Genomic DNA, 72,089 nt, shown 5'->3' on the forward strand with positions numbered 1-72,089 from the left:
TATATCTTTCAAGTAAATATATACAAACAGCATGAACTTTGTGCTCGAAAGTCATATTTGGCAATTTGTAATTGAATGAAATCATCTGCATTATGTTGTAATTCCGAGAGGGACTGTCGATCCTAGGAAGCGAGTCTTGTGATCCCGAGAGGGGACAGTTGTGATCCTAGGAAGGGAATCTTGTGATCCCGAGAGGGGACAGTTGTGATCCTAGGAAGCGAGTGTAGTGATCCTGAGAAATTAGCGATCTGATCCTAAGAAGGAGGATTTGATCCCGAGGGGGAAGGGATTTGATCCAGAGAGGAATTTAATCCTGAGAGAGAGTGATCTGATACTGAGAGGGAAGGCATTTGATCCTGAGAAGGGAGAGTTGTCATCTCGAGTGGGAAAGGGTTGTTTTGATCCTGAAGAGAGAAGGGATTTGACCCCAAGATTTGATAGAGATGAGAGTCAGATAATCCGTTCTATGATCAAGTCACTCATAAGAGATTTTATCATTTGACGGCATCACTCCGCCGTGACATTTAAGTCGCTACACGACCACAGCAAACGTTTCAGCTACATGACAGCCATCAGTATAAATAAGTGGATCTGACAATCGGGTGACATAACATCGACCTGGTAACATGCTCTCAGCCAAATCCATATGTCTTATCAATCTTTAGTCTTTATTGGTCTCTTACTTGGATCTCATGTAAATGGGGACCAAGAATCCAGCACGTCGACATTGACCGCCCTCCTCTTTACGCCACCACAATATTATTCAGTCACATTAGAGACTGAGATTGAGAATCGCCTCAAAGAATCGTTTCAAACAAACTGAGGACAATTATAACCCTTGACGCAATGACGTCTACTTTGCATGCTCATCGAGTGAATTGTGAAAGAAGACACATTCCATACCTGGAAGCGTGTAACACATCAATTAAACGATTGTTACAGGTAGTCATGTATATGAATAGGTTTTTATTCACATTTCTCTTCATAATGTTAAAGCCCTCCAAGACTTTTGTTCCAGCAGGTTTTCACATGAGTCAGCCTACAAGACAGATAACCAATTACATCGAATGCATGGAAAAATTGGCTTTTAGATGAACACAACCCAACATACTGTCACCAGTGCAAACAAATTATGCTGGTCACGTCCGAGTTTACCCACGAGTATGTTGTAAAAGAAATGAAAAAAAAATCACTATTTCCATAGAAACTCAGCGAATGGTGACACTACAGTGAAACCTCATTACCTCGATACTCCTGACATACTGCTGATCACCCAAGCGGTCCTTTAGAGCGTTTTAAGACAACAGTAATTCTTAACACGGTGTAAAACATATCACGTCGCTTTAAAGTTGTTACACGTTGTGTAAAGTCATCGTAATATTTCAGGTACATGACAGCATTCTGAAACAACGAGGAATGTCAATTAGAGAGTGTTCAAACATGACCGTCACATCCGTCCCGGTGCCTTTCACGTTAATGACGAACACCTTTTTGACTGTTGTAAAGACACAATTTCGCGATATTGTCGAAACTGTTCGATCTACTCTCCTCAAGAAAGAGACTCCTTGTGGATGTGGAATGATAATGTGGATGTAGAATATGGATGTAGAATGTGGACGTAGAATATTGCTACGACATACATGTGAGTGAGAGAGCTGGTTTTAACAATATACCAGCTGGCTCACTATTATTTAATACTGACAAACACGTTTTCATTACTCAGTCGGAACCGTTCAGTCGAGTCTGCTTTTAGGAGAAACTCCATGTGCATATGGGATGGGTTTTGTCGCTAAGATTATCAAGGCGCCACGTTCAAACCCAGGGGGAGGCTGTGTCCCCAACACCTCGTTGATAATCATGTGAGCTCAAGCAGCGTTTAACGTCACATTGCCAGTATAAAGGTTCATGTTCTCTGGTTTGACGCGGCCTAGGATCGAACACCCAACTTTCACCTTAGCGACCAAACGCTGTACACACTTGATCAAGGAGGGTCGTTTAATATCTTTAACGAGATGTGTTTGTTAAACCATGGAACCATAAATAACAGATTACTTTGATGTTTGTATGGTCTAATCAGAAGTATTCAGTTTGGTTTAGGACAAAATTGATGAACAATTGATCATGATTCACGATTAATATCTTTTGTTGTCAATGCCATTGTAATCTGATCAATGTTAAACATTTGTTCGATCTCAAAAAGTGTTTGATACTGGCTTGCAGTATAGTGTATGAACGATTTTGGATTGCGAGGCCGCTTGAGTGAGCGTCAGTCAAGGCGTTCGGATATAAAACGTTTTGAACGTGAGCACAACCCTATCTGATCAATATATCCATCGTATTCTACGGTGCAGTATTGTGGCCGTGTTAACTATGACTCGTATAGTTCATAAATTTTGGGGATGATTTTGGTATTTCACGCTACTCCTTATGGTATTGTATGGTAACTACATTATTATTAAATTCATACTGGAGACATACTACATTCATTTTTGCCGAAACTAATATCTACACACAGGCATATTTACATAGATATCCATGTTCAATACCATTTCTGCCTAATAGCCACTTCACGTTTACTGTTCAAAGGTATATTCCAGCACAGCCTACAAGCATGTACTCTAACCTCTTTATGGTGGCCTTTACAATACCAACTCATCACAGTTACCCCTGCTGTCAGTATTGACTATAACTAAATATCGTCTTTCCACATGCTCTCTGACATTTCGTAAAACACACAAGAAGACCTGATGTCAACAACGGTCAAGACACATATCAGTGACAATATCTCAAAAAGCCATATATCTAATATATTTACAGAAGGATGGAAACGTGTTTAACATTAGATCTAAAACTATGTCCTCGCTTTGATGACAGATGCATCAAGTAGAAGCAAATGCAATTTTGACAACAAACAGTTTCAATAAAATAGTCAATATCATAACGGGAATCGAACACGGATCTTCGACATTACGGGCGAACGCTTTAACCACAAGGCTACCCCACCCCACCCCCCCCCCCCCCCCCACCCCCCGGTGCCCTGTGTCAACATCAGTTCTTATTCCTTTAAAGAATCAATTGTGTACAATTAATATCTTGTTAATATTTTGGGTATTAACGATAATATCTCAGAATAATCATTGATTACCAGTAGGATTTACTGATGTCACATCCTTTCAACCAGATGTGCAATAATCAACTTTGCCAATCCAATATGATCAAAGTGCAACAGCGTATGGATAAAACTATTCCCCCTCTTGCCTACAGACATCAGTTGTAGTTGAGGTGTAACATACCCATAGCCAGATACCTATATATATTTTTTTTTTTGAAATTATGAATCGGGATCTATTCAATCATTGACACACTAATGAAACATCAGTCATAAAAATACCATAATCCCTCACCTACTTTGTCCAGTATAGAAATTTCACAGAAGGAAGCTGCCTATTCAGGTGACAGCATGAGAAGAATGGTTTTGAGAGTGCAAATTTCTTGATCACCCGGAGTCGGCTAAAGATCGAGTTTGCAACTCACAATATGAAGTCACTTTTTGACGTCACATTTGCTAATGGATTTCTAAATTGGAAGTCCGTGATGACATATGGCTCTAAATGGCTAAACAGACTTAGCACAACTAACATGTCACTCAGTGAATACACGCGATCAATATTATTTCATATTTCATTTTTCAGCCGTGAAGGTCTGTGATGTTAGTTGAAAGTAGCGACTGAAATGATCGCGCGCAGTTGATTGATGCAAGTCATCAATGCTCTTGATGTCAATCATTGGTTGTGTGTTCTAGATTTGTTCGAACCGCCATAATACAGCTCAGCTAGTGCAGCGTGTCGCATTAAGTAACAAACAAACGCATCCATGGTATAGAGTCTTCAGAGAGCGGACTTGGTCCAGTGTGTCCGAATTGGTTATTCATGTTCACCTTCCGCTTGCTCTCTCAGTGAGCTAGCATAATAAAATCATTTCAAGACCCAAAGTGTAAAAAGACAGACACACAAACACACACACGCACTAACGCAAAGAACAACTCTTTGGGGTTGATATTATTTGTTAATAACTTGTATACAATCTCATTGGCACAGAGGCAATGCAAACATACGTACATTTGCTGAAGGGGGAGCAACTCATACTATCACGTGTTAACAGGCAATGGTGTGGTTTGTCATTTCGCTGTATCGAATCAATGGCATTTGAATGGAACATAATAAAATACATGAACGGCAACAACCTTAGATTCATACAAGGTCTGACAACCTGAGACAAAATTTACACACGAATACTGTAAATGTAAAAATGTTTTAACAACATGCGACCGCCATATTTACACATACGCCATGACATAATTTGGTGCAATGCTGTTATATATATTCATGAGACTAGTTTGGACTGGCAACGTATAACTGTATACCGGACGGGTTCACTTTGCTAACAAAGTGGTCTGAGAGGGAGAAGTTGCCCACTACCGTCCCTGTAAAACCTTCCGTCACACTGTAGCCTGCCTGGTTCGTGAGTCCCACATAGGACAAGGTGGTGTTCACAATGGCTGCACATCCTCCGTCTCCAAGGTTCAGGATAGCGATGGCGAACTTCCCAACCGGTGACAAAGGCCTCGACCAAATTTCAATGTTACCAACCTGCAAACAATCGCACGTACATACTGAGAGACACCACTTTAGAGAAACAAATTGTGCAAAATGCCACATATATGCATATTCAATAGATCTGGCAGTCCAATTGTTTTTAAGGAATGAAACAACTGTCTGTCCTTTTAATGATTTGTCCCATCTACCATTTTCACAAAAAAAACATTGCAAGAAAATAGAAGGTAGTCTATCCTGAATGAGCCGGTTCACGTTTAGGGCAAGTGTTTACAAGCACACCTGGGATTTCCGGGTCCCCTGAATTCCTAGTGGATCTTGGTTGATGGCTATCAGGTTCTTGTTGAGGAGGAGTTCCTTCGTCTCAGGCCGAATGTCGTCCAGGTTGTTGGACATGAGGAGTGGTGACGCCATGACAGCCCACATCGCCATTTGCACACGCTGCTGGTCGTAGCTCAGGCCGAAATTACCCAGAATAATCTGAATAGTAACGCTAAATGATCCCGATCTACTGAACTGACCAAATACGTTCTCACATGATAAAGTGATTATTCTGAATAATCACGCCATAATTTACAAAAAAAAGAATACTAAAACGTTCACCTTTTTCACAATAATGTTTCTTTTTTCCCTCACAAATATTCCTAACAATATACCTTACATCTCACCGAGAGGACTTCAGATTCATGTTTAGTCAATTCAGTTGTAATTTCGACTAATCATGACAAATAATATCATTCAAATAAGTAGGACTCACATGAATCGTCATGTTAGAAAATCTTAAGATAAATATACACCAAAAGAAATTCTGATATGTTGAATTGTTATGCAGATAAAACAAACAGGCTCACCATGTCTGGGTCGTTGAAGTTCCCCGGGCCGGCAAACTTGGTAAAGTTATCTTTGTCGTCTCCGTAGAAGCTGATGATGCCCTTAACGCTGTCCCAAGAATCCTGGATGTCGTCAAAGTTCCTCCAGATGTTGCAGTTGTCTGCAATTGTCTGGTAGTCAGGCTAGTAAAGAAGACATTCGACTGTGTTAGTAATAGAGAAAACAGGGCAGAGTCGTGAGCATGCTGAATTTCCGGTTTGTGGTTGTATCACAAACACATTCTTTGGATATTCTTTACCCCACTTACTATAACCAACTTGTGGTAGTGACTGAGCTCACACTGACCCAAACGGCATTAGTTCCATGATTCCTGACTTGAACATACGTACATCTTTCACGTAGGCAGGCCAACTGCAGGAGTACAGGATTGGTCTACCGGTCTTGTTCAAGAAGAACTCCATCAATGGATAGCCTGTAACAATAATGTGACCTTGTTGCTTGAATGTAACATAACCCTGGTCGTTGTTTCATCAGAGACATGAAGGTCCTAAACACCACTGCTTCGGGATTTTTAAACCCTAACTCTCACAACAAAACTAGAGCATCTGCCCACAACAGCGAATACCCCAAATCCACCTGCTTAAGAGTATTTTCACCAGTGTTACTTACTGAAAGATGCTGGAGAAATCACATTTATCAAGGAAAGACAATAGGAAACGCAATTTGCAAAGATTTGCATTGTTTAACGCTGCACTCAGCAATAGTCCAGCTACATGGCGGCGATTTGAAAATAATCTAGTCTCGGCAAGACAATCCAGTGATCAACATCATAAGCATCGATCAACGGAATTGGGATACGCTGACCCGTGTCAACGAAGTCAGCGAGCCTGACCCCCGAACCCCTTTGTAGTCTGTTACAAGCACGGGTTGCTACAGACCAAATCTAAGAAGAGGTTGCTTGATATGGTTCATGAAACCGATAGAGCAGCAATTGTCAGTGAACCAGTAAAAACATAGTCTTCATGTCATCAGAAACACAGTAACTTCCATCTAAACCATTTGAACGTGACGCCATCCTGGTGTTAGGCTGAGGGAAAAAATCCATTCAGACCCTCGCGCTCTTACAATGTTCTACAGGTAGCTGAGAAGAGCATTAGTCAACACCAGATTCAAAAACACAAATTACCAGCAGCGTAATCATCAGGATTGGTGTAACAGCCATCCAATTTGAGCGAGTCGATGCCCCAGTCTGCAAAAGTCTCAGCGTCCACGTCCATATAGAACTTGCTGCCGGGGTAACCGCCGCATGTCTCAGTGCCGAAGTCGCCGTATATACCAAGCTTAAGTCCTTTAGAGTGCATCTGGAGAATAGCATCAACTTGAAGTGAACACAAAGCATGCAGGAGAACTACCCATGAGCATTGTGCAGTGAATTATAGAGAGGGTGCAGCTTCCAAATGCCATTAGGCCGGGAAACAAAGCAGAGTCATCCTCGTTTGTCCAGCAGATACATTTGGGCATGATAAACGATATGCATCAACTTCATACAGAAGGAAAGTTCAGTCATCTGTTATGTTGCTAGTTTAGTCTCAGTACTACATGTTTTAAACAACTGTAAGTGATCTGATACACATTCCCTGTCCTTAGTTTCATAATTCAGCGGCAGAGACAATTATGCATATGTTAGTAAGTCGTAAATAGTTTAAGGAAGGGCCCCAACGTGTACAAGGACCCAGGCAGTACCAAGGGGCAGTAACTATAATAGATGTATTTTAACGATTTTAATACAATAGCATTTCTTCTATGTTATGTAGCGCCATTATGAGATAGATACGAAACCTAGGAATGAAACACATCGTATTATAAGACGTTTCGTGTAACCCTCACTTTCTTTGTTGTTTAACACCATGCTCAAAACATTCCAGCTGATTCACAGCGGACCCCAACCATCCCTTGTCAAATGCATACCAGCTGATACAGTGATTGATATCATGAACATCGCTCTTCGGAACTGGGATACGATGACATGCAAGTCATGGAGCCTTACATTACCATCTAATCCCCTTAGTCATGCCTTTCAGTTAACATGGGCTGGTGATTACAAACTACCTTGATGTCTTACGTATTTTGCTAGGTCTGCCATTCCACTCGGGAACCTTGCTGGATCCGGAACGATCTTGCCCTCGGCATCTCTGTCCTTCAGAGGCCAGCAGTCGTCAATGTTGACGTATTCATAGCCGACATCTTTGTAGCCGTCACTAACAAGTCTATCAGCCATACGCTTGAAAAGACTCTCGCTTAAAAAGACATTTGTTCAAATTAATCAGAAAATGCTCTATCAAGACTATCTAACGAAGGCATTCGGTTGTTTACCGGTGATCATCGTATTGCAGACGTAAGTCTCAGCGGCGTTAGAAACAAAAAGCACAGTTACTCTATAATGCAATTCTGACTGACTACGGTTAAGACAGGATTTCTGACAATGTCGAGTTTCTGATACTCAGTGATGAATTCCTGCAATACCGCTACCGGTTGGCCTTTTGTGCTATTAACGTTTGGCTGACAGGTTACATGTTGTCGCAAAAATTTTACCATAATTTAGATCTTAATTACCCTTGTCGAATAGTGTATAAAACACATGAAAATGATGGCCTAATAACCACACATTAATACGTTATGTGCCTAAAAACGCACATTTAGCGTTTAAAACAGCCGGCTAACACCACCGGTTTAAAACTAAATTTGTCTATTTTGAATTCCAATGAATCCCGGAAATTGAACATTTGTTTGTCAATGTCCAGCCACGACACAGTACAATATTCCACGGGTTCATGGTTTAACATGACATGCAGGTCTTAGCTGTCGCAAACCCTACCTAGGCTTTGTTTAATGGTAGCGTGAATAATGATCTGATTTTCATTTGATTAATATGAAGTGGTAATTAAGAAGAATGAATACAAGTTTGACGGCATTACAACTGGCCGACAACAAGTAACCTAAAGGTACATATACAGCTGAAGATGGGGCAAGAACTAATGTCGTGTTAGACAATAAAAAATAGTTGTCATCCATATACTCCTCTTAATACATTCACAAATCTCTAAATGCCTCTCAAGAATCTTACATATGCAGCGTTTTACGTAGGTCCCTGCAACTTCGCCGATAGGGCGTTTGGTTCAATTGTACTTTTGTAAGATAGCCGGACGTATTTTTTTCAAGTGCAGAAATAAAAGCATTGCTTTGACCAAACATGAAGCTCATCTGATTGAAACAGTATCATAATACCAAGCAGTCTAGCTCACCTGATACAGTTGTCTGGTTGTTGCACACAGTCAGTAATACACCGGTAACGTTGCCATGACATCCATCCCATAGGTGGTGTCCTTGCAAGACCGTTGTTGACAGCGTTCACATGGACACCCAGGCAGATCACTGCGACGATGAGTACGGCATACATCTTCAGACTAGTAGTGATCTTCAGCTAAACATGCACACATTAAAATTGGAAAAGTGAAAGGTAAATCCCGCCAGGAAGCCAATAGGCGTTTGTGTTTACGAATGTATGTGTGTGTAGACGTGAGAAAGAGAAATAGACTGACAAAAAGTCAGAGACAGTTACAGGCAGGGAAACAGACACACGTTTTCAAGAGTTACATGTAGTTGAAATAGAGCTCTGTGGCCATAGACGCATAACAAGAATACAGTTATCTCCCTTTGGTCGGTAGTCATGCAGGTATGAGTTTCCACTCGACAGAATATTTCTTTTTTCTTTTTCATAGTGCCATGATCTGCTTGGTCTGGTTGCTTTGTTTCAATGAAGACACGTTCCACTGAAAACTTAATTGTTATCTGATCTGCAACTGTCAGAATCAGACTGGCAATGGACAACATAAAACAAACTTAGACTCTGTTATACATTTTGACCACAACACCGCGTTATCATATTCATTTCAATGTTTTAACCGCCCTCAACTTATAAAATTAGACGAGATGTTCGGGTAATAATTAAAAGGGTCAAACTGAAGTCATCAGTTAAGATTTCCTTCACCCTTGAACCGCCTAACCTTTGACCTCACATCATGTGACATCAGATCGCAACTGCCGGTATTTGTACTATTAATAACATGCACCAAAGCGGTACCACATGACTTGTGTAGCAAGGCACACAAGGAGATAATAACCTCATGGACGTTGACAGGCATCCCTAGCACATGTACATCGTGTATTTGCTGACTGACAAAATTGTGAAAAAGGCAATGTGACAGCGATCGATCAAACTATATATATTTCATGATTCGACCTGCAGCTTGGGAGACAAACTGAACGTACACAGACTAACACCTGAGAGTATTCGTAATAACATTGTGTCACTTATGCGGACACTGTTCATAGATAATATTGTGCAGTCAAAATTCGACCTACCGTCGTTCTTTGCGAAGAGCTTGAGAGGCGTGCTTCGTCGTACCTCTCTGCAAGTCGCCCGTCAAAACAGGTCACGTGTGTGAGCCGGTCACATGACACCTGTTGTCACTCAAAACCGGTCATGCGTTCTACCGTCCTGCAGTGTGGTAAATCTTGTTGAAGTTATTCTGATAGTAGTAGTAGTAGTAGTAGTAGTAGTAGTTCTAGAAGCAGCAACTGTATAGTAGTAGCAGCAGTATGGCAAATTTAGTTGTACAGCCTGACAGTAGTAGTAGCAGCAACAGCCGCAGTAGTCGTTGTTGTTGTTGATGTTGATGATGATGACGGTGCTGTTGTTGTAGCAGTAGTAGTAGCATAGCAGTAGTAGTAACAGTAATATGGCAAGCTTTGTTTCAACTGTTAACGTTACAGTAGCAGTAATAGTAGCATTTGGACAAGCGGTGACACGTTTGTGTAAATAAACTGATAAGTCGAATAACATCAAGTTATACATATGTACGATGTCATACAGATTGAATTTGATCTCAGCAAACAAAAAGCAATTGACAGGATTGGGCTGCAGTTTCTCAGACGTGACTTTCTCAAGACTCTGATATAGTTCATGATGTCAATCGCCGGATCATATTGTCCAAATTTAAATATTTACCGCCGTCACACAACTTCAGTATTGCTTAGTGCTGTGTAAAACAACTACCTGTAGTCCATTCACATGTCCATATGTTTTCCTATGTTTGTAAGCAAGATGTGTTCGTTTCTAATTGGTCGCAAATATAACTTGGTGGGATTGTGTTGAAGGTAACAGGAAATGGAAGGAATGAGCGAGTGAGTGAGTGAGTGAATACTCACTGCTTACATACAAGTCAGAAAGTTTGAGAACATGCAGTTTCATCACATCATTGTGCGCTTTTGTTTGTTTTATGGCTGTGAGTACTATTGCGGACGAGATAGTCTGAACGTGGGGAATCAAAACTAAGTCGACAGTGTGTCAAACAATAAGTTTAACAGGGATAATCTATAATATCCCGAAGCGAGCTGAATTCGACGTTCTGGTGCTTTCGACGATTGCATTGCTAGCGCTATATCGAGGAAGTACGCGCGCGATCGGAGTGCACAAACAGTTTCATCGGTAGGGCGAATGCCCAGTTCCTGTCGTGAGACGTTTTATTGACAATTGAAATCAAGAAATTAAGTTATGTAAAGAGCAAATGAACAACAATATTATTTACCCTCGATCGTTAATACCACTTCAGATGCAAAATCAATTGCCTGTATAACAAAAAATAGCGAGCAAAATTCAACAAGATCAGTCGTCTGCTAGTGACAGGTTATGTTTGAAACAAGAAGCCACGTGATCAATATACTCTCTCGAAGTGCGGAGGGAAAAGTTTGGCTCACCGTCGAAAACACCTACAAAAATACCCAAATGTGACAAGCGACTGCAGTTTCGCCGTTACGATGTTATAAACGCTATTTTTGTTGGAACCACAAGACACTTTTTTGTGAAATAGATGAAGATACCTTTATCATTCAAGGTTAGCAAAATCCAAACTTAAAATGATATTAAAGATAAAAATTACGTTTTTGCGTTATACCGTCGAAAACTCCTAACACTGGGATATAGTATATATATAGTCTCCCTGGTTTTAACCACCAAGAGCTGCCCTTCCGCCCAGTCATTGACGAATGGCTTTTCTAACAGAGAAACAAAGTAGTGTTTATCGACATATACAACCATTGAAGGCCATTGACAACATCACATGAGTGGTGAATCACGAGACTGGGCAACATGTCTACAATGAAACTTTTTAAATCGATAAACTAAAACGACTGTACATCACCAAGAGGCGTGGTATTACATAGACCAAAACGTTCCACATACTTTGCCACAGAAACAGTGAAATTTACTTAGGCTGATTCACTGAGCTGTTTATGTAATTTCAATTTGCGGGCATTCATGGGTCAACAATACTTTCAAATTTTGCAGCATCGCCCTGGTTCGCAAAGCATTTGTCAAAGGTAGCTGATGATTGAATTTGGGGTTTGGTTCATTATATTGATTGCTACGCGACCAGTCCTGTCTTTGGGGGAGGCAGACTAACAAAATGTACCGTACCTCTGCGAAAAACGGGTTTTTTTTGTCATTATGCCTATAGATATAAATGTAAGATATTTTAACAAAATAAACAGGCTATTTTCAAATGTTACTGATCCATATTTTTGGGCGCATGAGGAAAGCATTCATGTATTCTAGTGTAGAGCGTTCACTGCAAATAACAAACATTGTACACCTAGCTTGTTCTGTGTTTAGTCGTTAATAAATATACATCTCCCAAACAGGAAATGTGTCCACCATATTGTTTGTTGATTACCTTTTAACGTAGTTCCAAAAATAATCTTTTTTGATAAAAAAGGTAGGTACGTATATAAATTGAAAAGGAGACGAAGTGAAATCCTGAAGATGAAGAAAATCTTGAACTGCTCAATTTAGGGTCTTGTATTTCACTGTATTTCACTGAGCAAAAGAGAAACTTTTATTGTTTAGGGACTGTTAGACAGACAGCATATTTGGGAGTTTATGTATTGTTAATGACAGTGCGATAAAATCTGTGTTTTGAGTATTTGTGTTATCAAAAGTGAGTATGTGCAATGCAGCATCTGAATGACTTGACTGAATGATTCGAGAACATATACATTCCACATTTGCACAAGTGGTACAGTTGAATTGCAGGTGCGAAATTGGCAGGAGGACCACCGAGGACACAAGGCTGTTACACAACCATCTTGACTCTAAAATGGTTATAATAATAATAATAATATGTGTATTTATAATGCGCTGAATTCCACACATAAAGCATGCTCAAAGCGCTACATTGTATTTTTTCCCTCCATCACCGGATGTCAATCTCAACAGCACATCGTATTTCAATCTCAGCTCCCTGGGGAGTATACAACTCTTGCTGCCACTAGGCGCACCGAGTTTATTGTGGCTCTCTCATCCTAACGAGGTACCCAATTGACAGCTGGGTGGACTGGGACACATAGTCACAGCACTTTGTCCAAGTTTACTGCACGTTGCTGTACCTGCAACTAGGTGTATGCACGTGTTTATGTGGCCACCATCTGGTCATATACCAACGGATTCGTGGGTTCTTTTCAGTGCACAGGGTTGTGTACTGTACACTAGGGGTTGTGACAACACTGAAAGAGTCTGCACACAAAGTTGACTCCAAGGTGTTTACACCCGGTCACAGGTGGGCTCGATCCCGAAACCTCAACCTCGCTGGATCACTAGCCTGGCGCCTTAGCCAGCTCGCCCACCATGCCCCCATGGTGGACAGAAAAATAGTTCGTAAATTATCCAAAATAATAACCAAAGCCTAAATGCACGTTATCACAGCTGTGGCCTTAGCACTACATATATTCTTTCCTACAGTGTCAAGGTCCCAGTAGCATTGGTAGTGACAATAGTAACTTGACCCTAACCTTTACAAGCCCCTATGCTCTCTGTATGAGGGGGTGGGGTACTTGCGAATCCCTGGAATCTTGAACACAAGTTCAAGTAGTTTAACACAATATCATATTGTCATATGTTCACAGGAAGTTCAAGCATAAATTCTTAATTTACTCAATAGTTACCTTAAACATGGCTTTATACAGAACATTAAGTAACCCAACCGACATAATCACTTTTTGAGCTGCAAATGAGTGTATCATAAAAGGCAAAAGAATTTAGTGATCAGACTTATAATATTTTGTCAGAATGAATTATAGATGGCAAATCTGTTGTTACGTTGGCCCCCACTTGCAACAACTGTCCCCTATTTGCAACGACTGTCCCCTATTTGCAACAACTGTCCCCTATTTACAACGGTATTTCAAACTGTATACACCACAAACACAAACAACCACAAGGCATAAGAGACATTTCATTTTATTTGAAAGGAGATGACATTTAAACATATTGTGTACATATAAAATCTGTAAATATGCACACATAATTAAATGCAACCAATGTTAGTTGCAAATACAGATATACTACTCAAAAGAATTGAAGAACACAAAAGTCTATGAGTATAGTAAAACTGAAATGCCCTGACCAATGCCTGTGGTAATTATGAATGAATCTGTGTTCTTAACTTCTTTTGAACAGTATCTGTACCTCCTGTCACTATATAGCTTAATGTAATGTCAAATGTCATGTATGCCTTGAAACTTCACCATTCAAGTTTACAAATTCTGAAACAAAGAACTGGATATCAACAATCTGTGGTTGATGCAATCAAACTCTACTGACTGCTTTGAAAATGATAGTGAAAGTTCCTCACTCACACAATATATGTAGCTCATATCATTCATGTGTCAGAATCCAAGACATCATCAATGTGATCCTGACAGCATCATTGTTCAGTAACTGCTGGTTACATCAGAAGTAGATGCCATCAACATTGTTGATTTCTCCAGTACAGTATCAAATTAACAGCATTGAAAGTCTCGAATTGATTCATGTTAATAATGTAAATTAACCATATCAAATATCAGTGGTGCTGTATCAACACAAGCAGTAGGTTCAGTCGATATGTATATTATGTATAGTTGAATCAGTGTGCCTTAAACTTCAATACAGATAGGTCACACTGCTCTGAATGCAGTTAAAACCTTACTATGTGCCATGCAAACTGCATTTCTGAACAGACTGAGAAGGGCACATCCACATATAACAATACCAACAACATGTGCAATCTCACCAAATTCAGAACTTATATTCAGATATGATATCCCTCTGTATTAGGCCCTGAGGTGGTAGGGTAGCCCAGTGGTTCAAGTATTCTCTCATCGGATGAAGGCTCATGTTCCATTCACCACATGAGTACCATATGTGAAGCCCATATCCGGTGTCAATCACCATGATATTGTTAAAATATTGGTAACCTTAGCGTAAAATACAAGTAATTAACTCACTCACTCTCAAGCCACATCCTTACATTCAGAAATCTATGTGACGGTCCGAATGCCGTCACTCAGTGCTGACTGGCTGATAACAAAGTTGGACATGTCAGATTGAGGTCTCTGATTTTCATTCAAAGAGGCATCACAGTGTGAGTTTAGTTTTACGCTGTTTTTAACAATATTCAAACCCAGGTCTTCATCATGACAAGTGGACGCTTTAACCAATAGGCTACATACTAGTACCCAAAGCCCCATCATAACAGAGTAGAGGATAAGACTTCAATGATCATTACAATGCACCTTGAAACATATACAGCCACCTCTAACAGCAAACACATATCCAAAAACGCCAACTTAGTTGAAATATTCGTAACAGTTGAGTCCTGTACATGTTCAGTCCTAAAGAAAACAGGCCAACATTAACATAATGTGTGATCTGCTGATTTAATTCAGAGATCTGTCATTGAAAACATGACATGGCATGATGATGAAAGTCTTCCTAAACGTTATTTCAAAGCATGATGACTGAATGTTGAACAAATGACAAAGGAAGGATGTTAGCTGTGGCAGTAATGGAATGTTCAAGTTTGTCCGGTCCACAGCAGTAAATATATACAGCTTCCTACTAGGAGTCACACTGTGGTTTCATATCATGTAAATAGGATTCTTACATACAAATATATCATCAAGATGTCCTGGTGTTCAAACACATGTTCTGGGCATCTAGGACATAACATACCTTAGTGAATGGATTTACTGTCATATGACATTCTCAAGAGGATTGCGTGCTGAATGTGACTAGACACGTCAGACTGATTTGATGTAACTGTACAATAATTTGATTACAAATATAATAACACTTATGCATGGACAATGATTAAAATATTCACATCTTCGTTGACTTCTGTGTCTCCCTTTCTGTTAGGACAGCACATCCTTATATGAAAATATAACATAGACTATACACATAGTAAAACCTCTTATATATAAAGACAATGCTAAAATGTACAGCTGTCAGACATAAATATCACAAAATAACTCACAGTCAGTGGTACTCAACATATTTGATTAGGGATTAACCTTCCAGTCAACAAGTCTAAAACTTCCTGATAATGTACATGCATATTTTCTCTGTGAAACAGTCTATCAAAGTTGGAATTATGGCAAAGAAATACACTCAAATCAATCAGCTAATCTGGAATCATGACATTTTACGTCAATGTATATTTTGTGCTGTGACACAGCACACGTGGAGCATTAAGTATTTTCTCATGAGCATGTTACAGCCTCATACACTCATACATGATTGCACATATTGGTCGCAGATTCTAGGACTGATATGACTCACACAGTCAGTGAATCAAACTATATCCTTCATGACTTCAATTCATTACTCACAATCTTCCGAATCAAATATTCTTGAAATTTTGTTTTTACTTGAAGTTGGTTGTTATTCATCTCAACAAGATATTCATATTCATTACCCAATATTCCATCTGTTACTCAACATTCCATTCACATTAGAATATTCCATTCATTACCCAAGATTCAAGTTATGTATCATATTCACCTCCTAGAGGATTCATAGCAGCCCTAGAACATTCGTCACTCATTATGACAGGGGCACAACACTAGCAAGGAAGATCCCTGTTGGGTTGATAGGGATGGTGAAGTTTTGGCCAGGTTTAAATGCACCTACATGGACATTATCAAATGTCTCAGTGATGTTGATGCCATTAGGGTTTGGCACACCGATCTGCGCTGGCGTCAGAGTGACCTTCGTCGGCATCCCCTGATTGTCAGTGTTGAGAATGGCAACAGCATATGTTCCATTGACTGCCAGTGGTTTCAGCCATACTTGAATTGGACCTGCCTGCAACGGGAGCACAGAGTTAGCTACAGGACTGTGGCTTGCAGGGTTTATCCCCTGATTTCAATATTTTAAGTGCATCTGTTGATATCACCAAAGAAAGAGATAAATGTAAAACTAACATCTTACTGTAAAATGTTATAGTAACATGTTGTCAATATTAACTCCTGGATGTAAATCATTTAGTCCAAAGATCAGTGGGAAATGCTCATCAGGGACAATATTTTGGGGGGAGAAGGGTATGTGCACCCCTGCAAGACCACTCCCCACACACACACCACTCACCATCACCAGCCATCCCCTCTGGATCCATCCCTGCAGCAGGCATAGCAGCAGCAGGTGTTTTTGGCGTAACTTCACACTATGTTAGTGAACATCCCAAAACAAGAGCCCAACAACTTTCTGTTCAAGTCTCACCTCATACAGTCGGGTGGCCTGGGCACCTAGAGGGTCCTGGTTGATGGCGATGACTCTTTTATTCTGCAGGATGGCCTTGAACTCAGGTTTGATGTTGCGAAGATCTGCTGAGATAAATAATGGCGACGCCAACATGGCCCACATTCCAAACTGCGCCTTCTGCTGGTAGTAACTAAGGCCGAAATCTCCAACAATGAGCTGAAACACATCTCTGAGTGTTAAAACTTATACTAGAAAGTACGTACAGACATCAAGTACAATATATTCACAGTTACTAATTACATAATCTGCAGATCTTACCATTTTGGATAGTGTTCTGTGGCAGTGTCTGGAAAACACTTTTGCATTTGTATTAAATCATTTCCAATACGATTAGGTAGAAGGCAGTGGTGTGCCTGCAACTATATTCTGACTGGAGGACAAGACTGGTGTCAATATTTCTGGGTCTATTCTGGAAGGTACCATTTTTCATCCTAAATTCTCAGTCTGGACCTATGTTAGAAGCTTGACCACTGTTCCAATGATGTGACAACTAGCCACACTGTTCATTATCACCATACTCCGTTTTAATGTCATACTGCCTTTGAATTAATACTGCCACTCTATAACTGCCATTGTAATATTTTTGCTTGATTTGTAAACACAGTTAATTTTAGAACTGTTTAGAACTGTAACTTCTCCATGTTGTTTGATAGTTCCGATTCTTTTACAGACTGACTGTCAGTTATAGTTTCACCGTTGGAATCAGCACATAACCGAGAAGGATCAGAAGAACGTTAATAATCCCACAGTTGACAGTAAGTGTAAGTTGGTATCTAATTTTGACTGGCTGAAATTCAATGACAGAATTCAAACCCCAAGGACATTCATGTGGAACTATCATGTGGGTCAACATCGCAATCATTATCCTGACAACCATATGCTAGGAGCTCTTAAACTACAGTTTGATATAAACAACAAGTGAAAACTTGTAAGATAACTAAAAAGCGTAGTCCTTATTAAAAATGGATACACATGGTTGTCTTTGTTAAAAACGAATACAGATCGATTATCCCTTTTTCCTTAACGTACAAGAAATCTCCCACCCAAATCCCTCATCGTATACTACTAGTATACCGTATACTGTATTAGATGCTGTGAATCAGATGTCATACCTCATCAGGGTCATTAAATCCACCAGGGCCTGCGACTGCAGCAAAGTTGCCCTTATTTTGGCCATAGAAGTTGATGATGCTGAGGACACTGTCCCAGGAGTCCTGAATGTCGTTGTAGTTGCGCCAGATGTTGCAATTTTCTCTGATGGCTTGGTAGTTGGGCTGCACGGACAAAATATATTTCACATTGATCTGATATCATGGCACAATTCATCATTTAACAGATACAGCACCTGTGATTTTAATATACTGTGCAGCAACAACCACTGAAAATATTGAGCAGACCACTACAAATACCATATTACATTAAATCACATGTGACATCGATATATGTCTCCCATTGCTATTTCAATCAATTTTTGGAAAATCTAATGATGCATACAACAGGGGTCAATCATCTTTGATTGTATTTTAGATTTTTGGATACATTTACTATATATTTGAAAACTTGAGTCAGAGTGTGTTAATAACACTTCCATGTTTCACTAACACCCATTCTGGTTCCTTTCCCTAGCACTAACACACATACAGCGCTTTGACTTCATGCAGCAAGGTAACACCATGAGCAAGTACATGAAACTGAACTGAGGTGACCGTGAGGTGGGCAAAATGATTTGTTGAAACTTTACATCATATCAGCGATATCTCAGTCACATAGTAACATATAATGTTTCATACATTCATTACATATATACTATATATGGTATAGTAATACCACAGATAAACATGAAATAAATCTACACAAACACATCATCTAAATAAGAAAGTTAAGCTAACACATATTCACATTACAATACAGACTAATTAATAGACACAAATAAGTGAAATTTCAATGACTCATTTTGGGTTAACCCTACCTTAAACAGTGAGTGAGTGTGGTATTACACTGCTTTTAGCAATATCACCTACACCAAAGATTGGCCTGCTATAAACACTGTTGCACTTCTATCAAGCCAGTCCCTTATTATAATGGGAAACACGAGGAAGCCATTTTGATGTCGACAACATTTCAAAAGTATTGTGACAAGCCCTCCTGATGCCAGTTTCAGTCATAAACCTCACTTGTGAAAGCAACAGGCCTAGGTAAGATGTTGCACAAATCAAGAAACGTCATCAAGGGTGAGGGAATTAAACCCTTGAGATTGTGTTTGTGTTGTGAGATGCTACACAGTGAAAAGAAACACATAATAGAACCAAGCAAAAGCTTTCCACCAATAGCTGAACTTCCAAAAGGTTGTGAAGCAAACATTCCTGAGGCAGTAACTTCCCTGTCACAACAAAGTGGCTCCTTCTTCTATGATATAAAACAAAATACATTAACATTTGGGATATGCCTTTAGCCAGTCAATCGCAGCATCTTAGCATAAAGAAAATGGCTGATCATATGGAAATATGCCTTGAGAGTTTCCATCACACACTTCATTGTACACTGATCCCACAATATGCCAGAGGACATAATTAACCCCTGGCCTATCCTTCACCTTACCCATCCACAGCATGTCTCAGCGAGAGTGAGTGAGTGAGGGAGTTGTGTTCAACATTACTTTGAACAGTCTTCATGTCATATCAGTGGGTAGTCTTTATATGGGAAGAAAGTGTGCAGGGAGGCAGCTCAGGTGTGTAACACTTTAGTGTAAACCAACATGCAGAGACGCTGTCCAGTAGGGGTGACTATTGCAGGGGAAACATCTATTGTGATAGCCAGACTCTGTTGTGACTATTGGTTGCAATGCCATTGCAAAAAATGAGTTGAAGTAGTATCGGTTTCTCTTATTTAAACATTCAAAACTTAATGAAGCTGCAAGTCTGTGAGGCCAAAGAACTCCTGTACTTCCTGTCTTTGTGGTGCACACATCTCAACTGAAGTCAATTATTAAACTATCAAAAGTCACACATACTACAGAGAAATCAATAGTTTTTTCATTTCTACCACTGATTAATTTCTATTGGAGACTCACAAATTGAAATCCATTGATAGTTTGATGCATTACTACAGTCCTACTGACCAGTAACGTGTTGAATGCTAACAGACAATAGCTACATGAGTCATAGTTACTAGGTTACCACACAACTTCGGTGTTCGAGATGGAACTAAAAAGCTGATACTGACCCAAGCACATACATCAAAGTAGTCAGTTGCTTTCTAACATGCTGATTATCTTGACAACAAGCTGTGTATGTTAACAGAGAATAAAGCTTCTGTTAACAATTCACAGGATTAGTCTGGAGTGATTGCAGTCAAAAGACCAGAATGGTAATGATGCAATAGAGCTAGATAAATCAAAACAATAACTGGTTTCTGGTGTGAGACGTGACTATAGACATCAAATTGCAACACTGTTGATAACTAGGACAACAGTGATCCCATATCAACAAGGCTGAGTACAGATGCAGATACAGGCTACATCTTGGCTGAGGTCAATGTTGATATATCATCCTGAACGTCATAGCTGTTGTCAGTCACATCAGAAACCAGAAAAACATTAGGGCAACAACATACTCCAAGGACAACACTCAACAGTTCATCTTGACACCTTGATAACACCATTATATGACTAGGTTATTAACCTGTTATACACTATGCAGTAGATACGACAGTGCAAATGACAGTGTGTCCTTGACTCACCTGACCTGACTCAGGTAAGAGTGAGTGAGTAAGTTGCATCATTGTAATCATATCATGTTAGTGTTGGATCAGTCTGTTGGGAGAGCATATAGTGATGCTGGTCTCTAAAGTTTTCTGACTCCATACTATCATGGTCTTCACTCCAACACGATATCTTTGTGTGACCTGAAGACAACTTTATTACAGCTTGTGTCAGATACATCCTAGGTGAACACTAAACTCCGGTTCTAAATGAAGAAAGTCAAGGTCCTTCATCCTAATGGATGTCAGACTTTTCAGTATACATATTTACCACCTTGATTTAGAAATGTGGATTTGAACAAATGAATTTGACAATAAGCATGTACTTCAATAGAACTCCCTTTTAAGTGTAGATGCCCCAGGGTTCAAAACATACATGGTGCATTAGATCTCCACAACAACGTAAGATGGCAGTCAAAAAATATATATACTCCACACTTATAGTTTTCTGAGATACAGAATATAATGTCTGTCTGAAGTCAATGCTAACTCATACCAAGAAGCTATAGGCAGCATGCGAAATACCCACCAGCCCTCGAGCCTGTGGTTAGTAAATCTCCTGGCACAACTGGCACTTCACTTTTCATGGGGTCATTATTTAAATATATCCCAATCTCAAAGGTGTTAAGTTATAGTTCCCTTTAAATCATGCAAGATTATGGCCTTATGGTACTTTACTTTCCAGTAATATTTTGCTCAGTTTCTACATTCAAATTCAGGCTAGTGAATAATGTTGTGGATTAGAAACATTCAGGCATAGCTAGCCCGACTGGCTAGCAAACTTTGGAAAATATTTCACACACTGGCTTTAAGGTGCAACACCTTTTGCCAGATACATTAGTTCCCCTGTGACAACCACAAACAGAGGTGACCTCTAGCGTGCCATATCAATACTGAAGATCTAATTTCATGAGAATTAGACCCGAGGCAAACCAAAGATCCTAAAATGTCGCTTTGTTTTATGGTTTACATAGTTCCAGTTGACTAGAGACCTCATTAACTAGCACAGGTAAACATGCTAGAGACCTCATTAACTAGCACAGGAAAACATACTAAAGACCTCATTAACTTGCACAGGCAAACAAATAAGCATATATTTGAAGACAATACAGTGGAAGCTCTCAAAACAGGCTGCACTCAAATTCAGCATGTTCTCAATATCAACACTAGAATTTAGTCCCGCAAAAAAAAGCTGGTTAATTTGTCATTAAGAATGAAGATTTTATGGATATCAACTTCTTTATGAGAGAACACAACGTTTCGGAGTTAATGCTTACTCCTTCATCAGGTGATTAACTCCGAAACGTTGTGTTCTCTCATAAAGAAGTTGATATCCATAAAATCTTCATTCTTATGTACTTTCACTTCTAAATGACATTCAAAGACTTAATTTGTCATTATTTACATGCCCTCTTCTCCAATGGCAGTGTTACTACTCTATTTCAGTACTTTACAGGACCCTCATATTACCACATTTAACTGGTGTGGTTCTTCAGCTACATCATCATCAATGACACACGGTCAGTCAAACTATACACTGTCAACACCTGAGGCTCACTCGTAAGCTAAAGTAACTCTTACGATATTCTAGGACCAAGCAACCTTCTCTGACAGATTCGCATGAGTGCACATTAGATAGAAAGAGTTGAAAGCTGCAAGATGCAAGCTACTGACCACTTGTTTCAAAGTGCCCACAACGTAAGCAGGCCAACTACAGGAGAACAGAAAAGGTCGTCATGTCTGGTTGAGATAAGTATCCATCAAAATGTAGCCTGTAGAACAGACATGAAGCAACACACTTAACCAGTGGAACATGCAGCAGTTCCAAGTGAAACCTGTCAGTTTCTCTGCATCACTGTCATGAAATGTGTAAGAATGTTCAGCCAATCTAGTCATTAAAGAACAGTGGTTTTGCAATCTGAACTTTCATTACTAAAATACAAACAATACAGTTTTTAGACGCTGCTTTCATCTCAGATTCAACTAATCATAAAATGGATAACAATCCCACAGAGGAGCAATTTGAAAACGACTTTTTATATTTTTATGTCTATCCATATATGACCTCAACAAGTGAGAAACCTACTCAGTATGAACACTTGCTATTCATTATTAGTCACCCATTGAAGATATCACTGTTTAATAATTTTACAATGTTGTTACACATTGTAAACCAAAAGTTACTGTGTTCTGTAATCTGATTGGTTGAAAAACATGATTAAATGGTATTAGATTCCCGGAAACTGAAAGACTATTCACTGCGTATTGACACGTAAACAATTGTTTTGTTGTGTCATCAACAGTGGTGACGTCATTCAAATCATATTGTGACGTAAAGTTAGAATGACGTCACAAATGAGCAACTCCAGACGCTACCATGGGAACCAGCTGAAACGGCCAGCTGATGGCACTTCACTGCTGTGTCCGTATTCGATGTAAACGAGTGCAGACACTAAAACCCTTTTGGTTTACTTTTGTGTTTACAATGTCGATAAACATCATGTGTTGGCCAATTTCCGGGTGTTATTGAGTATTTGAAGCACGGGAATATTTCATTTGAAACCTCCGGCTCACGCCGTCGGTTCCAAATGCATTCCCGTGCTTCAAATACTCAATAACACCCGGAAATTGGCCAACACATGATGTTTATCTCCTAATTTTGTAATAGCATCGCATGATGCTGTAGGTATGACGTCAAAGTGTTTTTACAGTTATGACATCACAATGCTAGTACCTCCATCACACCTGTATTAGACCTTGCTTGACTTGCGGAAAGCTGAGTGTCACCACACTCACTGAATTCTTAGGAAAGAAGTACTTTGCTCGATATTATTTTGCTAATGTTGGGTCAGTAATAAACAAAATATTAAACTATGTCCCATGTAACACCATATTTATGAAACTCGTTAATAGTATCAGCATGTAACTCAACTTCGCTCGTTAGACATCTAACCATTCACTCATTTCATAAATATGGTATTACACACGACAGAGTTTGGTCTTCTCTATTTATTAACGTAGTCAACCAGGATCATGGGGCAGAGGCTTAAAGTTGTAGTGTTGGTCCTTACATAGGCATGGTCCTAAACAGTGCCACAGGTCATGAAGCATTATCTTGGTCACTTGTCAGTGATACATCAGGAATACTGACAAAGTGTGCAAAGCCAAACTCACTCATCTCACTAAGTACAGACTCAACAATACTTAATCATTTGTTAAGAAACACAACATCAGAAAGATTTCAAAAGATTAACACTAACACAAAGTCAACAGACCTCAAAACATCAATACACCATCCAACAGGCTCCAAAACAATACACCATCAACATACTTCAAAATAGCAATACACTATCCAACAGAATTCAAAACATCAGTTGATACATCACCCAACAGGCTTCAAAACAATACACCATCCAACAAATTTCAAAACAATACACCATCCAACAAATTTCAAAACAATACACCATCCAACAGGCTTCAAAACAATACACCATCCAACAAATTTCAAAACATCAATTGATACATCACCCAACAGGCTTCAGATCAATACACCATCCCACAGGCTTCAAAACAATACACCATCCAACAAATTTCAAAACATCCATTGATACATCACCCATCAGGCTTCAGAACAATACACCATCCAACAGGCTTCAAAACAATACACCATCCAACAAATTTCAGAACATCCATTGAAACATCACCCAACAGGCTTCAAAACAATACACCATCCAACAGGCTTCAAAACAATACACCATCCAACAGACTTCAAAACAATACACTATCCAACAGGCTTCAAAACACTGACCTTGAAAACCCTGAATATACAAATCCTTGACCACAAACTCCTTGATAATACAGTCAGTTGAATAAACAACCCCTTGACCAGAAACACACTGAATATATAACCAACTGGCAACATAGCCCATTAAAACTTAGCAGTTTTACACAACATCCCATGCAGAGCATGCAGCAGGCACCAGCAGGCACCAGCAGGCACCAACAGGAAGCCAAACCTCTATCAGGCCTACCTTGATTCCGACAGCTCTCAGGTAACCAGGCCACTCACAAGAGAACAGCATTGGTCGTGTAGTCAGATTCAGGAACTTGCTCATGGTGGAATAACCTGGGGCATGAGTTAATGTAAGAGGGTCTGGATCTAACAACAGTCTCTACTACAGCAGTTACTGCAGCCGCCCTGTCCATACGCTAACAGGAACAGAAACATGTCTTGTCCAAAGACATGTGGAAAATCACATTACATTAGCACCATGTGCTAACTCAAAAGGATGACTTTGTTACCTCCTCACACTTTGTACCAATCAAAATTCTGACTTGTGTGGCACAACAACGTCAAATTATAACTTTAATGTATTTTTTCTCATTTCATGCTACATGTACTGATGTCAAGACAGCAATTCCTTTTCATGAGTACAAGTCACATATGACCACATGCATCAAGATTTCCATGTTTCAATCTCCCTGTTCTGAATAGCTCCTGTAACTATTCCTATATCTTTGAACAACACATGTAAATGTTCCGATTAATCATGGACATTCATACAAGGCTATAGCAGTTTGTACACCACAGCAAGAGTATATTTTCTGAAAGAGAGCATTTTCTGAAAGAGACACAGCATGGTAGATAAGCCCAACCTGATGATCATAGAGTGGCCATTCGCAGGAGAAGAGCATGGGTCGCTTGGTCAGGTTCAGGAACTTACTCATCACCGGGTACCCTGTGATGGCCAAACACACATGTCAGCTCAACAAAGGGATCACTGACAAAAACATTGCAACATATGTTTAATCACAACACAAGCAATATTTAGAAACATTTGGTTCTCATAAAGGCCATATATAAAGGCTTTGTTTCATGGAACCTGCATGACCTTACAAGTAGCTAGCTGAAAATGTGTATGAGGCCAGCATAAATGTTTCAAACATTTTTTTTTCATTGAGATGGTACTTACCTACGTCCATATCCTTTGGATCAGAATTACAACCATCAAACTTGAGGAGATCTATTTCCCAATCAGCAAATGTGTTTGCATCTGTGCGGAGGAAGAATTCACTCCCTGGGTAGCCTGCACAGGTTTTTTTACCAAAGTCTTCATAGATGCCAAGCTTCAGCCCTTTTGAATGCATCTAAACAGACAGCATATTCCAATACAGGTCAGTTATGGCAGTTTGTAAATAACTGAACATGGATAAGACAATCCAGTGATTGATATTGTGAGAAACAGGCCATACTATCAGACAGCCATGAAGCCAAACCAATGGATCAGTTTGATGGCGAGGAGGGATTTAAAGTGAGTCAGTGTGGTTTCCAGCAACTTTCCGCAATATTCCAGCCAAATCATGGTAGGAGACATTGTACCCATGTGGAGAATCGAATCGAGGTCTTCAGTATGACCAGTGGAAGGTAAAACCACTAGGCTACCCCAGTTTTGGCTATAATGTGAGAAGCCTATTCCTGGTTCATGATCAGCATCAACCCCACTTTTTTATGGTGTTTCTTCATTTAATGTGTGTACACCCTTAATTTCACTTTTTCACTTTATTTGATTTACTTTTTTGTTTAAAGTTAAATTCATCGGTATGTCTTCACTGCAAACAGACTATACCCTGATGTTGTGGTTCAATACATGTGATACTTACATACTGAGACAGGTTTTTCATGCCACTAGGGAACCTGTCCGGGTCGGGCTGCAGCCGACCCTCCGAATCACGATCCTCGGCAGGCCAGCAGTCATCAATGTTGACATACTCGTACCCAAGGTCACGATAACCTTCAGCAACAATCACGTCTGCGATGGACTTATATAGATGTTCACTGTCAACAGACAGGAAGGACACGATGAGTACACACAAAAATACAATGAAGAGAAATATTTATCAGTCATAAGCATTTGGATTCAATTTGTAAGTGAAAAACATGGTACATCTGACTGCTAAGCAAAGCAAGTGTAATGACCACAATAATAAAGTAAATGAGACAGTCATTTAAAACAATCTGATGTGGTCAGAAATCCAGAGGAATGCAGGTCTACATAAAACGTTAACAGGTCTGACTCACAGGTACAGTTCTGAAAAGTTTACTAACATCATGCCAAACTCAGAAACAGTAAATTCTGGCAGAATTCTGATAATGGGGTGGGGTGTGAAATTATACCCTGCTACAAGCTATTCACACACATCATAAATCTGTTGTCTGACATCTTGAAACTGTCAACAGCGTTAGTGTTTACCAGGAAGTTGCTGACCATGTTGTTTACACCTGCTACATACGAACCACAGGCGTCTTGTCAGCAGGCTATGTGGATCAGTCACAGTTATGGAGAATCATATATAAACCAAAAGTGTGCTTCTCACTATATATTAGGTCATCTCTTGTTTTCCCAGAATAACCGCATTTGAGTTTTTTGTTTTGGAGGGACAGGTTTTACTTTTCGCTAGTAAGACTGCTTCCAAGGTTTTACTTTTTGTTAGTAAGACCACTTCCAAGGGTTTACTTTTCCTAATTTTATATGAACATCAACATTCAAATGATACATGAGTGTGACCCGTGAAGGTCCCACGGGAGAACAGGCCTTCAGCAACCCATGCTTGTCATAAAAGGTGACTATGCTTGTGAAGAGAAGCGACTAACGGGATCGGGTCGTCAGGCTCGCTGACTTGGTTGACACATGTCATCAGTTCCAAATTGCGCAGATCGATGCTCATGTTGTTGGTCCCTGGATTGTCTGGTCCAGACTCAATTATCTACAGACTGCCGCCATATAGCTGGAATAGTGTGGCGTAAAACTAAACTCACTCACTCACTGATACATGAGTGTTTGAAATCAATTGAAAACTACCGTTCAAGATTAAAGTCACACTACAAAGGTTTTCCGAAGCAGGATTGGAACTGCAATTTTCTCATCCATAGGCAGATGCTCTACCGCACAACCACCTGGTCGACAAAGGTAGCAAGGTTAAGTATCTTTCCTATAGTTACTGTCATTAAATCAATTTTACGCACACTTCAGTTATTCTTATGCTTCATTAAATGATCATCTACACTGTAATTACCCATTGTTGACGGTATATAGAAAAAGCACTTCTCCTCAGTTTTGGTAGACAATGTAAAACCATCGGGGTCGGGAAATCCCTCAGACGATAATGTGCACTTTTTGCATTACGTCGCAATGTGTTGACGTTGCTGCGCCATTCCAGTCTGCCCCCTTCGAACTTTTTTCCATTACGTCACAATGTAACCGACGTCACGATGGATGTCAGTTGCCATCGACTCATACAGCCTCCCACAGTAAACTGCTTCGTCACATCCCGTTTCTTGGTTTGAAGTTCCATCAAACAGCTAGCATCACTGGTGGAAACATTATGTTAATGTTTTCCGAAGGATAAAATGCCTCGTAGTTCGACTCAAAACTATACAGAAACACGGTAATGTTCGCAATGTTTACATTCCCACAATGCAATCGTGGAATGTCGCATGACTAGTCAGCTTCAGCTGAAAGTACTGATCTAAACTTTCATTGGTAGTAGAAATTAGACGGTCGTCTTATGGTTTAAGAGAATCACAGATGTAAATAAAATGATGTAGAGAAGATGTTTAACCCGAACATAAACCTTCATCAAACTGTTCATCATTTGTTTTTCTAGTAACGTTTGTCTTAACGTTGGGGGCTGACACGTCAAAAGAACAGCGCATCAGTTAGCCCTGTGTGAGGATTCTTAAGTTGTTTTGTTTTCTGTGCGAGGATTCTTAAGTTGGTTTGTTTTCTGCCACTGGTTAATCGAAATTAGGCTTAGAAATTATTAAATATGGCATCTTAGAAAAGAAATACAGTTCATACTACCACCATTTATAGTGTAATAAATATGCCCTGAACTATTATAGTTCTTTAACTATAATAGTTCAGGGCAAAAGTGTGCTTGATTACACTATACATGGTGGTAACGAACTGTATTTCTAAAATATAATGAAAAGTCAACTGGATATCAGTACAGTGTGATATATAAATTTGCTTTCCAGATAGAAAATATACACTGGACTGGGTCGTCGGACAATGGGTCATTTCCACCCTTCATTAATTCTTGACCAGGTGAGAGTGAAGAACCAGGCATAAGATAACCACAGTGCTATACAGGATTGCTATGCTGAGTTACCATGGTTGTTTATGTTGCCAGTGGACTAAAATTTTAAACGCATTTATATTCGTCACATTTGTAAACAGCAATGTATTTGTATGTGCTGCTTGTACTATTCAGAACTAACACCATTTTATTTTTCATACTGCTTGCCAGAATGATACCATACCACAGATTAACAAGGATTCCTCACACCTTCAGTTTACCAACTCCAATCCCACCTGTGTTCATCCCTATTACCTGTAACCTGAAATTCTGTGACTAGTGTCAGCATAACACACTGTTACACAGGTCACAATCTTTGAATGTCTCTTGCTGTGAAGCTGCTCGGATCTAAACCACCCAATTCTACTTTCAGGTAAATGTTAGAAATCATGAAAGATCTGTATTAAAAACCACGGACATGGAGTGGCGAACATTACCTGACACAATTTTCCGGGTCAGTCTTGCAATCCAAGTTACAGCGAAATCTCTCCCAAGACAAGAAACCCATGGGTGGCGTGCGGGCCAGGCCATTATTGAGTCCATGCACGACCCCACACAGCAACAGCAGACACAGGAACTGGTGCATTGTTGAACTGGAAGCAGTGCAAAGCGTTATGATGTTATTGACGCTTCATGTGGATGTTACACCACTTCTACTTGTACTACCAGTACTACCAGTCCTACCAGTACTACAACTACCAGCACAACAATCACTACCACCACCACTAGTACTATCACTACTACAACCACTTATTCTTTGCCCTAATATGACAGTGGGGTAACATAGTGGTTAAGGCGTTCACTCATCGCGCTAGAGTCCTTGGTTCAATTCCCCAAATGGGTATAATATGTGAAGCCCATTTCTGAAGTCTATCACGTGATAATCCTGAAATAATGCTAAATGCAGCATAAAAACAACTCACTCCTAAGAACTTCTATTTGTTTCATTTTAAGCAGTGTCACCATGTCAAAAATGGCATGAAGCAGATATTGATAACATGGCCCCAAGTGTGCAGTAAATCCCAATAAATATTCCAAACTTGGAACAAAAATACCAATTACTAACAGTTCACAAACTAATGACATTTTCCATGTTAAGGTTCTTGCATAAATGAAGTAATGTCAACAATGTTTAAAAACAATGAACAAACCAGAAATGATCAATAATGTTTAACATTTCATTGACATGTTCATAACATTCAACATTAACACTGTATAACATGCAAGTAACAAGGTACCTATGATGGACACAATATTATGTTTCTATACATCAATGTATATGAAATATTGTAACAGGTCATAGACATGGTATAAATGAATTAGCAGACCTGATCACTTTGACATGAAATTTTACTTCACATAAGTAACATACAAACATACATAATTTTCTATGGATGGGTTTGACAAAGACATTGTACAAGAGCCTGTTGTAAGTGTTAACTTGCATGGTTCCACTGATACTAACACCAGTACTGGGAAATAACATGAACGTGATGCAATCACAATCAACTTACAAAATAAGTTGATTATTGCAACCATTAAAAGGTCCTGGTACTTATCAGACCAATTTATCATTGGCATGAATTGAATAAGAAACAATTGCTCAAAATTTTTATTTTCAAACACACTAGCTACTTTCTACTGAGGACGTCACTGTTTCAAACACTTAAACCTTTGATTTGTTTTACCAAAACAATTTTATAGCCACTCAACCATTTATGACATCGCATGCTACAAACATGTAGATTGCAATGCTGAGTCATGTTCAACTGTTCGATAACTATGGATATGATCAAGATGACTGACGGTGATACACTACACAGAGATCCGCCACAGACTGTGATACACTACAGAGAGATGACCCTACTGACTGTGACACACTACAGACAGATTCAGTGTGTTGTTACCATGGTTACTCGAGAAGCTTTTCCACTGTCACGATATTTATATAGATAAGCCTCATCATTTGTACTTCCTATTGATTGTTATTAATATAAATTGACATATTACTGAACCCAAACAGACATAAGACATGCGGAATGTATTTCATAAAATCCCATTTTCCTCAGGTTCAGTTAGGTCACTTTGTGACTTTCTAAGCAACAGTGCTGCCTACCATTTTCAGACATCTGGGTCCACCTCTATGGACAAATTACAAATTTGTATTGCATTACAAAAATGGACTTTAACATATCTTATTCTTGAACATATTCAAGTCTTTGACGGATTAGCAAACAAGCTCCAAGGAGCTTACTTCAACAGCTTCAACTACAATACTGAAGTCCGTGAGCAAGTAACACGATTAACATCAGCTATTTACAACCACGCCACCAGCTGTGACAGTCAGCTGACAAGGAACTCTATAAGAAACGCAGTGACCATGCAGAGGCATGTTAGAGTATCCGAACACAAGGATTCAAATAATTTACTCACATTGTTAGGATAACATGACTTTGCAGGATCAAAATAGTAAACCGAAATATAGATGAAACTGAATACAAGCATTGGACAACATTTCAACAGCACTGGACAGAAATGGATGCAAGCAGGATCAATTAAAGTGCAGAATGATTCATCTGATACTTATGTTATGATTAGAAACACAAGCAGCAGCATCTCCTTCACTAACAATGTTAGTAACATTCAGCTAGGGTCCAAGTAGGTAGCTAAGGCACTGTAAATCCTCATGGTCCCTAGTGTGGTGAGCTGAATATGTTGTTGGTGACCTATAGCCCAGTTTTTCTATTGCATTAATCTTTACTCACTCACTCTTTCACTAAGTCTTGATTCAAGGCAGGACATCTCCATAAAAACATATATCAGCCCTCAGACATACTTGGGTCGATAATTAACTGTTGAGGCAGAGGTCACCCATGCACAATTTATACCAAGAGTCACCAGGATTTACACACAAGCATACATATGTGTTCGCATGCACATGCAATTTATATAGTCACACAGAGAGAGAGAGAGAGAGAGGGAGGGAGGAATCAGCAATGGCCACTACACAGCACACTTATCCTCACAGGAAGACATCAGGGTTGTTGAACCCTGAACCCAGTTGAGATGAAACCCAGAGGAAATGTAACAAAAACACTCCTTACTCTAATTGGAGATGACATATATCATTACATGGTCTGAGGTCTGATGTTCAAAAACTTAAACAGAGACTTCCCTTATACCAAAGGTTCACGCACGTACGCACATACGCACGCACACACACACTCCCAACTCTTCTGATAGGGCCCTTTTGATCATGTTGCTAATATCACAGTCACCTAAGCAGAGAGAGTTTATCCTCAGACAATGAGAGCAGATCACTATAGGTACGGGTCATCACGTTGTTTCGGCACGAGGTGGTAAAGTAAAGGTTGTCCAATTTCTGGGTATAAGTCTGCCCCCAAACGTTTTGACAACTGTTGTGTTCGAATGCCCAGTTCCCATTGGAGTGCACATTGACATTTGTGAGAGTCGTGTTCATGTGCAATTAAAGTACTGTCATTGTGTGGAAAAAGGGGGGGGGGGGCAAGGTCTCTACGGGACCCGATTTTATTACGAATTCTCGTTGGGTTGACAGCTCATAAGGTAAAACTGACTGACAACAGAACCACATCATCATCAAGATTCTCTCTCGAAATTGGCCGAATACAACACAGACAGGTGAACATGTCCGATGCACACAATGCACGCTTAAATCATAAAGGAAATGCAGGGTTTTAGATCTGTCTCTAGCACGCCAGCGTTTATACAATAGCCGTCTGCATTACTTACGTGTGTGTACCGCTATCTCCCGGTGACTTCCCAAAACATACGTAACACCCTTCGCTTCGATTTACTCATGTGACAATCACATGACTTTCCCAGTTCCTCGGTAAACATCGTCAATGTCCGTAAACTTTTCCGGCCAGTGACCCGTACAAACCTGAATAATCTGTTCCGTGAAAGGTGTAGAAGCAACTGTCGTGAATAGAATTAAAGGGGAGGTAATTACTGTAAGTTGCACATATTCATTTCCGTGGATTGGGTCACAGAAAAGTTCAAGCCACCTTAGTAAAGTTTATCTCCAATTTAACTATTTTCGATTATCAGGTTCAGTCTGCATCTCGGCAATGCATCAAGCTACCGTTGTGTCTGTATTACGTACGTATTCTTTGATCAGTGCAACATCGTCTTAAAGACGTCTTACAATGTGTAGGTTATGGATAGTTTCACTGACTGTTGTCTGCACATATTGTAATATATATATATACAGTATGTATAAACATTTTCGCATACCAAACCGGCTGTTATGGAAAAAACATGTAACCTATCAGTTGGAGAGATTCAAGCATAAAACAATTTTTTTGATACAAGGTTTATAAAGTAAACCTGCATAATCTTTTACTCCAACAACTTTTTACAGTGCTATCAAGCATTGAAAGTGCTTTTTCAAACACAAACTGTTCTGTCGCCATGAAATATCACGTTAGTTTGGGGGTGTTCTTAATTGTCAACAGACCAATGAGCAAGCATTATTTGATCATATGACATTGAAATTTACCACTTTTGAAGTGATTTTCAGCATGGAAATGGAGCTTAATAGTAACTCTGTTTTTATTGCTGATTTATTCATTAAATATTGTATTTATGAAAGCAAAAATGATTTATACGACAAAAATACAACCTGGTAAAAAAGAAAAAACAATCAAATATCCATATGATTATGATAAAGCTGAGTTTATGTTGTGTTTCTGACACTTAGAATACTTTGGTTTTTTAGAAAAAGTCACGACTTTCTTTGGTCAAGTCTTCTATCTCCAATCCTATTTCATAAATGTTCTATTTATTTCAATAGATAGAGCATGTAAGTTGCTATTTTCTGATAGAGTTTGACATATCACATGCATGTGCAAAATTCCAAAGAATTCCATTGAATAGTGTAGAAGACATTGATTTCCTTTAACATCAAGATTGATTTTCTCGAAAATATTTTTTTTGTGATTTAGTACACAGGATTACACTTTCTAAAGTAGTTAAGTACTGATTCTAATGTACTGTCGGAAATAGGTAAAAAACTGGGGTTGTTTCACATTTATCTGTACAATTTATACAGTTCATATGTGAAAGTGTGAAATATCTGTTAAACTAAGTTCGGCCAACTACATTTCCCGTGGTAAGGGGATAGGAATGGTGATAAAAGGACTTTACTGAGGAGAGATTAATGCAGAAATAAGCATTGCCGATTTTTTCAAAGTCCAGAGCGACTTATCTGGAACAGACCATAATTTCATGCAAATTAGTGTGTGATGATATTGTATTACAAAGGACACTTCATATACGACCCTTTTGAAATTAAACTTAGCCTCATTACGAACAATATCTGATGTTAAAAATAAAAACTTTTATAATGAAAGTATGAAGGATGTAACTAGCATGGAGTCCCACTATCACTATATAAAAAGAAACAGGTAGGCGGGGGTCTTCTCAAGAGCAAAACCAGGACAGGTGTTGCAGATGATGGCAGGGGTCAGGTTGAGGGATAGACATAACTGCTGATATATGATAATCCGTTAGGGGAATTAAACTGTACAAGTACACAACATGTCATAACAATTTGAAATTAATATCCAGCATTGTCGATCGTCGGGTGGTCATGCTACCGATATATTCTGAGACATTTTATACAATGTTTTTCTATGTGTATCACGTGTCATACTCTTTTACATATCTCAACATAACTTTATGAAAGAAAGATATGTAAAATGTAAATCAATAGATGAAAAAGCAATAAATATCTTTGAAATGGCCACTTGAACCAGTATCCTGCAAATGCATTTCATGCCAGATGAATCGACAGTCTGTCGTCATACCTGGACTAGCAACCTAATTGCCATCTTTTGTCTGATCTATTTTTTAGCAATTGGTCCTATTTTATCTAAGGTAAACATGCTTTTCTGGAAAACCTCTTACACATCCCACTGAATGCCCAGCTATGCCAATGTGGGTTATTTTGACATATCCTATTTGCAGTTGTGTAAATCTTAGGCCTACAAAGTAACATCCTGAAACCAGTTTGTTATTTTCTATTTCCGACAGTACTTTAGTGCTTTTATTGGGTTTAGTCCCATACCAGCATACCAGTTGTCATCTGTTCATCTGTCTATCATCATTATCATTATCACCACCACCACTGTCATGTGATTTTTTCATTTGCATACATCATCATGATCATGTAATGTCATCTTGCCTCCTGCTTTGTGTGACAGTGTTGGTCAGTGTGTCCCTGGGCAAGGACTGCAACCAGAAGTTCACGGGTAGTAAGTTTGACTACAGCACTAGGGAGTGTTTGAGCGGGGAGGCCGTGGGCTGCCACAACCCTTTCCCTTACAGCACCTCACAGGAGTGTCAGGATGACTTCAATGGTCAGTGTTTGAGAGAGATTGTTTTTCTACAGGTGGATGGGGTGTGTTACAGTCAGCCAGAAAAGACTTCCATCCATAGCCCCACCTTAAATTTCATTTTGCCAGGCTCTTACCTAAGCTTACACAGTAAACCTAGCCCTTATGTTATGGCTTCTAGTCATATCATATTACCGGAATATATATATATCTTTTTCTTCATCAAATTTGGGAGTGGATACGGGCTGAAGTTTTACAGTGAGCCAACCTGTGGTGTTGTCCTGAATAAATTCAGGTCCCTGTTTTGTTATAATGGGTGTGGTGGGGTAGCCTAGTGGTTCGCTCGTCATGCCAAAGACCCGGGTTCTATTCCCCACATGGGTACAATGTGTGAGGCCCATTTTCTGGTGTCCCCTGCCATGATATCGCAGGACTTTTGCTAAAAGCGACATAAAACCAAACTCACTGACTATGTTATAAAGTAGTTGTTATATTTCTCTTCATATCAACCATTGGATTGTGTCAACTAAATGTGAAAATACTCCAGGACAAAGTTACAGTTTGGGTTTTCTTCTGCACATCTTGAAACGTCACCAAATATATCAGAGACACAAACTGAAGAACATTTATCCTGAAATATTCCGAATGTATCATCTGCTAGGTTTTTTGTTACTGACGCCAGGTGAGGTTTTGTATCAATGACTCTGGGTACTGTTACTCTAAGCTAGTGTAGCGCTAAGGTTATCGTAACTCTTATGCTTTAGCATAGACCAGTTATAGCAATCCGTGGATTTCCGCCGATTTTCTTTCAAACTGATCAGTTCTTCCAGTCCCCATTCAGTGACACAATGTTTAGTTTTCAGCTGAAAAAATACTTTCCTGTTGCCATCCCTGATACACCTAAGACAGTCCTAATGCTATGATCTACTATGAAACAGGTCTGTGGGGATGTGATTATGGTACGGTATTGTCATATTCAAGTGCTATGAGAGGATATCAGACAAGGGGGAACCTGCGTATCTAGGTTCTGCTTACAATTGACCTATGATAGTGGAGTCAGCGTTCACAAGTTGTTGTGCTTCAGTCCCCAGACTTGGAGACAACAAACTTTAATTGTGCAGTAACATGCTCCTTTTCACTGAAATGGGAGAAGGTAGAGAATAGGTAGGACTACTGCCTGTTGTTTATATGGAGGTGCTTTCCCTAAAATGCATTAAGTATCATCTGAAAGGAAGAGAGCTTCAATGATCCTGATTTACAACAACCACAGAATTAGAGAGGAATCCAGATCACAACTTGATGCTGAATACTGATACTAGATGCATCACAAAGCTTTAGGATACTGCAGGCAAAGTTATATGGCTTATGTCAGTATTCCAGCTCTGTATGCAAGCCATAAACCTTTGGATACAGTTTTTTTTTAAAATAATAATTATAGTGGGTATTTGTAACAGTGTCTGTATCCGTGCCTTCAATGCTCGCTCAGGGCACTACAAAATGGGTAAATATATGTACAATATATACAGGAAATTACAAAGAGTTGGGGTTAGAAAGTTAAAAAAAACCTAAGAGAAGGCTATGGAGAAGTAATGGGTTTTTCGAAGGGACTTGAAAGAGTTCAGTGATTTGGCACATTCGATCATTTTGATGTCAGCTGGCAGCTAATTCCAAAACAAGCATAGACAAAGGTCCCCTGACCATAGGACACATGTCTGACATTAGGGACTGTAAGAAAGTGCTGATTTGCGGGATCCTAGACATCTTGCACTAAGTTGCAGGTGTGTACAGTGTATGAAGTTCAGATAGATACTCTGGAGCTTGACTGTGGAGACATTTATACACAGGATTTTGAAGTTTACACAGCCCTTAATATGGAGCCAGTGTAGGAAAAAGAGTGATGGTGGCATGTGATGTTTTAGGCATACAACACAAGCAGCATCTGTCACATCATATAGATGACTGCTCCAGTTCTAGTTTCTGTGGAGTTTCAGTAATCTTGGGGAATCCTGGTTATGATATTGCTGGTACAGAGGTGACCACTGAACAATAAAACAAGTAACATACAAAATAATTTGATGTATCATATTAATATGACAGTTCCCGTGTTAGTGACTTTCAGATGTGAAACAATGATAATCAGCCCTAACAACAACTTATGACTTCTTTTCAACTATACTTTTAATGTTTGATGGATCCACATGTTGTCAGGCCGTTTGGACATCTGTGAAAACCTGCAGCCATGTGCGAATGGTGGTGAGTGTCTCCAGGTGCAGGAGTTTGACAGTGACCACCAGCGTGTCCGTGGCTACAAGTGTGACTGCCATGGCACGGGCTTCTACGGACACCACTGTGAAGAAAGTGAGTATATGACTTCACATGTATTGTTCTTCACATGGTTGTCTGGAACCTGCATCACTCCTGATTCGGTTCGTGGGGAAAACCCTATCATTCCTGGCCATGTTTCTGTGGAAATCCCATTACTCCTGGCCATGTTAGTGTGAAAACCCCCATCAGTCCTGGCCGTGTTAGTGTGGAAACCCCATCAGTCCTGGTCATGTTAGAGTGGAAACCCCATTACCCCTGACCGTGTTAGTGTGGAAACTCCATTACTCCTGGCCGTGTTAGTGTGTAAACCCCATCAGTCCGGGTCATGTTAATGTGGAAACCCCATTACTCCTGACCATGTTAGTTTGGAAACCCCATCAGTCCGGGTCATGTTAGTGTGGAAACCCCATCATCCTGGATCATGTCAATGTGGAAACCCCATTAGTCCTGGCCATGTTAGTGTGGAAACCCCATTACTGCTGGCCATGTTAGTGTAGAAACCCCATTACTCATGGCCATGTTAGTGTGGAAACCCAATTGGTCCTGGCATTGTGAGTGTGGAAACCCTATCAGTCCTAGCCATGTGAGTGTGGAAACCCTATCAGTCCTGGTCATGTGAGTGTGGAAACCCCATCAGTCCTGTTCCTGTTTGTGTGGAACCCTATCAGTCCCGCCCATTTTAGTGTGCAAAACCCCATTACTCATGGTCATGTTGGTGTGGAAACCCTATCAGTCCTAGCCATGTGAGTGTGGAAACCCCATCAGTCCTGTTCCTGTTTGTGTGGAACCCTATCAGTCCTGCCCATTTTAGTGTGCAAAATCCCATTACTCATGGTCATGTTGGTGTGGAAATCCCATCAGTCCTGGTCATGTTAGTGTGGAAACCCCATCAATCCTGGCCATGTTAGTGTGGAAACCCCATCAGTCTGGCTTACTCCTCACCAAGCACTGGATTAGACAGAATTGACTGCTGTATAAACACTATTTGGATGGCTCAATGCATGCCAAGGTTCAGAATTGACAACTGCTTTTAGATGATAATAAATGTAGTAGCTACAGGGAAGATTGAGAGCTTTTGTCGGTGTTGACAATTTCCCAGACTCGACAGTTGCCTGTGGTAACAACTTTGTCAGATTGGAAAGCTACAAGTTTTGACATCTTTCACTGTATAGTATTATTTGTATATGAATCTGCATCTTAACTGTTTACCAATTTCAGGATGTCACATACATCCCTCAAGAGACAACCCTCTCACTGAAGCCTGTCTCTTCTGAGAAGGCCTCATTCTGATTCCAAGCCCATCACACCAGTGCCAACCACATGTGTAGTGTTACCATGGTAACACACTTCCTGACTGTGACTAGGAAAACTGTTGTGTAACAAGAAAGTACAGTTCAAGACACCGTATCTCTTCTGAAATTAAGATTAGTTTGAGAAACTATGTGCTTGTTTCATGTAGGCAGAATGTGTACATGACTCTGGTTGAAAAGAATTCTTCAAAATGTGTGTGATGTAGGTCCCTGTGAAATGAGAATAGTTTGTGATGCCCAAAATCTACTAATGATGGTATGAAATACTGTATGTGATCAATGAGGTTATGTTATTCTGGTGCTAGATTTTCAAAGTTCTCTATGTGCTAAGTTAGTTGTAAGTTAATGTTAATACATGGCACTTACAACTATCCTAGCGCAAAGAGAGCTTAAAAAATCCTGGTCCTGGTGCTAAAGAAATGTATGTGATACTGTTGATAAAGTAATTAGAGAATACACTCTTCCTTACAAATCCATATGTTACGTATACTTGTAAGCAATACAGAAATATTTAATGTGGGGACGTGTTAGTAGCCAACAATCTTAGATTGTGGTCCACTTTAGTTCAAAATGGGAGATGATGTATTTTTGTCTTATTTCATTTTGATAACAATGAATCTGTGTAGGCATCTGTGTTCGTCCATCAACTGCTTCACATAAACCTGTGGTAGACATCTGTATACACAGTGTATTTCATTAAGGAAGGTAAAAGGATTATGATTTTGTTGTATTACACTTGGAACCATAAACAAATGAGCGGCTTCTTCGTGAAGCATTCAGGCTTGAACATAATGTGGCCTTACACTATTATATCTAGATGGCAATTCTCTACATTCTGTTGATGATCAGAAGTCCAGTTATGTTGGTGTTATTGTGTTGTATTGTTGTGTTGCACTGGTTCGTCTTAATCCCCAGCTGTTAGTGCTATTGCATGTACTCAAATATATACATGTAATGAATGCATTTATCAGTCTAAATTCAACATTGTAAAGTTCAAGGGCACTTTTAAGGATGCAGTGTTTGGGCATTTATGTATGACTAACAACTGATCTTTATCTTAAGTAAGTTGACTTGTTTTGGAATTTTTAAAACCTGCAAATAGGCGGATATGGTTTGTATAGTCGCACCTGACAAAAGGCTTGCTCATGTGTCTAGTGTGTTTTAGTGTTTTTATGTGAAAAGTTATTTTAAGTGCAAATCCATTAACTGAAACGGTTAATCTGAACATTGGGTTATAGTGTGGCAATGTTTTCAAGGTCTAACTTCATTATCACTGCCCATGAAATACCTTATGGGCTCATTACGTCAGTCAGAGTTTTAATATCTGACAAACTGAATAAATGTTAGTTTAAATTATTTTCATTATTTCCATATTTTTTCAATTTCATCATTGTCCTGTTATGTGATACCAAAATTGCTTAATTCATTAACTATTTCTTGTTTGCCCCAGACAATGCCAAAGAATACTTATTCCATTCCACACTGCTGATACACTCAGGAAGTAAGACGGTGATTGTCAGTGGGACCATTGTGTACAAGTATCAGACTTAAGATTACCTGTACCAGTCAACATTTCATATTTATGAGCTAAATATTTTTCAGTGTGCTCCTAATTTGAATTCCTTGTATTTTTGTTATTTACCAATTATTCCATTCTAGAGATCTGTTCTGACAAGTTTGGTTGTGGCTCAGCCAGATTGTTTACCTGGGAATTTTCCTTGTCCTGTAAGCTACATTGTGTACCTGGTCATTGCCCATCTCCCCAATTAACATCCATATTCCAGTGATCACTTTTTATATGCATAACTAAAGTTGACACCAGCATATCGATCTGAAAAAAATGGTGCTTTATTTTGCACTGCCCTTCACAAGCTCACTCCGACAGCAGATGACAGAATGTATCATGAAACGTTTGTTCAACCTTGTTCCCAAAACACTTTCCTTTATATGTGTCTTCATTGAATGTATGAACATGCACATGTATTTCAAGCTCACATAACATACTTGTTCTGGGTAGGTTTCAAGTTTTATACCCTAGTAAATTTTGTGAAACGTATTTGGAATAAGTTAGTGCATTTACAATACCAATTAACGTTATTACTAGTTCTGCACTGGAGGTATTTTACGGTTTTGGATGCCTTTTTATTCTGTCAATAGTCCATTTTTGTGTTTGCATGCATGTTTTATACCTTAGATTGTACCCAGTGACATCTTGTGTTTACAGTTGGATGTGGTTCATAGGTGATCAACCTTTTATTATCAACATTTTTGTATGTTTTTATGGCTGTTCCATATAAACAATGTATGTTATGATTTTTATATTTTAATGGAGTAATAAATATTTTGTATTTCTAATATCTATTCTTTAGCATAAAAGAAAACCCAAATATAATGAGATGTCAGTATTGTATACAAAACACAAACTCGGGTACCAAAGCAAACAGAGTTGTTCCCCCTGGCTGAGCTCGGAGTGAGTTAAAATGTCACTTCACAAGGGCAACATCTCAGCCGTAGCGTGACAAAGGATGTGCCATAGATCATGGTGGAGCAGTGCAACTTGGCACAGCCCTGTTAAAAACAAAGGGCCACTGAGCAGTACAAATGATTGTTGACTTGTTTGATTGTCACAGTAAATTTCTTCTAATATCAATCTTCGGACCAGATTCGGATATTTACAACCCACCATCACACATTGCAATACTGCCATGTGCACCATTAAGAAACACACAACGCAACGTGGCACAGTTGCAAAAAATTCTTGACAGTGGAGTATAATCTTATTTAATGTGTTTCTTGTTTGTTTGTTTAAATAATACATCAGTTTTCCTGCCACATGGCAATAGTCTGTAAAAAACTGAGCTGGACCTTTTGAGGTTCACAGTCAGTCCAGCAAGTTGGCAGTAGTAGTAATAATGATAGTAACAGTTCCATTTGAATCATGCTGTTTCTCACGTCTATGCATGCTCAAAGCCCTTTGTGAGTTCTGAGTCAAAGGTAGTCATTGAACACATAGCTCTTAGGTCGGCTTTGAATGATGGAAAAAGAGTCCCGAGTTTTTCAAAGAGACAGAGAGCTGATTCCATTTAACGGCTGCCATCACACTGAATGATCTGCATCCAAATGTTTTCAGCTGAAAAGGGGGAATGTCAAAGAGTTGCTTTAGAACTAGAAAGGAGACACCTAGCAGGCTGGCACTGGTCAGTAGTTTACATTCAGTGTTTATATAATGATTGTGAAGGATGAGAATGCTTGTTTTGATAGCTTTACAAACCTTTCATGGCATGTGTTTTGGGAGGTAAATATCCAATACACTTGATGTATGTAGCTAGAACTAAATGCATAGTTTAATAGCAAATACAGAATTCTCATGTAACACATGTCGCATGATTCATGACAGGGTTAACAGAAGTAAACCTCCACAACATAAGGTCACGAGATTGTCATAAAATAACAAGCTGAATATTTTAAAGTGGATTTATTTATGAATACATAATGTACAGTATTACACACTGATGCAACAAAAATGTCATCCCAGTATAGGAAAAATCTGCAAGGTTTCATGGCTGAGACACACCACACATTTGCATATATATCACAACAGGCCTTGTATATTGGCTCAAATATATCAAGGAAGACAGGATGAAGAAGGGTTTCACACCAGGCTTGGCAAGACAGCAAGTTGTAGACTTATACATGTATAAGATCAACATTTATCATAAACTAAAAGCAGACCAAAATTAAAAGTGATATAAAACAGAAGTAAGATCTCTAAAAGCACAAACAAACAAGGAAGGAATATCCCCTGTCAAATGCTTAAGTACTCAAGTACCTACAGACAGGAGAGTAAACTGAATGGAGTTTGACGTTGCTTTGAATTGTATCCAGTATAACGGAGGAACTTCCATGCACTTCTTATATGTTCACCAGTTTGGTTAAACACATAAGGATGGGTACCTTGCTGACAAACCGTGGAACATACTTATCTGGGAAACCAGGAACCCAGAACCTGAACTGTAACCTTGGGCAACTGGACCACCCATGTCCCATACAAATGTAGACACAAGCAACACCACAAAGATTGTCACAATGTTGATGCCATTTATAATGTATTGATCATTTATACAATGGACAGTACAGATCTAAGTCCTGTAATATACAGTTATATGTACAACATAATTCTTCAAACTGGAATGTTACAAAGAGCACTGAGCAAAATGAACACAGTCATGAACAACAATGTTCAGTTCCATACAACATGGAAAATAACTTCTTGGTTTTCTAAGTCCAAAATTATCCAGTGATCCCAAATATATTCACTGACACCTTGAACAATGCAACAGTTTAACAACAATAATCTCAGCGCATGTCAAAACAAATGAAATCTGGTATCAGTACTCCACAGTAAATAATCTATCTAATATACATATATATCACACTCATGTAACCTTAGTCCAGTAGGCAATGCATGACAACTGTTGCTCACTTTAGAGAACTTCGTCACCACACCATTACAACCATCACATCAAACATCATCACTGCCAAACACTCATCTTCCTAACAGGCGACTATTTTGGCTGCCAATACTTATTTCCTAATTATTGTTTGTTTTGTATTGATCTAACCATCCAGTATAAAATCAAGCAAAGAAAATATGTAATATAACTATTGTTTGACATTTCTTTGAATCTGGATATTTCTGCCTTGGGACAAATTTCTACCTGGGGTCATGTATACGTGCAGAAATTTTGAAATATAAAGATACTTACAACAAATAAATTTTGAGTCTGTTTCATAATTAGGTGAAAGTAAAAATAAACACCTAAGATTTTATCAATGCTGTTATACAGAAACAGCAAACAATACTTATAAAAAAATTCAACAAAGAAATTGCAGTAACTGTAAACACCTATTGTGCATTGCTCTATCAAGACATGCAATCACAGTGATAAAATGTAGAAATACTTGAAATATTATCAGGAAGATGAGTATTTAGGCGATACTTGGAAAGTGAAAATCTTGAAGCCTGTTTCAAATGCAGACAGATTAATCCACTCTGTGGTGGAAGCAAATGAGAGAGACTGGAAGCCTCACTCTGATACAAATGTGAAAACGCCTTTGATTTTCTTCATTGGCATTTATTAGTAGCAGTGACAATCAGGAAATTCTGGACCATCTACATTTAATTTTAGGTCAAATAGTTTGTAAAGCAAAATATTAAAAGACACTTTATCTTATTTATCATCTCTCCATTATTGTAAGTTTAAAAACAGAAAACTATTTGTCATCTCTCAGGATAGATTCAAATTTATACATGAGATCACTTAATTCTTATTCTTATTTCAGAAGAAATATACGTTTTAAAAACATTTTATTTTAAACACACAAACAAAAGTTTTGAGATTTAAATATGCAAGCTGAACAGCAGTATAAATACTTCAACTAATATCCTATTTGTTTTAGTGTAGCAGGTCTTGGTGTCATCCCACAGATGACATTCTTACCTCGTCAGCTTCTAGACAGAAGGTCTGTGGTTCAAATCCCAGCATGGGACTCAGACATTGTATGGCCACTGCAGTAGAATCAACTATTCTGTGATTATTTTGTCAATAGACACACCAGATCATTTCAACATTCAAGCAAAATTCAGATTCAGTACACATAAAATAGTCTTAGATTGCAATATCATTAAAACATGAGCACATCAATCAATGTCCAAGAATTATAATTCTGGAATAAATACAACATTTGGGCATTAAGTCTACTGCTTAGCAGTCATAAAAATATTCACTTACACAATTAACAAGGCTAAAATATTTGGCAACAAATACTTTTTAAAATACTTCATTAGATAAAGCTGCTGAATGGTGTTTATATTTCTTCATAGTCTGACTTTATACAGCATGTAAAAAGACAACAAGCTGATCCCAACTGGTAGGTAGACGATTTCACATGGAGTAGAGGAACATCCCATTTATACAAGCGAACCTCTGACTGCCTGGAACCTCTCAGTGCAACCACTAGTCGATTTCGGGATATAACCACATTGGTTGGTTTCACATCGACTCCAACTTCAAAAGTCTTTTGAACCGGACACGCGAGAAAATCACCTTCAGCTGTAAATACTTGAACTCTGTAGTTATTGGCATCAGCAACGTAGATGTTGTCACATCGGTCAATACACAGCCCCATTGGATAAAACAACTGGCCATACACATGGCCCTGTGACCCTATCTGACGAATAAACTGACCATTCATTTCATGAATCTTGATTCTGTGATTGCCAGTGTCAGACACAACTATTTCATTTCTGTGGTTAACTGTGACATAAGACGGCTGAATAAAATGGTTGTGGCCAGAGCCTTTTGAGCCAAAGTTGGTGCAGGGCTTCTTTTGATCAGTCAGAACATGCACAGTGTTCTTCTCAAGACTGGTAACTACAACCTTCTGAGTGATGTCCAGTGAAATTCCACATGGATTATCGTACTTGTAGAAGCTTCCAAATGCTGCTATCAACTGCCCATCCATAGTATATTCCCTTAGTAAAGCTGACCCAGAACGGCTGACTGACACAAGCAGAGTGTTAAAATTTGTAACACAAACATCCCGAATTGAGCAGTCAGTATAGAAACTGGAGATGAAATCGCCTTTGACGTTGAAGATTGCCACCTTGTTTAAGCTGCAATCCGTGACGATGATGTTGTCGTTCAAAGGATTCACGGCCAGTCCTGAAACGTGCGTAAAATCCTCCGGGCCAGTGCCGTGCCCAGCAAATTTGTTTATAAACACTGCCATTGACTGAAGGTTGTTGACAACAAACACGTCACTGGTTTCCCAGTCAAATGCCTTGTCTCCGTACAGAGTCTGGTAGGTCGGGGGTTGATCGACGGGCAGTGTTGCCATCTCTCCATTACCGTATGGCACCGACGCAGCTTCTCGAACTCGAAGATGAAGAATTAGATCATTGTCCGGGAAACTCCATACGCCCCCTGATGGGATATAGATGGTCTGTCGACAAACTGGACATGGAAAACGCCCGTCGTTGCCGTTCCTGGCAACGTAGCTTTCGAGGCAATCGAGACAAAACGTGTGGAGACATGGTATGGCTTTGGGGCGGTCGAAAACGTTTTTACATATCGGACAGTGGAAATGAGATTCTATGAGGTGTTGTTCCGCCATCTTGTCAAAAGTCACATGACCTTGTGTCATGTGACACATTCATGCTCATGTGACGAGGCAGTGGGAAGGGGTCGAGGATGGTTCAGTTCAGACAACATACATTGTTTAAATGAAAACATTCTTTGTTGAACTTTGTCGGATTAGGTAGACTGTCTGGGTCTGGGCTGCGAATTCACCGCGTCTACGAACTGGTTCAGTCTACGAAAACAGCGTCTCCCAAACAAATAAATATCTCTGTGACTGTAACATGGCTAGTGTCAATCAATGTTTGTACCCTGGATATTGGATCGATGTTAATTCGCTCAAAGGTCAAAAGTCAAGATAATGTTAGTAACGTTATATATCTTAACTATCAAAGGATATACCTCTATAAATACATAAGGGGCGACGCAGTACATGACTTCAACCGGCCTTTAGGTTCGCTCACTGTCCAGTGAGCAGGTGAGAAACATGAGTTACATTATTGTGAACCGCTATATACATATTTGAAAATATTAGATTGTTACAAAGACATGTGACACGTTTCTATGTACTGCAGCAGTTGTAGAGGGTATCAGCTACAATTTCTATAGGATATTGTTCCTTTCTGTGGATGTTGACGGTATACACCTGGTCCATACCTCTCGGACCCACGAGGTTCAGTAATGAGTTGATGAAATTAGTTCAATCATTGATTTGTTCATGTTTTGATACCGCCATGGTGTCCCCAGCTGTGATATTGTGGGAACATTGCTGAATGCGGCGTAAAACTTCACTCAGTCACTCAGTTAACAGAAGATATCCTACAAAGTATAGCTTATGTAAGGTGTCGCCCGTTCGACAGGTTGTATGGTACAGTCTTTTAATAGTCCATGAAAGTTATGAGGAAACAAAATTAACCTATGCAGAATTTGTTGTTTGCTTTGTTTCAGCGGTAAGGATTGTTGTCCAAGTTTCACGAATATTTCACGAATAGTTTAAACTTTGGTTTATTTCACAATCAATGCGTCAAACTGAAAGCTGGGAAAGACATTTGTAACTTTACTCGAGCCTGTTCACAGGGAGGAAGAAGTTACAACCGCGTCACAAGAAGAGCAAATCTGTTAAGGGGAGACGACTCTTTCAGCGTTGTGTGTCACTTGACGATTTACATGGCGTGTCTGTCGGCGCATGTCAGATGAGGCACACATCTGTTTTCTTAAGACCCACTTGGTACCGTGTAGTCTGTCTCACAGTTCCTAAATCAAATTATTTTCCTTACTGCCTACACAACCCCTTTCAATGCTGAAGTCCTACGTGAAGAAAGTCAAGATTTTCCAACACAGTGTTGCTCCTTTTCAATTTAAATGGGTTTATTTGTTTCCAGCAAAAGTATATATGTTCCTGGACTAGTCTAGGGGACTGGGTACCAGATTATTATTCTAAATATCACATCCACTATGGATGACTTTTATCGCTTTTACTTCTAAAACTGCTGTTGCTGTTGCTGCTGTTTATAATACCACTACTACTGCTACGGATATTGGCCGTACCAAATAGAACACAGTCAATGGCAGCACAAGTACAATGGCAGTACAACATGTGCTGATCAAGGTAAACGACAAGTAACAATATTTAAACCTTCGATATGCCTAGATTTCTGAAGCTCTCTTACACCTAAGATAGTCGTAAGTGCCATACATTAACTTAAGACTATCTTAGCGTAAAAAGAGCTTCGAAAATCTAGGCCCTGATTGGTAAGTTGGTTGGTTTAACGCCACACTCGGTCAACATCCTGCTGTATGGCGGGATTTTGTAAATAATCGACTCTGGATCAGACAATCAAGTGATCAACATCATGATCATCGTTCTGCGCATTTGAGATACGATGACATGCGTCAACCGAGTCAGCGATCGTCACCACCTGATCCCTTTAGTCGTCTCTCACGACAAGCATGGGTTATTGGACACCAATGCTAACCCGCATCTTCACGTTACCCCTATACAGGACTAGGCTGAAAACAGGATGGTGAAAATAACGACCTTCACAGACTGATAGGCCTAACGTTAATTGGTGAAACTTCGGGCACGCGCCTCTCCCCATCAAGATGTATAAAAGTTTCCTGAATTATAATTCATTTTACTAAAGCTGGAATAATATAAATCTGATGCCCAAGCAGTGTGCTAAATGTTGTCAGCCAGTCGGGCAAGTTATGCCTGAAAGTTATTTACTTTCCCACAAAACAATGCTCTAACTCAAAATTTTGAATGCTGACATAGGTTTCGTCATTAAGCTGCCGATATGATGAACATATTTATCAGGCCATAATCTTGCATGATTAGAGGTGTATTATAGCTTAACAAGTTGGAGCGATTGCTAAATATTCAAAACGACCCTATGAATATTCAGTCGCCAGTCGGGTCAATGACTGCGGAGATTTACTGGCCCGACTGGAATTTTATTAGTACCGGCTAGCGGACCAGTGGTTATTTCCCAAACTGTGTCCAAGAGCCTCCAGACTGTACATGACTCTCAATTCAGTATTATCCTGTCGCATTACACCACCGCTGCTGTTGTTGGCGATGCTGCTGCCAGGATAATCCAGGCGAGCAGCTGTTGAGTATGGTTTAACGAATGTCAGCACTTGTTGGCTTATCATGCTACAGTTGATATTGGTTGCCCTCAAATGCAGACCCCCCTGGGAGTTGTATTACGATTAACATGCACGTCCGTAAACAGAATAGTTTCATTTATTGATTCGATTGTGAATACAAGCGTTTAATGAATTGAATTTTTCTTGTAACTTTGGACTGATCATACATGATTAACCTGATAAACGTCATGGCGGTATCAATTTCGTTATTGCTATGAATACTGTATACATGTAATCAGTAATGCCACCGTGATAATAATTTTGGCAAAGTTATGATAATATAAGCGCTAATTCGAAGTTTGAAGTTTGAACTAAGTTAAGGGACAAAAGAAGCAATACCAAATCTAAATCACTGATATTAGAAAAAAAAAACACCATTGTGAAAAAGGACAGTGTTTTTTCATAAAACATGTTTGGGCTACATGCACTCAGACTTTTCATAGGCGTAGGAACAACAGCAAGTCCGTTGATCCACTGTATAAATGAAGGAATCATGTCCAATTCATCAGAGTGTTGGTATTGTTTTCTCTGCACTCGAGCTATAGTTTAGAAAATAGGTAATTGCAGCAACAATGAAAAACTTGTCAACTTGTTCGTTGTATTTCTGAATCTGCCTATGTTATCTCTGATTAACACCTGTTTGCCCAGGTTGAATCTAGGCAACACTTGTGGGCTATGTAGGTGTAGTAACCTGTAGGCAGACTCAGGCTGCACCAAATATACCAATCGTACTCAAGCTATGAACTCTGGTGATGCAATATTCTGTTTATCAGCCTCAGTTGACGTCAATATATTCATTTATTGGTTCAGTTATGAATACAAGCAGTTTATTAAACATAATTAAGCACGCATTGATTGCATGTATATATATTCAGATATGCGTCTGGAAAATTCCCATATCCACTGTGGACATAAATACTTCAGGATCAATGAAGGTTTTGTTATTGAGTATGAAGAAACAGGTTAAGAAACAGCTTGGCCCGTCAACAGAATAACGATGTATCGTCACGGTGAGTTAGGGCAGTGCACAAGACTTTTGGTTTTCTATTTCGTGGTAGCTTTGGTGTTTGGTATGAGAGGTTGAACTTCGGGTTGAATGTGGTCAATCCTATTTGCAAGGTCTAGTTGACTCAAGTCACTAAACTTTCAATATTTGAACAGATGCAGTTATGCTCGAGATTTCAAATACCGAACAGAACTGAACGCTGTACCAGCCGCCAGCTATCTGGATTGCTTCCAATTCCAAGATTTACCACCAAGAAGCGGCAGTAAAATATTTCCTGCGCTCATTGAACTTAAAAGTGTCTCTGAGTCTTGTGCGATTTGTGAGGTTGTGGTCTGAAAAGACTTTGTAATTGTGTGGAGAATTGAACTCGATGAGAATTGGAAAAAAACAAACAAAGAAATACAAAACCAAAACTTTAATGTTTTAGTAGTTTCACAACGCCCATTGTCCATTTTTATATATTTCCACTGGCGTTTTGACGTTTACGCCCAGTATCGTTTTAAACAAACACTAGATCTGACATTGTGTCATGACATTTGGACATGAACTGTTTAGCACCTGAAAGGTGTGGCGTAAGGATGTGATATGTGACCTTTGACCACGTAATCAATGACCCAAATTGTTAGATACAAATATTTTAAATTTAGCAACATACCGATAGACTAGTATCAAATGAGTGAAATGGATGGAGTTAACGTAGCGTAACTATATGGTAAAACGTGTGGAATATTGCAATATGTGTATGATAATAATAAAGGTATTAAGAAAATATAAATGACCACGTGACACTGACGATTATCCAAGGTGTCGCGTGTACATCCATGAACGGATCCGGGAATTCTGAAAGGTAGTGTCTGTCTGGGGATTTGATCCCCCTGACTCCACCCCCTACCCCTTGGTTCCGCCCAATGACATCAGTGAAGACTGTTAGCAATATGACAATTTGTAAGGGTAGCCCAAAAGGTGGCCGCAGAGGGAAAGACAGCCTGTTGACGATTTCTAGTTCGTCCACCTTTGTGCTGATGAGCGTTTCCAGCTATTTGTGATTCGTATTTTCAGCTCGACATCGTAGCTCTAGCATTTACTGCCCCAGTTGTCTTGATGGCATGTGACGTCGTCCGATTGGGGCGTTGTTGGTACCTGTCATCAGTCAACTGTGGAACATTGAACCAACTTGCTTCTGTACGATAATACTGCCAATTTCCTGCATGACACCAAGCCCCGGGACTCTCCCACTCGCCCCATCACACTTTCACAATTATGAAATACATGAAATCAAGTACATACAGCTGTATGATAAGCACAATCAATACCAGTAGCCATGAAATTTATCGATCTTCCTCAGAAGCGTCAAAACCATATGGTAAACTATGGAATATTTTGCGCGGAGTATTTTTCGGTAACACACTTATCTTCATTCCACTACTGAGTGTTAACATCTATATTTACCGATAACCGCCGGTTTTAAAAGTACATGAAGATAGTGTAAATGTTAGTGACGTCAAGTTCAATGTGGAAATAGTATTACTGTAAGTCTCTAAAACTATGTAAATTTGATAGTAACAAATACACCCATATGAATTTTAAAGTAGTTCCAGCGAGATGTGAGATTCTGAGAAAATCTAAACTTTATTTAGGGTTTTATCAATGCATTACAGAGACGGCTACAGGGAAAATAATGTGGTTTAGAGACTGCGAGACAGGCTACTTGAGACAGCCTCCTTTACATGTAAATTCCGTGGGAATGTTTTGTCGCGTGATGGTTATTATGATGTCACTGTGATATAAATGTAAATACATATTCAATGACATATCAACAGTCATTCAAGCGCACATGTCATTTGAGAACATATAAACTAATCCCCCTTGCAACATCCTCCGACACTATAAGACCGACCGTTTAAGCAACGAGACATGACGTTTTCAACTTAGAAACGAATAACCTGCCTGATTTCCTTACCTAATTTCCGTTCAAATTCGTGACCAGAAAGCAGAAAAGGGCTGGGTATAATAACTCAAGAAAAGGTAGAAATGCTGTGGATTTGATTTCTAAATGGGTGGATCGGTTATATTCGCTGACGCGCAAACCATTATGGTTATTATTTGATGTGTTATTTATGAAGTCCATACAATCGAAAACTATATATTATATTGCCAGCTTTGTTTCCCAAACTCACATTCTTTGAAGACAAAACCACTTTACCGGACCCGTCCGGTTGAACGGTCGATGTTCTTGCCGGAAATTATACGAAACGAGATCACGTGATTTGAATTACTATTGGCTGTTCGGATGTGGAATAAAACAGTCATTTTCAATTGTATCTCACTACAGTCCCAGAGTAAACTAAATAACGATGGTTGTGGATCTGCACGAATACAGCTACGACTTTTATTGGAAATATACAACGATGACCTAATTAGATTATTCGGGGCGAATTTATTTCTGCGATCTATTATGCTTTAATATAAGGCTTTACAGGCTGAATTTATAAGACGTTCATAACATCAGATCGAATACAAAGATGTCTGGTCCAGACGACCTTAAGCCTCGTACATCCCACTTCCTAGTGACTATAAACTGTTATCTCTCTTCTGCTTTCTGTTGTGATTGACCTCTGTAAACCGAAGACCTGATCATATTGCATGTCCGGATCACAGAGGTTCCGCGTTCGAATGTTTTTTAGGGAGTTTCGGTGAGTTTGGGTGGTGTTCAAGTTTGTTTAACTTTGCTATATGTAAATGCAAATTTGTATCTGGCTAACACCAGTGCTGGTGTACTGAGATACCACCCCCTAATGAAGAGCGACAGGCACAGTAATAACGTACCATATTGTAGCGTGATATTTTAGCGGCCTTTAGCTGCCTTACTGGACTACGTATGGACTGCAGTCAGGGGACGATGTGTGTCCATGAAAAAAAAACACAAGGTGTTAACACAAGGAGTTCACACATGAATGTAGATAGTTAATCTAAATGTAGTGACTGAATATTTACATATAATACATTTGTTGTGAGTTGTTATCCACGAAACCTATTTTTTATATCTTAACTATTTCTAATCGAGCGACTTGTGCAAATCTTCCGATAGTGCACGCAGTTAAAATGCGGTTGTTTCTTTTAAACCACGCTTATTTTAATTCGGTTTTTTTTCACACCGAATCGAAGGTATCGCATACGCAGTGCACGTCTGGAGATCAGTCCTGGACTACTGTGTTTTGTGAAAGCCCATTTGTATGGCTCTATTGGACTTACCCTGGATTGTGTAGAAACGTGGTCCCTTGCAGTCTCATCAATGACCTGTAGAACATTAAACCGCCCCAAATACGCAAACACCACCTAATAGTACAATCTTTTGAAATATTTCATGATTTGCAATTTTTAGATGTGAGTGCTTTTGATACAGGTATGTCTGGATGGAAGAGTTTCTCTGTCAATTGTACAAGCATTGTCAAGCATGTCGTAGAAATTATTGACTAGAAAAGCTTCGTTAATTCAGACATTCAGTTGGAAGAGACGTTATCAACACACAAAAACACGCACGCACGCACGCACGCATGCACGTACGCACGCGCACACACGCACACACCATATTGGCATGATATATGTTAGAGTTTATATCCGTGAGTATGGTTTTGAGCCTCTTTTAGCAATATATTCCAGCAATGTCATGGCGGAGTTACACCAGAAATGGACTTAACACACTGTGGCGAACCCGGGTCTTCAGTTTGACGAGTGAACGCTTTAACGACTAAGCCATCCGCAGCCCAGTCTTAGTTTGTACCCAGACAGAGAAAACAACACTCTCTCCTTGCCGTTATGCATTTTGCAACCGATGCTCATCTGGGCATGATTAGTCGAGTCATCATGCTTCTCGCTGAAACACACAAACAACGAAACAAAAAGTAAATACACTTTAATTGGCCTTTAAAGTAATTTTTGCGTATTACACACAAGAGGCCATCTATGCTCTCTATCCGCCATTGCCCAGACTCAGGTTACACAGTCTAACGACGGCCGCGTGTTGTGGGGCCATTTCTTGTGAATATGCCGTCGTTCCATCAGACAGACTGGTGTCAGTCATGTTAAATGTCTGGACGCTTGACTGGGAATAAGCATAACAAAACGCTCTTGTTGTCTTTGGCAGAATATATGCTCAGAAGCAATCCCGCATTAACATCTCTGTGTTGACGCCATTGTATTGGCTGGAACGACAAGTACACCTACGTGGTTTACGCATGGGATCCTTGTGAGAGGGTATACTGTATCACACCCAAGCAGCAGTATTATACCTTCAGACACAAGTAGTCGTGTTTGAGTATACCATCGATTGATTGTTACCTGATGACACATGGGTGAATGTTTCTTAACGCCGTAGTCACCAACATTCCCGTTATTTCATGAAGGCCTGTACAAAAGAATCAGACACACCATGACGGAGAGAAATCAGCCAGGAGCCCGACCATCCCATCTCCATCTGTACTTGCTTTACGAAGGTGTTCGTTGTGTGTGCCACACGCCTCCATGTTATTCAGCCTGGACTGCTAAATTCGTGTAGGAACCCTGCTTCAGTGAAACTGTTAAGTTATCATCTATCCGACGTGCTTCCGACTGCAGTCTCATTCAGTGTCACCGGTGTTCGGTATTGAACGACTACTGAACTACAATTTACAATTTACAATCATCATCATCATCATCGTCATCATCATCGTCATCATCATCATCATCACCATCTGCAAGAGGCGACTAACGGGATCGTGAATGACGCATGTATAGCAGTTGTGTCTATACAAGTCTTAACAATGGAATTTCTGGTCCAGTTTCGATAATGTGGAGACCATCGTCAACCAATAACTATAATCTAGTCATCTCTAATATCATCGTTATCATTTTACAAATACGTGAAAACAAGGAGTGGGACTTTGTGACACATGTACAACTAAACTGACGTACAAAAGAAAGACTTAGTATAAACGACCTTCCCCGTAATACCATTTTTGTCAAACGAGCTAATGATTTGGTATCAAAGCGAGTTAACAAACGAGTTTAACAAAAATGGCATTTCACGGAAGCAAGCTTAGTATTCTGTTTATTATTCGCCAACATAAATTGACAGAAATGGCTGAGAAATTGCCTACAGTGTGAGGACTCAAGTAAGTCAAGCAAGTCAAGCAAAGCCTAGTAAAATTGAGTCATTCGCATTGTGACGTCACAACTTTGAACCATTTTTATGTCAAGTGGTAATTACACTAGGGTAATATTGCCGTAAAAATATTACACTGCTGTGTCTTCAACGGGCGAGTAATAAAACCCCATATTGGATGGTGGCTGAGTTCTCTCCCCACAGTTCTATCCTCCACTGCCGATGGCACCCATTCCCCTTCAACGCCCACCCACCTGAGTTCTATTGCCCGCGGTTATGGTCACATTGCGTGAAACAAGTGCGGTGGTTTTATCAGCCATTCATCGCAACAATTTTATACCAAGTCGTGCTTTCAAACTTCACAGAGACCATTTACCCGTTAATAGTCATCAAACAGCATCTGTTGAATTAATGACGCGAAGCAAACCATCTCCCTGCCATACTTCGATCTTTATAGTGGAATACAATGGGGAAAAGACTATAGTACTTACTAACTGTTTGATATCGGTAACAAGAGGCTATTAAAGGTAGTAGATAAAAACATACATTTTTGCAAAAACCTGTATAATTTGAATAACGTGCTATCATTCGGGAAGAACGTTACTTGTCAAGTGTTCATGTGCCTAGCTTATCAACATAGTATCGTGCAGTATGTACCAATAGCCTGTCAGCTATTCAACCCTCATACACACCGATCGACCTTCCTTTTGAAAAAAAACACTTGGCTATTATTCACCAAGCACCCGTATTAATCTAACTGTGTGTAGATCAACGTGTGTTCTAAATGTACACTGTACCATGAGCTTTCCAGGAAGACTCGGTTCCAATTGGTATTCAGCATCCCATGCCTGAGAGACTATCTGTATGGTCAGCTGGTCTGGCGCTGTGACATAGTTTCAATCTCAGTTACTTACGTCACTGCTTTGTGAGGTCGTGACGTCAGTATTTACGGCTATGTTAAATAGCATAACAACATACATAATAGTGAGTAAGTAAACTTTTGCGCCTCCTTGGCAATATTTCAGCAATACCACGGCGGGGGACACCAGAAATGGGCTTCACACATTGTACCCATGAGAGGAATCGACCACCGGTCTACGGTGTGACGATCGAATGCTTTAATCACTAGGCTATCCCAACACCCCACATAAACAATAATCAACCTGTGTTCATAAAAGCCTTGCATCTATTCAGAATCATTATTTACTTATCAACTTGTTTGCTGATGGATCGCCATTCATTAAGAGTGCTTTTTGGGTTTTTGTTTGTTTGTTTGTTTTTTGTTTGTTTGTTCGTTCGTTTCTTGCTTAACACCGCACTCACAATATGCCATTGATCAACATCATGAACACCGTAAAACTATATTTCTTTGAAATACGATGACTTGTGTTAACCAAGTTAGAAAGCCTGACCGTCCGATGCCTTTTGTCGCCTCTTACCATATGCATGTGTTGTTGAAGATCCCTCTAGAGCAGTTCTAACCTGGATCTTCACGGGTTTATCCAGAAGATGGTGTCCCTAGTGAAACACATGCGTATTACCATGGCCTTATGTATTTGAACTGCGCAGATATGACATTTCTGCACCCAGCAGTCACTCGTCCACCCCAGACGGAATGTCCGGATATACAGGATCCAGACTTACAAGGTTTTCTTATACACAAGGCCACATTACCGTTATCACTACTTAGCTCTCTTGTCCTTTTTTTCCACATAAGATGTGACATTGCTGCAGAAACCTCAATGGTATAACAGTTGCCTGAAAACCGAAGCTGCTTGATTTCTGAAACTGTAATCCCCAAATCGAAAATCTGAATCCTAAAATTGTTCCTTTCGGCTAAAAATACCTAAGATTAAACAATGATGGCCGCGTTTCCCAGAATGTATTTGCAGAGTTGTATTCGGAGACTATCATATCGCCAGTCTTCAAAGTCAGCCCAATGGCGGCCGGGAGATGTACGTCTCCTATTAAATGTAATTATGACCCGGCCGCATCACATCTGTTGTATAAATGATAAATAGTTAGCTAGCGGCATGTTTCTGTAATTGACAAAGGTACAGTAATTAAGTAACGTGGGATAATTCATGTTGGATGGAGGACGACAGAAATCAATACAGAGACGTGTGTGATTTCTACTTTCCACCGTCATTGCAAAACACTGAAATGTTAGACTGGCAGAGAATATACCGCATTGTTAATCGGGGGTGTATTTAATATCAGCTTACAACCATGCAGGCACGCAAAAAGACTATTTCGTGTTTTAGACAAGTAAAGCGTTTTCTATGCCTTTTTTATCCACAAAACAAGTAAATTATCCTCAAAAATGTTTTAGCTATTTCAAAATTACAACTAAATATCAGAAGACACACAGGAGTGATATATGTCATTTTGATACATACATGGACACGGAATACATATAATGTACACGGACATATATACTGAGATCTATATGGTGTACACTGACACATTTATTGAGATTCATATGTTGTAAACGGGGCTGAATTGGAACCTAAAAACAGCCAACAAAACAAAAGTAGGTTTGCGATAAATACAATCCTATGTTTAAACCAACGAACGTTCAGTATGTGTTATTATCTACTGAATGTACTACTTCAGCAATAGTCATGAACGTCCACAGACACACACATCGTGAAGCACACATTCACACACAGACACACATCGTGAAGCACACATTCACACACAGACACACGTCGTGAAGCACACATTCACACACAGACACATCGTGAAGCACACATTCACACATTCACACACACATCGTGAAGCACACATTCAGACACAGACACACGTCGTGAAGCACACATTCAGACACAGACACACGTCGTGAAGCACACATTCACACACAGACACACACGTCGTGAAGCACACATTCACACACAGACACACATCGTGAAGCACACATTCACACACAGGCACACATCGTGAAGCACACATTCACACACAGACACACGTCGTGAAGCACACAGACACACGTCATGAAGCACACATTCACACACAGACACACATCGTGAAGCACACATTCTCACACAGACACACATCGTGAAGCCCACATTCACACACAGACACACGTCGTGAAGCACACATTCACACACAGACACACATCGTGAAGCACACATTCACACACAGACACACACAATCAGTAAAATACCGTTAGCTTTATGATGTCTTCTCATAGCGACTATTGGAGCTGCAGGGGGTCGTTGTCGGCACGGGTACAACAGGTATGTACCCCAGGTACGTTTCGGTATACAGAAAAGTACCCTAGCCAAAATAGGAATACAGAAACGTACCTTTGGACCATTACATTTCGCAGCAAATTGTTTTCTTGATTGGAACTGTCACATAGGTGTATCACACGGATTTGACTGCGTTCTATGAGAAAAGACCATTCACAGTGACGAATATTTCGCGGAGGACAACACCATTTGCAATCAGTTGAACGGGAGCAGGTCTCGGTTTTGGGTTGCGAAATATCTACTTGTTGTCCATGTAAGGTGCCGAGAACGTTTCTGTATTTTGGCCTCTAGGGTACATTATTGTATACAGATACGGGGTACATATCTGTAGTACCTGTGCTGTGAACGACCCCTTCAGCAGTACTGGACATGCATTTGTCGTTTCTCATAACCTGCATAAAGTGAAGTGCACGTCAAACTGGTTGTCGATCCTGGCAATGCTATGCGTGTATTTGTTTGACCGTAGATCAACGTTGTACGCCATAGTTCCCCCACACAGGTATCTCTGTAGTGTATGTCATGGGGCAAATGATAGATGGTATATGGAAAAGACGATGATGCCAAATGATACTGGTACTACAAATGTGACCATTTGACACTTACACGGGATGTTTCAGTCCCCACCGTGGTATACTTTGAACGCACCTTTTCAACGGATTTGAGTTAGATCAAGATTGTCAGCCAAATTGTCACATGATTTCTTGATCTTGTATATCACATGACGCAAAAGACGTCATAGTTCATCACGTGTCTCAGCTGGTAAAATATCAGATAAAATGATAAAAGACACTTTGGTCATGCGGAAGTGAGTCAAAACTGATGTTTCTCTGACGCCATGTTGCCAAAATGACAAAGACCCTCTTTGCTTACTCACATATATTCTCAGTAGTGTTCAGTTGTCTACTTCGTCGTCTGAAGTTGAACTTTCGAATCACCTACATCTACAACATTTATACAAGGTAACTATGGCAATAAATATACAAGCAGATTGTGTTGGTCACAGCGGTTCGTTTAACCTCGATTACGGAGAGTGTGTGAGTGAGTTGGGTTTTACACCGCTTTTAGCAATATTCCAGCAATAATAAGGCGGGGTACACCTGAAATGGGCTTCACACATTGTACCCATGTAGGGAATCGAAACCGGAGTTTTAGCGTGACGAGCGAACGCTGTAACCAGTGGGATCCTCCACCGCCCCTAGGTTATTCAGAACATACCGTATTCCCCCGCCTGCCATTAAGGTCAAGGGAGACTGACCGACTCCATGACGCCGCCATATGCTGCTTGATTTCTGGACAGCAGAAGGTCAAACGGTCTCCTGAGGTTTTAGAAGATGTCCAGTACAACGATTTATCAATGACTTGCTCTGAATGTCATATTCCTTTGGATAAAAGTTATTTTCTAAATTAACAATACGTGTGATTTGATATTACAACCCTTCACACCCAGTGACAGTAAGCGTGTTGGGTTTCGTTTAACACAGTTTTCAATAGTATTGCAGAGTCCTATCCGGTATTCAAAGTCAGTGATCTAACCCACTCAGTCAGCGGGGTTTGAGTTATTGTTATGGTGAGAAGGTGCCCCATACTTGGAGTGTGTGATACACTCAGCTCCCAAAGTACCAGAATGTATACTTTACTGGCAAAAACATAGCTCATGTCCTATTTAATCACTTTCTGAAGCGAATTTCTGTTCATCACCATATACCCATCACCCAACATCCCGTCAACAAACACCACATCCCACCCATTACACCAAACATGCTGTCGCCACTCTCCTCTCCCCACCAATCACACCAAATATCCTGTCAACACTCTCCACACCCCATCCATCACACTCAACATCCCGTCAACACACCCCACACCACACCCATCACACCCAATATCCCGTCCCCAGTCTCCACACCCCACCCGTCACACTCAACATCTCGTCAACACACCCAACACCACACCCATCACACCCAATATCCCGTCCCCACTCTCAACACCCCACCCATCACACCAAAATTCCACCAACGCTCTCAACAACAGCCATCACACCAATTATCCCGTCAACTCTCTCCACACCCCACCCATCACACCCAACATCTCGTCAACGCACCCCACACCACATCCATCACACCCAACACCCCACGGGATTTCCATCACACACAACACCGCTTCCCTACCTTTGTATTCTAATCATTAGGAGCCATTACGTCGCCAATCAGAACAGGGAGAACGATTATTCTGATCATTCGCCTCCATTTTGCCCCGCCACTATGCTAATGTTTCTCAAGGTGAAGCAGGCAAGCCACATATTTCATCCTTTCCAGTTAGTAACGGGAGAGTGCCAGGTCGGTGGTTCGAGTCTGGATCGCGTCATAACAAAAGACATTTATAATGTTACTCTATCTCAGGTACCCCCGGCACAACAATAACTGTCTGCTCGTAGTTAGCAAACTACAGCGTGGTATTCCAGCCAAACTATATTCGAAAATGTCCATACTGTCATTAAGGCCTCTTGACGAAAAATGATAAAAGTGAATTTCGTATCGTTATGACTTTCAGAATCTATAATGAGTTTTAAGATGAAGGCTGGGTTTAAGGTGGAGTTACACGTGAAAGAAGTAATTTTTAAAATTTCAAATCAAAGCAAGAATTGTACTTCGGAAATAAACTCTATTCTGCATAATCTCTAAACATGAAACCCTAAAACTGTTAATCATTTCAGACCCCTTGCCCTTTAAGTATTGCATGTTACCAGTTCGGCATCAGAACTGTCCTTATCATTTAGAAGTCCATGTTTGTAGTGTGCTTGCCGGCCGCCAGATGGAGCGAGCGATTGCACCGACGTCGCTGGCTACTCTCGTGTCCCGGGAGGAGATGAATTGCTTCCGAAACACAGTCTCGTTACCATAGCAACTGTTTACTTTCTGATAACACGCGTATTCTCCATCACATGGAGCCCTGAGTCATTCCAGCACCTGTTTGATAAAACAGAAATTATCAACAAGAACGTTTATTTCTTTGTGTGCAGATTTGTACAACAAATAGGGTTATCTTTCAAGGGTAGTTAGGGTACAGATAACGGCATCTGTACCTTCATCCTTATCACTCACCAACGAAAGTATGTGAAAACTCACCTTATCAGGATAACTGTAGTCTGGGTCTGAGCATAGTCCGGATCCGTAAAGTACTTAAGATCACTTAAGATCTTAACATAATATTGCTAAGACACTAAGGGTACCTATAAAACAAATCGATAGTATTTTTCAAGCATATGGAGAAACCGGAAATGAAGGACAAGACACAGTCGATCGGCTGGTCGGGCTCGGAGCAACGATGGCGCGAATCGTTGCTCGTACTTTTAGTTATGGTTTGCCTGAAAGATTATGAACATGCAATGATATCGTCCACGGTGGTAACAAACAACATTCGCTCACCTTTTTCACATGTGCATGTAACTAAACAGGCGTTTCTCTGGTCAAATCACAGGTGTGCTTGACATACAGGAAGAACCCTCCTTTTAATAAACACGAAAAGACAACCTGAAAATTCGTTTAATTCAAATCACTGAAACACAAAACAACTATTTGAATAACTGCTCTTAAGATTGAATTAAATGTCAAATTACAACATACTTTAGATTCGCGAATAATGCTGACAATTCGAACGATCAAACTTAACAAGAAAAATCATGCTTGCAAAACCGCCCGACTGACTTGTGTCTGCCTAAATGTGTCTTGTGCCTGTAAGGCTGTGTCTTAAATGGGCTTTATATCACCTCATCTGAAGGCGTCTTTCTTTCATCTAACATCAAAGAACTTCATTTAACGTCACATGCCATATATTAAGTGTAAAGCGGAATAAATGTCCTCGACTGAGACCGAAAATATTTATAACTTCCATGCCTTACACTGCAATAAGGATTTGAAATAAAAGCAGAGCTCATTTCTTATAGATGTATGCAGGTTGCGTTCATTATTGGATATTTTTTCATACTGTATATTTGTATTGTGTGGTTCTGACATAATCATTACGACCTGAGGGTGAGTGAAGATGAGTTAGAATGACCCACATCACCTTGGCTAGTCGTAATGTAAAACGTGGGTATAGTGTTGTCCTGTTTAGAACTGAATGTTCATATTGATGTTACGTGTCAGTGTCAGGGAGGTCTACAATGATCGTCTAGCTGTCAAGGCGTCCGCGAACACGAATTCAATGAACAGGGGCTTGTTAACAAAGGGAGGCAATTCATTTCCAGTCCTCATTTTCTTTCTTCGACGCATCAGTGACATCATCAGCCGTTGTATCCACAAGTCCAAGAAGACAGTTCCTCTGAGAAACTGGATTTTGCTTCGATGTTTGAGGATTGTAAGCTTAATGTTCAGAGACACATGCTAGTCGAACTGTACAGGATCGTGGCTCAGCTGTTGCATGGCCTGAAGACGTCGTCAGGACAACACATCTGTCTGGGCTCAAAGATGCAATTTCACCTTCGCGCCGTGGATGATTCAATTATTTTGGTGCAATATTCATATTTATTGTTGAAGTAAATGGAGCGATTGCCTTAAATCCAATCGTTTAAAATTTCCTTTGAATCTATATTTAGAACTTTGATTTTTGTACAGCTATTTTAAAGATTGTCATCTGATGCCTGCTGATTATCCTTTGATGAGCGTTCGCGGCGTTCGTTAAGTCTTCTAACCGTTTTCGGAGTCAGTATCCAAACTAGCTGCCCGATGTGATTCCCTGTGACCCACAGGCGAGCAGATTTTATTTGAGCAATTGACTTGACTATGCATGTGTTTGCGATGAGTATTTCGGAGGGACAGTATACGCTGAAGCCCATTACTGTTTAACAGTGACTCATGAACGACAGCTTCATGAGTCAGGATATACTTTACTGGACTCCGACTTTTAGATCTAATCATGAGATTACTTTTGATCATAAAATATATTTTATTCGAGCGAGATGACATGGTGTCAACATCGATATGTGTAACTCCCATCGCAAAAGCCTATCACGCGGTCATGCACATAGCCATATTCAGATACGACATCTACGCTCCTTTTTCCAATTGTCAAAGACATAAAACACAGTGTATAGAACTTAATAATAATAGCACAAATAAATGACTAGACACGTTAGGCTATGTAACCATGGCGACTAATTATGGGGCGTATAGGTTGACAATGGACGGCCAGACTGTGCCATGACCAGGTGGTGCTTCTCGCTGCGTTCCATGAGCAAGCACTTTGGTTTGTCTGGTCCATGTTCAAGAACTGACCGTCGTGACTGAAAAACATCCTTCCCACACAAAAAATATTCCTTATTAGTATGGCCCAGTGAGGTAGTATAGTGGATATAGCGTGTCAGGTTTTAATCCCAACGCACGACGTCTTGATATACTGTCTCTTGAATTCCGCTTTGATGGTGCTGGAATGTTGAAAAAATAGAGGCAGAAAACGTACCACTTACTCTCTCATAAGAAAAGGCTTGCGTCCTTGAAATTCCCATGAGGTGTTGATTGAGGTTCGGTATTCGGTACTGAGAAAATTATACCTTCATCAAACATATCACGAATATGTTAAGAGTGAAAAGAAAGAATCAGTAACAGTAGTTTTCCTGAATGTGTTGCATTGTTATTCCTACCTCGAATATCGATTTAGCTCATTTGGTGACTTTGTTAAGTGGGTTGTCATTCACATCAAGGGGTATTTGACATATCTAGAACTAAAGGTCCCACCAAGAATGACTTCCGCCCGCATTTTAGACTATCTCTTACAGTTAGAGATAGGAAACCTTTGATGTAGGTCTAGTGTCCAGGTTTTGTCCATATCCCAATGGAAACATAACAAGGGTTTTCGCTTGCACCACTTTGAGATTCGAACCCAGATGTTAGTCATGACACCATCGCTGTCGCCACTCTGCTACTAGTATGGCAACTTTTAGACATCAGTTTGAATGAGTTTGTCTCAAGTCAGCTCTTTTGTCATTTATGACAAGTAAATAATAGCGTTCCTGCCAATGGCGCCGATAGAACACCGAGATACCCAAGAAAATACAATTTGGGACAAGAGACATGTCCACCAGAGCAGTGATAAACAGTTGTGATTGTTCGTACTCAGTATGCATATGGTTTACACTGATTCCTGCCCACATCTGTTTCATTGTATTGCCATCACGTGCGGGCTTGTTTGATCGGGAAATAACAAGTGACAAAAACATGTTCATAAACTATCGATCCTTGTATTAAACCGTTATCATTCCATGGATTTGGTATGTTTATGCCATGAAACAAATACATACGCTTACGGCTACATGTTCGCGTGAGACATGTCTTCAACAGCTGTCCCGGGTAATTTCAAGAACCAGTGCCCCTCTTAACTGAAAACTCTTAAGGATTGTTTCAATTCAAAGTATGTCAGTTATTATTTGTAGTCGTGGTGTTTTATGTAATTGACTTTTCGTGCCTTAAATGCATATGGCATGATAATTACCTACAGGGACAAGCAGGAACGTGATGTAGCGTGCTTTCTGAATGCAGGAGATTTAGAGAGGCAATTGCGACTGGCTTAATAAACCTTGTTACTAGTCAGGGAAAGACAGCGATCCGTATTTCGCTATGCATGTCAATTTAGATTTGGAAAGGAAGCCACTTGTAAGATAGAAGCCGACGTCTGCATGGCAGTAAGCAAGATCACCATGGAGATGCTTGTAATGACAGCAGTATACTGTAGTTATAGCTAGGAGGTCCACGATGCAAGCTTTTCAGTATGGTCCATGCGTATTGATTTTGTTAGGGGATATTTGTATCCGAGGTTGGCCGGCCGCGCGGTACAGCAAACTGTCATCAATTGTTTCTCCACCAGACAATATAACTTGTTATTGTCGAGAAGCATAAACTTAATTGTCCGCGTATGATATTACATGGGCAAATGGTACAACATCCCAACCCTTCCTATATCCCCCGATCTTCTTTGAGGCCACTTCTGGGCATGTCTTACGGTCTGTAGGCATTGAAGCTAGATCACAATGCAAATTCCTATTATCGATCTCTGCTCTGCTGGATCAGCCTGTTGCTATCTACCCACAGCATCCTCCAGCGTCCCGCCAACCTCGCACCATCGTCTGCTGCGTCTCGTCTGAGGTAGAAGCTGTCTCAGATGGTGAAGTTGTTTCCATCGTGTCACGGACGTGGTCGCCAGTGTTCGGACGGTTTCTGGGTTTCAGGCGACCTGGCACTCAGTCAGTCCTGCGTGAGACTGTCACATCAGCAGAGGGTCACCGCCCGTGATTGATTCTACAGCTATTTAAGCAATTATCTTGAGGAAGACGATGACAATGTTGTAGAGGTTGTGCGCACAAGGAAACCAACAGGCGCCCATTGTCGTCTGTTCCTGCCGGCATGAGCGAGTGCTTTTTTATGGACCCAACTACACATTTAGACGTCCACGGGCGGCGATTTCCGCCTGGGAGTGTTTGCCAACAAACAGTGCGCCATGAGTCTCGAGCGGAAGGAGAAGGATGGTCATGTGACTGCCGCCAGCCAGTCATTGACCTTGAACTTTGCACTTGGAACGTCCAGACCACGACGTCACAATGTCTGACTGAAAAGAGATGACGTTCATGTATTCTTACTGACGCTACATACTTCAACTGGTTGCCAAGACGACGTTTGCAGATAAAGGTAAGACGTGAGATTATTTCAGGTACGTGTGATTGGACTATCTAGTCTGGTTTGGGGCGAAATTTCGACGAAAATTACGAAATGAGCGTTATGGTATATATTGATTTTATTCCTAAATTTCGTTGGACTTGTTCCTTCTGGGCCAATCGTCTTACACCAGAGCAGTTAGTGAGTGAGCAGGGGAAATCATTTTCAAACATCCGAGTAAACCATGATGAAACCACCATACATCGTTTGAATTCGTGTACTATTTCGGTAAACGTTTTATTACCTTTGTTACAACTTCGTGTTCCTCGTAAAACCTAATTCTCGAAAAGTCAAACTATTGTCTTGGGACTACGATTAAACGACTGACTGACTGATGATCGCTTCCTGAAAATTGGCTTTACTTCGACCAGATTATTTTCAGTTTTTCCACCTGGGAACACATACACACAAAAATCGAAGTGGAGAGTATGGCCTCCAATGACCATGCTGAATAACCTCACAAGAATGTTGGTTTCATGATATAATCCTCAGTATGAATTGCTTCAAATGTATCTCTCTATAAACATCAAAACACAGAAGTGAATGATTTGTTCAAGTAAAGTTATAATTTTGCCACATTTCAGATATTCACATGAAATATCCAAGTGATGGTGTATAATTGTTTAATACAAATCAACAAGGCCAAAACGAAACAAATGAAAAATAGACGAGACGTTCTAAGTGCAGTACACTTTAAAGCGAAACCTTACAGCCTCTTGCTGGTGGATAAACTGTTCGAAGTCCATCTTTACCCGATGGGTCGACCATTGCACGAGATACTGGGAATTTTGGCATTTGCCGTCGTAGACATGGCAACGTGATACCTGGTGGACTGAGGTGTTGCTGGACTGACACTTGTACTCCTGGGTTCGAAGCTGGGGTTAGTTCTCTAACACACTCGATATTGCTGACTGCCGTGTCACAAGTCAAGACACAGTTACTCAGTTCAAGTACCTTAATACAGCCTTGTTCACACCCAGTCGCACTTACTAACAAAAAAGTGATGTTTTACTAATTTGTCAATGCGTATCTATTTATCCCCACCGACCACAAGCACCCACATGTTTCTTATGTGTTGTGTCTAAATTCCAGATCTAATTTGGGTAATGCTTACGGTTGGTAACCCCTACACACTACCCCTAGTGTTTGGTTATTTCCCAACTGACAGACACCCATAGGACACAAACAATCAGAACGTAATAACTACTGAATCTTGTTTACTTTCACAAGCTAGAATATCTTAATATTTGCTTATTATAGCCAAGATGGAGAAGGACAGTGACCTGTACATGACACACATAATAAAAAATGCGATAATTGATGTTAATTTTACCTTCCAATTACTGTTAGATTCCTTTTGGCCCATCAAACGCAGATCCACCGAATATTCGTCGCAGAAACTAGTTAACACCTCATTAGTATATATAGTGGAATTCCAATGATCGTGTGACCTATATTTTTCTACACGGACAGGCACAGAATAAATGTCTTATTGCTCTAAATCCGCTACATTCTTCCAGCACCGAAAATAGCACCTGGTAATGACTTTGGCTTTTAGCGACTGTTAATGGCCTCATAGGACGGTGATATTCGGCTGCCATCCGCCGACTGCTGTACAAGGACTGGCTGAAATGGAGACATATAAATGGCGATATTTGCAGTTTGGTCATGAGATATATTAACTGTTAAGGCGACAGATGATGACGTCAGCGGAATATAGAGCTCCATAAGCTATCTTCATCTTCAGTGATGTTAATAAACCAGCTATAATTAAACTGTAGACGTGATAGCTGCAGGTGTGTGTTTTACTGAGTTGGCACAGCTCCAGATATATTCAAGCGTTAGAAGAGAGCCAATTAAGTATATTAATCTTATAGAAAACTTCAGATTGGTCATATTTGAATGATGCGAATTTTATTGTTCACAAACTAATTAATCTTCGGTACACAACTCCAGCCAGTAGCAGAGACAGAATTACGGGAGCTTGATTCCTTTTTGATGTGTGTTACGGGAACACTGGGAGATACTTTACGACATCTCGGCATGTTGTACATCTCAAATGTGAATAGCACATTTGACGTTATTTTTTTAGTTACATTAACAAATTAATTTGCAGTTTTCCGAAGAAACATAAAAGTTCTGAAATACGAGATTAACCGGTTCCAGAAAGTTAACAAAAACAGTACGTCACAAGTCTAAAACTTTCTTATGATTTTTCATCTCAGTATATTAATAATGAAATTTTTGGGCGGAACCTCCTCGTTCATTTTTTTCACGCAACAATACCTACTTGCACGACAAATGACGAAGTCCTTATGTCTCTTGATGTGCAGTAGACATAAATATGGCGAAAATCCAAAAAAGGGTTTTAAGGTTTTATTTATTTAAAACCAGCTGTAACAAAATTACAACTGGTGAAGTAATGTTTAGTCATTTTTCATAAGAAATAAACACATGCAAAGACACATGCACAAACACATGCAAAGACAAGTCTTTGGTCACTTAAACGCATACGAGACCATAATATAGCAAAGGTACTTATCTTTGGCTGTGGATATGTCACATTTGGAAGAGTTCTCCACATAACAGTTTTTGAAAGTCTAATCAAGACCTTGTGTGCAGTTCCCGTTGAAACAACTACATTCAGTCTTGTAAATAGTTTTTACTTTTGCCATGCATGTAACTAAGACACGTGTATGGCACATGTTATGTCAGAAGACTCTGTTGTTTTGTCATATATGTAAATATGATACATATGAGAAGATGTCAGTGGTCTCTGTTTTGTCATATATGTAACTCTGACACATATGAGGTGTTGTTAGTGGTATCTGTTTGGTCCTATGTGTAACTCTGACACATGAGGCGATGTCAGTAGTCTCTGATTTATCTGCAGGAGATATGCCAGGGAGAATGGATCTGATCACTCACTGTGACCGACCACACCATACTTGCACCTCAGTTGGTCGTGGTTTCTATGTTGTTGTTTGAACCGATGTACAACTTCGCTACTTATCCGACGCACCCGACATACACATTTGCCCAGGGTGGGGTGGGGACTATCAGGATATATGTCCCAGGCATCTAGTAAGATGCGATTAAAAGGTTCGAGTGGTGACTTGCTTGACTGCTGGCCATCGTATCCCAGTGGCATGGGCTGAATTGTCTGGTCCAGACTCCCTCCATTATTGACAGACTGCAATCTTATAACTGGAATATTGCTGAATGCGGGAAATAAACAACAGTAAAGCAAACAAACGTGAACGTGTAATATTCAGTTTCTGATTTAATGTTGACGCTGGAGTACATGATAAACACGTGGACTCTGAAAAAAAGCTGATCATTTCTGATTGTGTTAGTGCATGTTTACTTAGTGTAGATATGTAATGGCGAGTTTCCCTTTTCACATCTGTATTAAGTGAACCTTGTTTTACGCATCTGTTACATTCCAGATATATCGGTAGCTAGAAGCCAGGATCTGTACTCGTTGTCAGGGCTGACATATAGTCTACTCCACCACGAGAACCTGAGTTAGCTGTCAGACACTTTGTCTACCACAGCGGTTTGCATTCAAATCCACCGTGGTGTCAGTTGTACTGTTTTTAACCTTAAAAGTAACTTTTTAAAATATTATAGCATTTATTTGGAGTGACTGAACTTTGTGTGAGATGTTGAACCTCAGCGTTCACGATTAGTGCGCCTAAATAGACATAAGCACACACACACACACACACACACACACACACTTCACACATACTTCACACATACTTCACACGTGGTCACGTGACTGGATCCAAAATGTCGAAATGCGCGAAAAAACAACGGCTATAGAAACAAATTCGTGGTCTATGAGAGCACGCACTACTGTAAGTATATAGTTCTATAATTTATGTAAACAGTACTTATATTAAATGCATGAACGTTTGAACAAGTACCTACTTCACCGTCCGCTATAACATATATTGCTTAACCAATGTTTTTCGACAGCGTTACTTAAAGTGATATTTCTGTTAAGCCTAAAACAGTTTTCTCCTTGACTGACCATGCCTTGGTTAAATCATATCATATTGTGATTGAAATGGTGGGACAACGCCGGATAAACGAACATCAATAAGTGGAAACAAATTATTCAGTAGATTTACAACATTGGAAATTAGTTTGGATGCAATATGCTTGGATAACTATATACCAAGCCCTAAGCAAATAATTATATTGTCAGATATTTTGAAATTGTTATCTCGATAATATTTTTCAAAATACGATTTTATTAGTAACGATTTTCTCCTTACACCCACTGTTTTATCACAGAAAAGACTATAAAATGTCATTTATTTCTACTTCTAAAATTTGTAAAGAATACAAGTCAATTTGTGGAAATTAAATTACTATTATGAACGAGCGATATTCATTTCTTCTTTTCATCTTACTATTAAGAATTTATTAAATCAAGTTATGAAGAAGAAAACGATATGATATATCCTTTAACCCATTTTAAGCAATGGAGAAAATGCCAGGGAGGGCTTATTGGCGTCATAGACAACACTTCCTATAGTTTCTGACGATCTGTTGATATTCAATCCATTGTACCTTTCACCTTTACAACAGAAAGGCGAGCGATTCCGAAAACATTTCTTTGAAGAAGCTTCTGCTGGTCAATCGTGACCTTTCGACCGTCTGATGACACGCCGACCAGCACAGACACCGATGAGAAAGGACGCCGATGCAGACGTGACGAACTAAATGGCCGACACTGTATGTCCGCAACAAGATGCTGCTTGTACAAAGACGGATATCATATTTTAGTGCGAGATATTGCAGGAATTCGATGTGTTACTTCAGGAGAAACCGTCAGTATGGAACAGTAATATCATGTAGTTGTATTTCCGGAACAGAAGGCCAAGTATTCTACCTGAAGCCTAAGGAACGATGATACACTTTAATTGCATTTCGAGATTGGAGCTGCCTTTTGGCCACTGTGGACTAAATATAGCCCGTGTTGCGATGAGAAAAGATTGATGAAAGGTGATACCAAACGGCTCCATTACCATCAAGGTAAAAATAACTTCAGTCGAATCTCTTCTTTGGCCGCGGCATAATGTGGAGACGTTTGTGATGCACTTTTGTGTATTATAAACCCAAAATAGATCGCAGTCGATCTATCATGTTATGTTCAGTAAGAAGACTATAAGCCTATTTAAAACAACGGTTTCCAACTAAGGTAGTGGCAATCTGCATAATTTGAATCGTTTGATAAAGCATTCTTAATTCTTAAACAGACATCACTAATCAGTCATGGGTGATATATTTTAAATAATCAAATAATTTATATTGGAGATACATGTATATGCCTGGTAAATAACAGAAACAAAGCAGTTGAAAGCAAACCTGACATTAGAATCTATTAACGTCAATGTCCAATCGCAACCTGACATTAAGCAATTTCTTTCCATCCGCATTCAGCATTGTATGCGGGTGGATTATCTGGATATGTACTAGTATATGTTATGCACATCGGAGGTCATCCATACTAAACAATATACATATGCTGCGTATGCTTCAATACTGGATGCACACATATGGTCAATATACACATCACATAAAGTGTGCATTCATGCTGCTCTACATCGAGAATTGGTACAATGCAGGAAAACAATACACGCGTATTAGTTATGGGTTATTATTCACATCATATACGAGGGTTTATAAAAGAGAAAGAGATAAAAGATGATTACAGGAATAGAATAAAGCAGGGGTAATTTTCTGTCGGTACAGTCTAAGTAAAACAATAAAACATGAACGATGACTTGACTAGCAACAGGTCATGCCACTGCGATTGGTCACAGAGTCGTTTATAGGAGCATGGTTCAAATCAATCTCTAAATGAAAACGTAACTTGAAGTCCCGTACACGTGTCTGGCAGTGCCTGGGGTCCTTCGGCAGCTGGCGACCTATGACGTCACCCTACACGTTTCCTGAACATGTCTCCCTCATGGTATATTACTGTATTTATATCTCCTTGATGGCATGTTACTGTATTCATATAACTCTGTATGTGGTGTACGTCTCTCTGATGGCAAGGTCATGATTCACCCACTGGCCATTGCATTCTAGTGATAGGATAGCTACGCGGTAAACTCGAGCGTTGTGATCTT

The 72,089-nt window shown here is 39.8% G+C and overlaps 4 protein-coding genes across 5 annotated transcripts; 1 reads left to right on the plus strand and 3 right to left on the minus strand.

The window, feature by feature from the left end:
• Window positions 1–3,316: 3,316 nt before the first annotated feature.
• LOC137274604 (alpha-N-acetylgalactosaminidase-like) lies at window positions 3,317–9,966 on the minus strand. The gene is made up of 8 exons (XM_067807884.1): window positions 9,867–9,966; window positions 8,747–8,925; window positions 7,567–7,741; window positions 6,631–6,805; window positions 5,834–5,916; window positions 5,465–5,626; window positions 4,896–5,093; window positions 3,317–4,649 (listed from the first exon to the last, which is right to left on the minus strand). The coding sequence occupies exons 2-8, from the start codon at window positions 8,899–8,901 to the stop codon at window positions 4,392–4,394; spliced, it is 1,206 nt and encodes a 401-aa protein (XP_067663985.1). The 5' UTR covers window positions 8,902–8,925; window positions 9,867–9,966; the 3' UTR covers window positions 3,317–4,391.
• A 3,812-nt stretch (window positions 9,967–13,778) lies between these two features.
• On the minus strand, window positions 13,779–32,889 carry LOC137274605 (alpha-N-acetylgalactosaminidase-like). Of its 2 annotated transcripts, none has more exons than XM_067807886.1 (8): window positions 32,812–32,889; window positions 29,478–29,633; window positions 26,563–26,737; window positions 25,875–26,049; window positions 25,558–25,640; window positions 18,255–18,416; window positions 17,101–17,298; window positions 13,779–16,686 (listed from the first exon to the last, which is right to left on the minus strand). In XM_067807886.1, the coding sequence occupies exons 2-8, from the start codon at window positions 29,624–29,626 to the stop codon at window positions 16,426–16,428; spliced, it is 1,203 nt and encodes a 400-aa protein (XP_067663987.1). In that variant the 5' UTR covers window positions 29,627–29,633; window positions 32,812–32,889; the 3' UTR covers window positions 13,779–16,425. The 2 variants fall into 2 exon arrangements, with proteins under 2 accessions (XP_067663987.1, XP_067663986.1); XM_067807885.1 differs by lacking the exon at window positions 25,558–25,640 and adding an exon at window positions 24,933–25,027 and having other exon boundaries at window positions 32,812–32,883.
• Window positions 32,890–33,035: 146 nt separating this feature from the next.
• On the plus strand, window positions 33,036–41,407 carry LOC137273028 (protein crumbs homolog 2-like). The gene is made up of 4 exons (XM_067805469.1): window positions 33,036–33,180; window positions 35,286–35,441; window positions 37,626–37,775; window positions 38,961–41,407. Exons 1-4 carry the CDS (start codon window positions 33,150–33,152, stop codon window positions 39,014–39,016), a joined length of 393 nt encoding a protein of 130 aa, XP_067661570.1. The 5' UTR covers window positions 33,036–33,149; the 3' UTR covers window positions 39,017–41,407.
• A 1,111-nt stretch (window positions 41,408–42,518) lies between these two features.
• Window positions 42,519–46,242, minus strand: LOC137274606 (tripartite motif-containing protein 3-like). The gene has a single exon (XM_067807887.1). It carries the CDS (start codon window positions 46,226–46,228, stop codon window positions 44,921–44,923), a length of 1,308 nt encoding a protein of 435 aa, XP_067663988.1. The 5' UTR covers window positions 46,229–46,242; the 3' UTR covers window positions 42,519–44,920.
• Between the last annotated feature and the right edge of the window lie 25,847 nt (window positions 46,243–72,089).

Source organism: Haliotis asinina, chromosome 2, assembly GCF_037392515.1.
Source record: "Haliotis asinina isolate JCU_RB_2024 chromosome 2, JCU_Hal_asi_v2, whole genome shotgun sequence".
NCBI lineage: Eukaryota > Metazoa > Mollusca > Gastropoda > Lepetellida > Haliotidae > Haliotis > Haliotis asinina.

What these genes read in the sequence shown, in the direction of transcription:
- LOC137274604 (XM_067807884.1), bottom strand. Translation starts at nt 8,901, where the DNA reads ATGTATGCCGTACTCATCGTCGCAGTGATCTGCCTGGGTGTCCATGTG. An exon ending in TCCTGATGATTACGCTGCTG is followed by an intron (nt 5,917 to 6,630) that starts GTAATTTGTGTT and finishes TTATTGTTACAG; the next exon opens with GCTATCCATTGATGGAGTTC. An exon ending in GGCCTGCCTACGTGAAAGAT is followed by an intron (nt 5,627 to 5,833) that starts GTACGTATGTTC and finishes CTTCTTTACTAG; the next exon opens with CCTGACTACCAGACAATTGC.
- LOC137274605 (XM_067807885.1), bottom strand. Translation starts at nt 29,626, where the DNA reads ATGCACCAGTTCCTGTGTCTGCTGTTGCTGTGTGGGGTCGTGCATGGA. An exon ending in GACCCGGAAAATTGTGTCAG is followed by an intron (nt 26,738 to 29,477) that starts GTAATGTTCGCC and finishes GTCTGTTGACAG; the next exon opens with TGAACATCTATATAAGTCCA. An exon ending in TGAAAAACCTGTCTCAGTAT is followed by an intron (nt 26,050 to 26,562) that starts GTAAGTATCACA and finishes CTGTCTGTTTAG; the next exon opens with ATGCATTCAAAAGGGCTGAA.
- LOC137273028 (XM_067805469.1), top strand. Translation starts at nt 33,150, where the DNA reads ATGCATCAAGCTACCGTTGTGTCTGTATTAC. An exon ending in GTGTCAGGATGACTTCAATG is followed by an intron (nt 35,442 to 37,625) that starts GTCAGTGTTTGA and finishes ACATGTTGTCAG; the next exon opens with GCCGTTTGGACATCTGTGAA. An exon ending in CGGACACCACTGTGAAGAAA is followed by an intron (nt 37,776 to 38,960) that starts GTGAGTATATGA and finishes TACCAATTTCAG; the next exon opens with GATGTCACATACATCCCTCA.
- LOC137274606 (XM_067807887.1), bottom strand. Translation starts at nt 46,228, where the DNA reads ATGGCGGAACAACACCTCATAGAATCTCATTTCCACTGTCCGATATGT.